This window comes from Papaver somniferum, chromosome 4 (genome assembly GCF_003573695.1).
Source record: "Papaver somniferum cultivar HN1 chromosome 4, ASM357369v1, whole genome shotgun sequence".
Classification (NCBI taxonomy): domain Eukaryota; kingdom Viridiplantae; phylum Streptophyta; class Magnoliopsida; order Ranunculales; family Papaveraceae; genus Papaver; species Papaver somniferum.
This window is the reverse complement of record NC_039361.1, coordinates 158,008,569-158,080,657: the sequence shown is the minus strand read 5'-3', so window position 1 is coordinate 158,080,657 and position 72,089 is coordinate 158,008,569. Positions and strand designations below refer to the sequence as shown.

Sequence of the window (72,089 nt, the reverse complement as noted above, 5' to 3'; positions counted from 1 at the left end):
TTTCATATAAATTTTGGTACCCTCATGAGCCATGTATATGCATTAGTGGATGTGAGACTATGGAAGATCCTGCAACCCCATACATGTGTCTCAAACAAAGCCACTATCCCTAGTTAGACGCTACGGAAAGCTAGCATTTTTCAAGAGAGAGCGAAAATTAAAGCAATAGTACTTTGATGGTGACTCATTATTAATAGGAACATCCCGAGTGTAAATCGATAGTGAATGTTCTTTTTTTCGAACGAACGTGTGAATTTTAGTAACAACAGGATTTATGATTCTAGTAACAACAGAGCAGTGGTCATCAAACACAATCCCTCCAGTTTTTCTCGACTCTTTCTTTATCACCTGTTTGATACATCCTCTCTAGACCATTAATTTATGTACATTTCTGCCGTTTATTTCTTGTATTACGTATTTATTTATTTTGATCGATTGAAGAGGAAAATTTTCGGAAAATGATACATAAAGGGTGCCTCAAAGAAAAACAGGACCGGTCCCGAAGAGGAAGCAGGGAAAGCTCCACTTCAGGGCAACAGGCTTAGAGGGGCAAGAATATAGGAATGCTTTGCAATATCTAACATGGAAATTATCAAAAGAATCGGGACGAATACGAAGATATGAGATAATGAAAAAGTAATTTTCCAACTGATTGGAAATTAACTTCAGTGGGTTGTTAAAATTTCCGAATGTTTTTTTCTTTTTCTTTTTTTTTTTTCTGAGAAAAATTGATCTCCGTACCTTTCACAGTAAGTTTTAGGGTTTAGAGTAATATCGATATAGATTCAGTTTCAATTCTATTTTTCAGGGATTTTGTTGATGCATGGAACTCCATTCTACTTTTCGGGAATTTTGGTTTGATTTAGTTGATTCAAAATCAATTTCTACTTAGCCTACTGTTGATGGTGGTTTTTAGCTTAAGGTTAAAATCGTAAAATCGTACAACTGACATGACGTCACTATGACCATTAGCACATTTATTAAATCGATCAGCATTCCTACGTAATAATTTCCAGGGTACCTTTTTTTTATGTGTCATGTTCCACGGCAGAACCCTTAACATTGACCGACATCATCTATGCCAAACCATAATTCTCATGCTATCGCGTCAAGGCATGCCAACCATGCCAGCCACATCTCCGCGCCAAGGCATGCCAACTATGCCAGCCGCACCACTGTGCCAATGGAAAACCATGCCAGCCACATCTCCGCGCCAAGGCTTGCCAACCATGCCAGCAACACCACTGTGCCAATGGCAAACCATGCCAGCTACATCTCCGTGCCAAGGCATGCCAACCATGCCAGCCGTACCACTGTGACAATGACAGACCATGCCAGCCACATCTCCACGCCAAGGCATGCCAGTCGCACCACTGTGCCAATGGAAAACCATGCCAGCCACATCTCCACGCCAAGGCATGCCAACCATGCCAGCCACACCACTATGCCAATGGCAAACCATGCCATCCACATCTCTGCGCCAAGGCATGCCAACCATGCTAGACACACCATGCGCCAATGGCATGCCAAACCCTTGGCCCCACCATGCCAAGCCAATCGCAACTTTCCTTGGCCCCAAACATGCTAGCCGCACCATGCGCCAATGGCATGCCAAACCCTTGGCCCCACAATGCCAAGCCAACCGCGCCGTGCCTTGGCCCCAACCATGCTAGCCAAACCCTTGGAACCGCCATGCCAAGCCAACCGCACCTTGCATTGGCCCTACCATGCCAAGCCGTCCATACCAAACCCTTGGCCCCACTATGCCAAGCCATCCGCGCCATTGGCCTTGGCCCCACCATGACGGCCTTCCCCATGTGGCTACCAAAACGAAGGCGTGCGACGATCAATGGCCACCCTTCCATCCTAGATGCAAATCCTAGCCGTCCAAGGTCGCCAAACAACGCATGGTAACCTTTGGCCCAAAACCCTAGTTTTGGCCACGCCAAACCGCGCCACGGCATGCCATGCCACATTGCCAATGGCATGCCAACCACCTTTACGCGCCACACACACGCTGACATTCCCTATGCGGCTACCAAAACGAAGGCGTGCGACGATCAGCGGCCACCCTTCCATCCTAGATGCAAATCCTAGCCGTCCAAGGTCGCCAAACAACGCATGGTAACCTTTGGCCCAAAACCCTAGTTTTGGCCACGCCAAACCGCGCCAAGGCATGCCATGCCACATGTGCCAATGGCATGCCAACCACCTTGCCGCGCCACACCAAGCAGGCCTTCCCTATGCGGCTACCAAAACGAAGGAGTGTGATGATCAACGGACACCCTTCCATCCTGGGTGTAAATCCTAGCCGTCCAAAGTCGCCAAACAACGCATGGTAACCTTTGGCCCAAAACCCTAGTTTTGGCCACACCAAACCGTGCCAAGGCATGCCATGCCACATGTGCCAATGGCATGCCAACCACCTTGTCGCGTCATACCATGCCGGCCTTCCCCATGAGGCTACTAAAACGAAGGCGTGCGACGATCAACGGACACCCTTCCATCCTAGATGCAAATCCTAGCCGTCCAAGGTCACCAAACAACGCATGGTAAGCTTTGGACCAAATCCCTAGTTTTGGCCACGCCAAACCGCGCCAAGGCATGCCATGCCACATGTGCCAATGGCATGCCAATCACCTTTCCGCGCCATACCATGCCGGCCTTCCCTATGAGGCTACCAAAACGAAGGCCTGCAACGATCAACAACCACTTTTTCATCTAAGATGCAGATCTTAGCCGTCCAAGGTTACCAGCTAACGCATGGAAACCTTTGGCCCTGGTTTGGTCGCGCATAAACAAAGCCAAAACCCTAACTTTTGGCCGCGCCTAAACTGGGCCACATTAAAGACATACTAATCATACTTTCATGCCACTGGCTACCAAACGAAAGGTTGCAGTAATAGACGGCTACCTTCCTCTTAAGATGCAAAATCTCGACCGTTGAAGGTCACCACCGAGCCGACAAGTCTTCCAAGATCAACTTGCCAGACAGAAACAACATGCTACATGTTTTTCACGAAAACACTCGAGACATCAACACATGTCACAGACTGGGGGATGCTCATTGGGTATTGGTTTGGCAGTTTACAGCGTGCGGCGTACACTACGCTCGTTATAAGAAAGTGTCATAAGGATGAGGCGGTTAGTAAATACAGGGAGTAATGGTGAAACGCTTTCTTTTATGGAATATCAATTCCAACCGTTATCGGTTACCACCTCGTCCCATTTACTAACCAGTTTTTCATTTCTTAATGAAACCAGAGTACGTTTCACTTCGACTTGTATAAATAGGCATTACCTATTTCCATCGAACAACAAGTTATGGTCATGAGTATACAACACTCAGAAAACGTTTGCTAGCTTTCCCATCTGTTAGCTTCCCACTTTCTGATACAAGTTACAAAACAACTACTCTTCTAGAATCAACTATTCTGGTCTCAACACTCTCTTCGCTTCCCCTCCCCCCAAAACCAACCCTTCTCCTCCTTTTGTGACCGAAGCAAGTCTGGAACGGACATTTCTTGGTTTAGGACGGATTTTTACAGATTGATCTCTCGAATCTAAAGTACTCCCTTGCAGTACATTGTTTATGGTTTAGACTCGTTTCTCACCCACACGCCCGAAATTACCGAAATCAGCAGAAACCGTTTTCACCCTCAAACACCTATATATTGACATATATCATCCTTTCTTGTGATGATAAGATATAACTATATATAGTTCAAAACTTATCTGGAATTTTTCTTTAGACACACACAACATGATACATGTACTCAAGATTACAAACTATTATCATGCGTTTTGGCCTTTGGCCTTCTTTCTTCACCTGCCCATGTGAATAAATACTTGGACATCATCCATGTGTTTTCTATTTTGATAATCTATAATCACTATATGTTGATTAGTATGTTGGATTTTCAGTATGGAAATGCAGCCAAACGGTTTACAAACAACCTTATGCAGCTATGTTGTTGTCTGTTGATCATATAGTTCTTTTAAGACAATAAGGCAACATACTTTGGGTATGCTTTGGGGAAAAAATATCTCAGGAACGTCCCTGAGAAAAGGAAATCGAAAATGGATTCGGCAACCCAATAAGTAAAGAGAAATCGTGCATTACATTTCTTAGAGACGGCCCTGACCAGTTGATATCAATAGGACATGCAATATTGGGTAAACCAGCGGCAACAAGCAATCAAATATTAAATCAATATTTGACTATCGTTCAATTTTTTTTTCTTGTTCTAATGTTCAGTTTTATTACTTTCTAAACAATTCAATAGTGATTACTTTTTTATTCTTTTTCTTGTTCAAATTTTCCTTTTGAAGTGTTTAAAAAATTCAATATATGGTTATTCAAACTGACTACACATCCAAACCTAAAATTTATCACTAGCATAACTAACAACTCCTAAGAAATTGTTCTGGTGTTTTATGGACAAGTGAGAGTCATTGTAAGCGCGGCTCAGAATGCTTGCAGCAGTGAAGAAACCATGAAATCGCCATTGAGTCCCGTTGCAGCAACATTATAAAGGAAATATTAGGCTAGGATTCTGTCCAGTCTTGGCAGGCAAAATGTTTATGGGAAGATCTCAAATTTTTTGTTGTTTTTTTTACTTACTGGAACTAACAACTGCAACCGAAACTCTACTCTGTTGATGGGAGAAAACGATTTGCTGGTTTTTAGGAAAGTGAAGAGACGACCGTGCGGGCGGGGCCTCCTCGGCCGAGCAAATTATTTGCTTAAACTTTTTCAAACAGATGCACTGCACGGGAGTGATTTGAGTTTGAGAGATCAATATGTAGGATTCTGACCTAAACCAAGACAATGGTCGTTCCAGAGTCAATTCGGTCACAAAGAGGGATGAGGGTTGATCTGTATGAGGGAAGCTGAGAAGTGTGTGAGATCAATGATGATCGAGGATTATGAATGTGTTGATGATTTCTACAAGTTGGTGAACTGTTGGTTTCAGATGAGATAAGATTTGATCGATTTAGTGATAATTTCTTGTGTGTCGAAATTGTTGTCCTTCAATCGTGGATTCATAAGATTATTTATATTGCAAGAATAGTAGACACATTGGTCCCAGTAAGTGTCACGGTTGCTGGAGTGAAAGAGTGGGAAAGTGGGAATCATTGTTAAACCAGTTCCATGTCGTGTAGAGACTTAGTTGATTGTCCATCCACTACTTTGATAACTCCCTCAACTACTTGCATAACTTACTCACATTTCTCGTCGTGGGTATATACACGTGACGTAGGCCGCCAGACCAAAACCCTAGTGAATATCCCCCACGTGACGTGATTGACATCTCATGAATGTGGAGTCTGCAAGGCAGATGTGTATTTAATTAGTCAGTTTTTGACTTGACTGGACGATGAGTCAGAGCCTTGAAGAGTCGAGCATAATGAGTGAATGTGGTATGTCTAAGACTCGTGGATTGAGCATAAGGTGTCTGTTGAGACAGAATAATGGAAAGACGTTGAGTCTTGATGAGTTGTGTTACATAATTTTACTAGTCGAGGTAATAATGATGTTTTGATAATTTGGATCAAGCGTCCGATGAGATTGCTCGATCAAGGGTTTATTTTGATTTGTCAGAGTATTCGACAAGGTATCAAAGATATTGCAGAATGCTCATTTCTGATATAATATATCATGAATGATCAAATGATAGGAATCAAAAATAATGGATGGTCATTCGAGCAAAAATGTTGGTAGCAGGACCAAACATTAAATTAGAATATTGATTGCTGGATCAATAGAATTCTCGAGTGTTGATAGTTGAATCAATATGAGGAATATTGCTTGGTCGAGGAATTGATAGTTGAATCAATGAGTTCTGAACCCAGTTGATCGTGTATTTTGCCAACTTAAGCAATTTAGTGTTGATAGATGAGAAAAATAAATATTGCAAGTTTAAGCAAATATTTCTCATTTGAGCGATATTGCTCGATTCATGAATTATTGGTAGCGGGACCAAATAAAATACTAATTGAAAATACTGGTTGCTGGACCAAATATTGATTGATTAATTAGGATGTTGATTGCTGGATCAACATTAATTTATTAGTGTTTGAACTTGCTCAGAATTACGATTTCAAGAGCATTTGGTTTGAAACCCTAATATTGATCGATTGCATGATCAACTGATGATTTACTGAAAAATCAACCAATGAGTGAGAGAAGGACCGGCTACATGGGATGATGGGCCGACCATGTAGCGCATCGGTGCTCGAATGAGTATGCACCAGAGTCCTTTGTAGACTAGTTGGTGAAAAGATGATTAAATGCTCGCTTAATCATTATTAAAATAGTGCTCGTCTGAGCATTAGGTGGCAAAACCTAATTATGAAGAGAGGACCGAACAAGGGGTATGAAACCGGCCCTTGGTGGTCGTGGGACTAGGTGATGGTCGATTTTTCAAATTCCAAGTTGTTTGGAAAGAGTTTGAACCCAATATGAATTATAGAAGATTAATTAGGTCAAAGTTATAAAATGGTGTGGGACCGGATTTTGCAAGCCAAAGGGCTCACCTTGGTCGGTCAAGGTAGCATGCCCGTGTCACCATGTTTTTCGTGACCCAGCTCTGAGAATTTTGATATTTTCTGGTGTGCGTTCCAGCAATATCTTGGATTTTCAGAAGAGTTCGATTTTGACTGAAACTCTCGATTTTGCTTGAATGAGCAAGTAGAACTTTACTCATGTGACCAATATTTTGAGAATATTAAAATAATAATATTTACCGTGAGAAGCCTGGATGGTCGTGTGACCATTTGAATTTTTGGCTTTTCGGTAGTTTGAGAAATATGGAAAAATTAGGATTTTGCTCAAACAAGCGTGGTTCATGAGATGAGATAAGAAATGTTAATAATAAAATAAGGATTTAGAGAGGTGTGGAACCGGCCATTGTGCCCGGTCCCACGCTCTTCCCTATTTTATATTATTATTTTTCATCATGTGAGGAAATATGGAGAAACTAAGAGTTTTGCTCAAACGAGGAAGTTTGCTCAAACAAAGGAGTTTTCATGAGACAAGGAAAATAATAAAATAAGTTAAAATAAAGGGAGAGGCAGGATAGGCCACGACGGCATGACCGGACGGCCGGTGGGCCCCATGTCATGCGCCTATTGTTTATTTTATTTTTTATTATTTTCTTTCCCTATTTAGCATAGATTTCCTCGTTCGTCCATATTTTTGAATGCACGTTTATGCATTTGGGTGCTCATTCGTGCAGTATTGTTAAGTACACTCGCACCATTTTCTCGGGGCTTACTCGATGCTGGCCTAAATTCCCGAAAAGTGAATATCTATTACTAATCCATGCGCTGAGAATAAGCCATGAAACGGAGTAATGAGATAAAATAGATTATTTTCTAGGAATTTAATTGATGAATGTTGCGCTAGAATTAATCCATGAATTGCTCTATACTAGCATGCAGTATATCTAGGAGCGTTTATTCGAGAATTGGGGTATGAGATGGTAGAGACAACATACTCATTCTGAATATTAATTCTGCATAGTCAGGGAACATTGAGACATCCTGAAGACGTTAGTGCTCTATACTAGCATGCAATATGTCTAGGATCCATCCAATCATTGAGATTATATACATGTGTATTCTATACAGTCAGGGAACATTGCGACATCCAGAAGACTTTAACGATTTATACTAGCATGCAATATTTCTAGGAGTCGTCCAATCATTTTCGATTCTATATAGAATTGTTGATGAAATATACGAAGTGTCGAAAGCTAAGTTGAGAGGGTTAACGAATCATATATTCATGTCTGCTCTGAGAGAATGTACGCTCAGTCATAGATTATGACATGTGATTTCACTTATGAATCCCAAGCCAGAAGGCTCCTAGGCTAAAGAGCAAAGGGAAAAAAAATTAACCTTATCTAGATGAACTCCCTTCATTAAGTCATAATTCTTACATCGAAAATAAACTTGAGAGTTGATTTGTTCTATAATGTAATCGAAGTCCAGCATCCCATCGTTAAATATTATATCATTCCTACAATTCCAAATTTCTCAACAAAGAACTAATGGTATAAGTTGACATATAGTTTATTAGAGAAGGAAACTTCTGTGTTCGGCACGAACCTTTGATAACTACGTCAATACGATCTGGCATAACCCAATTTTTATCATTATAAGATAAGAAATGATACCAAATACTCGTAGTAAATAGGTAGTGAAGCAAAAGATGTGTCGTAGATTCACCTTGTTGAAGACACAAACGACAACCGTTTACTAACAATTTTCCTTTCTTGTATAATATGTCTATTGTATGAAGTTTTTTGTGGAACACCTGCCAAATAAAAAAACCAATCTTGTATGTCCAAGCTCTGGACGAAACACTCAGATTTTTGGAAACAATGTTCCTTTTGCAGCCAAGAGTACGTTGATTTCACTGAGAAAATTCATTTTTTATCCACTGTCCAATAAACCGATTCTTGATCCTCACCAATTGAACATTGCTTGATCATAGCGAAAAGGGAAATGGCTTCTTCAACCTGTCTTTGATTGAGTCGTCTGTCCAAGCCACGGTTCCAAGAGCCATAGTTAGCGAGCGTTCCCACGCATTTACGGATCGTCCAATTTTCTCCAAGGAGATATATGATATATATTTGGATAAGCTATGTTGAGAGGATGCTTTCCACCCAACGATCTTCCCAAAATCTGATTGAATTCCCATCTCCTACTTTTATGATGGTACATTGTTTGAAAGATTTCAGCATAGATTCCTTTCCACACACCAGAGTTATTTCTCTGTTTTGGCTTTTTTGTCTTCCTTTGACCAATGCTTGGACACAATAAAAGTCCTCCATAAAGCCGTTTTTCATAATTAAACCTCCACCACCATTTTTATAGAAGAGCTTTATTCATACTCTTCACTAATTCGACGTCAAGACCACCTGCCTTAAGCGACGTACAAAATTTCTTCCAAGAAACATTGTTGTATCCTATATTTGTGTCCAATGAGTCTCACAAATTCCATAAAAATATTCTATGGTGTTAACAACTTTCGGGGTACTTGAGAGAACACTTCTAATTAGAGTTAACTTACCCGTTTTATCGAGGCATGATCGTTTCCAAGAGCATGACATGTTCTTGCACTCTCTAAAATGCTTTCCAACACTTTTGAGAGCCCAAGAAGGAATCCCCCAATGCCACACCAAGGTAATAAGAAGGAAGACTCTTTGATTTGCAACCTAACATCATCGCCAGTTGAGACAAGTAATTTGCACCTCTCACTCCAAAAATACTTCATTTCACGAAGTTTATATGCAGTCCGGAAATCAATTTAAAGGAAAGAGGATGATATCTAGGAACACCAACGTATCATCTGGGAATTGGAGATGGCTTATGTTAACTCCGTTTTGGCTCATCGAGAAACCTCCTAGATAGCCTTGTTTGTCACCTGTATGAAAAAAATATTCAAAGCTTCAGAGACTACAAAACAAAAATGGGGAGGGAGGATCACCTTTGGTTGGCCATTTCCCAGTGGTAAATTTAGCTATTTGATAATACTAGGTTCTTCTTCGGGAATACAAGAGACATAACTCGAACGGTACCAAAGAAAAATGTTCAAGGATCGATCAACAACCAAAGGTTGAATTTACCAATTGATTGATTCAGCACAAAACCTGTGATATTTCAATTATATAACAAAAATATAATGCGAAAAATAAATAACACAAACACCAGAATTTTGTAAACGAGGAAAACCGCAAATGCAGAAAAAACCCGGGACCTAGTCCAAATTTGAGCACCACACTGTATTAAGCCGCTACAGACACTAGCCTACTTCCAAGCTAACTTCGGTCTGGAATGTAGTTGAGCCCTAATCAATCTCACACTGATATGTGTACAGTCGCGTTTCTTACGTCTCTGATCCCATCAGGATACTACGCACTTGATTCCCTTAGCTGATCTCACTAACAACTAAGAGTTGCTACGACCCAAAGTCGAAGACTTGATAAACAAATATGTATCACACACAAAAGTCTATTGAATAGATATATCTGTCTCCCACAGATATACCTACGAGTTTTTGTTCCGTCTTTTGATAAATCAAGGTGAACATGAACCAATTGATAACCCGGACTTATATTCCCGAAGAACAACCTAGTATTATCAATCACCTCACAATAATCTTAATCGATTAACAACAAGATATTGTGGAATCACAAATGATGAGACGAAGGTGTTTGTGACTACTTTTCTATCTTGCCTATCGGAGATATAAATCTCAAGCGAATCTTACGATTGTACTCAATTACGATAGAAAAAAACAAGATCAGATCACGCAACTACAGAGAAAATAGTTGGTTCTGGCTTCACAATCCCAATGAAGTCTTTAAGTCGTTAACCTACAGGGTTTCGTGAAAAACCTAAGGTTAAAGGAGAATCGACTCTAGCTATGCAACTAGTATCACATAGGAGGTGTGGGGATTAGGTTTTCCAGTTGCTAAAGTACTCCTTTATATAGATTTAAAATCAGAGTTTGCAATCTAATTTACCTTGGTAACAAAACATTCAATATTCACCGTCAGATGAAAACCTGATTAAATTCAAGCTAATATCTTTCAACCGTTAGATCGAACTTACCTTGTTATACACAAATGAAATGTACCTTCATTTAGGTTTGAGTAAATGTACCTAAACGTGTACACTTAGTCGGGCCAACAATAGTTAACCAAATGGTTAGCCATATGAGCACTTTCATATCAACCTTATTCATCTTTACCATAACTAGTTCAAATGACTCAAATGAACTACTTTGAGAGTTGTTTAATTACTTAGATATTATAGAAGTATACAAGAAACAATCGAAGAAAAATCGATTTTGATTTACTCGAATCAATTCATGAACATTATAGCCACGGTTTGCAAAGATTACATTCCTTATTATATAAATGTTTTAGTTCATGAAAAAACCGACTTTAAAAAGTAACCTACTTAAGTGTGCAAACGGGTACGCATACCTAAGTAGAGCAACCGAGTTTGGTTACGCCAGTACGCGTACATGTACGCATACCAATTCACACTTCCAAACTCCATCCGAAATTCACGGACGTGAAACTTCCGCCTGTATGCGTATGGGTACGCATACTTGCCCGGATTTCCAACAACCGCCGGTACGCGTACGGGTAAGCATACTTTAGGTTCCCGGTTTTGGACTTTTACACAAATGTGAGAACACACTATGTTTATATCCAAATATGGTTACTTGTTCTAAACTCTCATTTCAATCATTGAAACTTTCTTAGAGGATGTTAAAATAGTTGTTATTCACAAACTATTAGCATCAAAGTGATTTTCAAGTTATTGAAATAATCAACATGACTTTCATCACGAGTAAAGATGAACTTGGCTAAAGCGAAAGCTTACCAACACATATTTCGAGAAATAGATAAGCGAGATAAACTCGACTCGAAATAGAAAATGTGTATAATTGAAGTCTATATAGCAATACGACTTTTTGTCTCAAATAGGAGATAGAGTAGATAGACTTTTGAGTGATATATAAGTTCAAGTCTCCACATACCTTTTGTTGATGAAGTTCCACAAGTTCCCTTGAGTAGCTCTTCGTCTTCATTTGATGAACATCATGGAGTCTAAAGCTCAAGTACACTTACTATCCTAATCCGAGACTTAGCTATAAGTAGACTAGAAATCAAGACTTATAATTTTGGAAAATAAACTTGACAAACAATCTTGAGATAGCAATGCTTGCAAGTTCGACCGAGCCATGCTCTAACACTGTCTAATGATTGAGACTTGAAATCCGTCTGGACCCAGAACCTTGTCATGTCTTAAACCTTTTAGAGTGTTAAGACATTCAAGTTAGGTGATTGGAATTTCCAATTGAGTGGCCATGTCTGCACTAATGCGCTAGAAATTGAAGGAACCCAGAAATGGTATGGGCTTGATTTTTCCGAAACAAATTAGAAAAAAAAATCTGATACAAATTTTTTTATAAGAATTTTTTATTCCATGAGTTGACCGTTATTTTGGAGAGAGGGAATATTAGTCCTGGAAAAAAAACCAAGGGATAGAGGTCTAAAATCATCTCATGAGCAGCGATCTCTTGAGTCTCTGTGGATACATCTAGACAAACTCATCTTTGAAGGCACTATCTTCGACGTGAATTTTTTTATCAAACATATATATATGCAAAAAAAGATTTATTGAAATGAATTTTCCTTTAGTCTTCACTTTTCAGCTCGACTGTCTTCTATTCTAGATATGTATTTAACCTGCTTACTAGTAGAACAATTGTTTGATTAATTTTGATAAGAATTTTACAGGAGCAACTGATCCAGTCAATTGTCTTTCTCAACACACAGCCATAGACAGTAAGTTTACAGACACATGTATTGGTTGTATATAAACCGACTGGACTGACCCAGACATCTCAGCACCAATCATTGCCAGCTATGATGGCCCAATAGCAAACCGACACATAATGACTGACAGTTAACAGTTAAGTGTAACTACATTGTCAACTTAAAACAATTCTACTGTTATTAGCCCTCCTCAAGATGAAAGTGCTTTGCAGAAAAAACTTTCAGCTTATAACAGAGAAAATGAAACCTAGGTCCTGCCAAACCTTCAGTGAAAATGTCAGCTACCTGATCCACTGTGGAAATGTACTGAACATCAAGAACTTTGGACTGCACCAGCTTTCTGATAAAATGTTTGTCCATTGCCAGATGCTTCATGCGGCTATGAAAGACAGGATTAGAAGAGAGAGATATAACACTGATATTATCACACTGTATAATAGGTTGTATAGGTAATAAGATATGAAGATCTTTCAGCAACTGACACAGCCAGATCACTTCAGCTGAAGTTTGAGCTAGACTTCTATACTCAGCCTCTGCGGAGCTTGTAGAGACAATAATTTGCTTTTTTCTGGTCCAGAAAATGGGATTGGAGCCCAAAAAAGATACAATTTCCCCCTGTACTTTTTCTGATGTCAAGATCTCTACCCCAATCTGCATCACTGAAGCCGTGAACTTCCATAAGGCCTTTGGTAAACAGAATCTCATGATCAATGGTTCCCTTAATGTATCCCAGAATTCTTTTTGTAGCTATTAAATGCACATCTGTAGGAGCTTGCATATGCTGACAAAATTGGTTGACAACATAGCTAATTTCTGGTCTTTTCCATGTCAAATATTGAAGAGAACCAACTAGTGACCTTTACTTAGTTGGATTAGTAAGAGGTTGACCATGAGTAGCACTTAACTTGTAGTTAACAACCACTGGAGAAGAACATGGTTTAGCGCCTGACATATCTGTTTTTTCTAATAAGTCAAGAGCATACTTAGTCCGAGATAAGACTTGAAGAATTCCTCTTAACTTCAAGACCTAAGAATAAATGTAAATCCCCTGAATCTTTCACTGGAAAGTATGCTTTTGATAACTTCATTACAATAAGCCTTGTCATTACCTATAATAAGAATGTCATCTACATAGACTAGAACCAGAGTAATTCTAGAACCATGTTTTGTACAAATAATGAAGTATCGTCTTTGGAAGACACAAATCCATAAGATATCATAATATCTTTAAACTTCTCATACCAGGCCCTTGGTGCCTGTTTTAAGCCATATATTGCTTTATGAAGCTTACAGACATGATGGGGCTTCTCAGGATCAACAAATCCAGGTGGTTGAACCATGTAAACCTCTTTATTAAGCTCTACATGCAGAAATGCATTGATAACATCAAGTTGAGAAATATCCCATCCATAATGAACAACCAAAAAAAGAATTACCCTTATTGTAGTAGGCTTAGCAATAGGACTGAATGTATCTGTATAATCTAGACCCTCCTTTTGATGAAATCCTTTGGCTACTAATCTAGATTAGAATCTTTCAATAATTCTGAAAAAAGGGGGGTCTAACAACCACACCCAATATTTCGTTTAGGCAATCTGTATGGACAAACTCCAATATAATTCCAAGAGAGTCAACTAGACAGTCAGACTCAATCAATGGAAATATATCCAAGAGTTGTATCTATGTTTCTCAATGTAATCAGCAAATCAAACAGATAGAATCCGTGAACCTGATTATTATGAGAAACAACTTGAACGGTACCAAATACCAATGTTCAAGTGTCAATCAATTTATATCAACAACCAAAAGTTGGATTATCTAATTGATTGAACTACACACAGCCTGTGATATTTTAAATATATAAACAAATATAATGCAGAAAAGAAATAACAAAGACACCAGAAATTTTTTTAATGAGGAAACCGCAAATGCAGAAAAACCCCGTGACCTAATCTAGATTTGAACAACACACTGTATTAAGCCGCTACAGAAACTAGCATACTGCAAGTTAACTTCGGACTGGAATGTAGTTGAGCCCTAACCAATCTCATACTGATCAAGGTACAGTCGCGTTCCTTATGCCTCTGAATCCCTGCAGGACTCTACGCATTGATTCCCTTAGCTGATTTCACCCACAACTAATAGTTTCTACGTCCCAAAGTCGAAGACTTGATAAAAAAAATTGTCTCACACGGAAAATTTTATTGAATAGATAAATCTGTCTCCCACAGAAATACCTATGAGTTTTGTTCGTATTTTGACAAATCAAAGTGAACAAGAACCAATTGATACACCAGACTTATATTCCCGAACAACAACATAGTAATATCAATCACCTCACAATAATCTTAATCGTATGGTAGTGAAACAAGATATTGTGGAATCACAAACGATGAGATGAAGATGTTTGTGACTACTTTTTATCTTGCCTATCGGAGATTAAATCTCGACCAAATCTTAGAGAAGATAATACTCAATACGTTAGAATAAATCAAGATTAGAACACACAACTACAGAGAAAATAGTTGGGTCTGACTTCACAATCCCAATGAAGTCTATAATTCGTTAACCTATAATGGTTTTAGGAAAAACCTAGGTTAAAGGAGAATCGACTCTAGTCAGAACCAGTATTACACAGGAGGTGTGGGGATTAGGTTTCCCAGTTGCTAGAGTTCTCCCTTATATAGTCTTCAAATCAAGGTTTGAAATCAATATTACCTTGGTAATAAAGCATTCAATATTCACCGTTAGATGAAAACCTGATTAGACTCAAGCTAATATCTTTCAACCGTTAGATCGAACTTAGCTTGTTATACACAAATAAAATGTGACTTCATTTAGATGTGGGTAACCGTACCTAAACGTGTACACCTTGTTGGCTCAACAATAGTTAACCGAAGTTATCCGTATGAACACTTTCATATCATCCTTATTCATCTTAACAAAACTAGTTCAAATGACTCAAATGAAACTAGTTATAGAGTTGTTCAATTGTTTATATTCTCATAGAAGTATACAAGACACAATCGAAGCAAAATCGATTTTGATTCACTCGAATCAATTCATGAACATTATAGCCACGGTTTGCAAAAGATTGCATTCCTTATTTTATAAATGTATTACTTCATGAACAAACCGATTTTAGAACATAACACACTCAAGTATGCAAACGGGTACGTATACTTAAGTAGCCGGATTTGGTATGAGATCGCCAGTATGCAAACGGGTACACAAACTGTCGTACACCACCAAACTCATTTGAATTCCAGTATTTGAACTTACGCCGGGACACATACAGGTATGCATACTAAGTTCCCAGACTTCAACTAACAAACCATTACACATATGGGTATGCATACTATGGTTCCCAGACTTGGAATAACTTGCAAAAGTTAGCATACAAGTACGCATACTGTGTTATATCCAATCATGGTTAATTTTTCTAAACTCCCATTTCAATCATTGAAATATTCTTAGAAGACGACAATAGTTGTCTCATACAAACTATTAGCTTCAAAGCAATTTTCAAGTGATCAATAGATCAACACGAAATAATCCGAGTCTACATCAAATGACTGTCTCACACAAATCATATAAGATGTTACCAGGCGATTTTCACATGATCATCTTTTGACTTTTGTCAAGAATATAAGATGAACTTGGTTAAAGCGAAAGCTTACCAACACATATTTCGAGAAATATGTAAGCGAGTTAAACTCAGCTCGAAATATCAAATGTGTATAATCGAAGTCTATATAGCTATACGACTTTTGTCTCAAATAGGAGATATAGTAGATAGATTTTTGAGTGATAGATGAGTTGAAGTGTCCACATACCTTTTGTTGATGAAGTTCCACAAGCTCCCATTAGTAGTTCTTAGTATTCAATCAATAAACGCCATGAATTCTAAAGCTCAACTACACATTTTATCCTAATATGAGACTTACCTATAAGTAGATTACAAATGAAGACTTATAGTTTTGACAACTAAACTTGAAAAACAAGCTTGAGATAGAAACGCTTGAGAGTTCGACCGAGCAGTGCTCTAACAAGTTCCATCAAGGTTATGTTAAATTATAAACACGCATTTACAACCTACCAAATTTTGGGAAGGATCTGGAGCTACTAAACTCCATGTGCCAGCATTTTTGCGAGTTGTGTGTTCATCTACCATAGATATTCTCCATTTAGGAATTTGATTATCCTGAATGAAGCTTGTTGGAGTGGTAGAAAGATCCTTAGCAATAAGATTGGTTGATAAACCATGCTTATTAGAATAAATATTTCTTTTAGATATGTTATTTTTACCTTTAGTAATCATATGACGATGATTGACAGTTGGAGTTGGCACATTCTGGGCAGAATGAGGAGCAGATGTAATAGGCTCTGTGGGTTGTTCAGTGTTGGGAGTTAGTGTTGAAACAGTGGAATCTGAAGAAGAAGAATGATATATAGGAGAAGCATTACTTACTGATGCAATGCTTGAACTGTGAGTAGAAGTTGTTTGATGAATTGAAGTACTCAAAGAAGGATTGTCAGTAGAAGTAGATACAAAGTTGGAGAATGCAACATCTTGGACTTCAAAGGAAATACTGACTGATGAAAGATAACATGTCTTGAGATGTAGACTCTGCCTGTAGTCGGATTAAGACATCTATACCCTTTGTGGAGAGTATTGTAACCAATAATGATGTATTGCTCACTTCTAGGTGCCAATTTGTTAGGTGCATAAGTCCTTAACCAAGGATAACATAAACAACCAAATTCCCTTAAGAAAGTATGGTCAGGTACCTGTTAAAATAACTTCTCAAATGGAGATTTAAAATCAATTGCTCTTGTTGGTAATCTGTTAAAGGTGTAGTTGGCTGTTTGAAAAGCTTCTACTCAGAAGGAATCTGCAAGTCCTGATTGAATAAGAAAGGTTCTACCAACATCTAACAAATGCCTTTTTTTGGACTCTGCTACACCATTTTTTTCAGGGTGATAGGGACAATAAATCTCATGAATAATACCACAAGTTGACAGAAAACCATCTAGTTCATTATTGAGAAATTCTCCATGCCATCAGTTCTTATAATAACAATTTGATATTGAAGTAAATTTACAATTTGAGCCTTAAACTTCAAGAATATTGTATCCTGTTTTAAAATCAGATTTCTCATCAATACTTTGAATATCCATCAACAATGTTTACATAATATCTAAAACCAGAATTAGAAGCAACAGGACTAGGATCCCATAGATCAAGATGAAGTAGCTCTAATGGTCTAGTTCTTACATGACTGGATAAGGTAAAAGGGAGTTTATGAATTCTCCCAAGTTTACATTCATTACAGAAAATAAGGTCTTGGATACAGAATGAAGATTTAGAGACTTTCAAACATGTTCAAAAGTATGAAATGATGGATCTCCAAGTCTAAGATGCCATATATCAGCTGATACTTGATTAACGGCTTGAAAGGCTTTATTTTAAGTAGTGGAAACATTTTTCTCCCAACATTTGCGCCTTAAAAAAGTTTCTCTCTCCTTGACTTTGGCCGGGCGATTTTAACCAAAAGTCGAGGGTTTAGGGTTTATTTTTTCGTCTTCAATTTGGTTTTTCTGGTAGTGATTCCTCTGTCATGGATGATGGAGGAGGGTCTGTGGTTTCAATAGGGAGTGTACCTCTACCTAATTCCTCCCTTCAGGTAGAGGGATCTGTTGTGGGAGGGGAAAATTCTAAGAATTCTCGTGTGTTCAAGTCGAATATTATTTGGTCGGAGTTTTTTGCTAGGAAGAAGGAATTGATTCCTGATTCTTCTTTGGATTTTGAAATTCCTGGAAAGGATGACGGTAAAATGGTTGCGGATGTTGTCTTCAATGATGTGGAAGAGGATCTAAATCATTTGATGGATTTGGTTATTGGTGCTCTTGTGGGACGTAAATTTCCTTGTATGCTTGTAAAGAATACTTTTCAAAGAGCTTGGAGAGTGAAAGGGGCTATGCGTATGACCATCCATGGTGAGTCTCTCTATGTTTTTGAATTTGATGATGAAGCAGATCGCTTAGCTGCTATTGAGTATGGACCTGTTTATATATGCCAACAATTGTTCTTCGTCCGGCCTTGGCACGCTTTGATTGAACAAGAAATTGCAGAGATGAAGTCTTTACCTACTTTTATTAATTTGAGAAAGATCCCATTGCATTTGGGATGCTAAGGTAATTTCAAAAATTGCTAGTGTTATTGGTAAACCGATTATGATGGATAAGTCCACAACTACCAGGCTAGAATGAGTTTTGCAAGGGTGCTAGTTGAAATTGCTGTGGATTGTGAGTATCCCTCTTCTGTTCCTGTTTATTGTAGAGGTGGAGTATCCATGGAAGCCACCCAAGTGTACTGAGTGTAATTCCTTTGGACATGTTGCTACTAAGTGCTTGGGCCAAACCAAAAATAGTCCATGTAGTAGTGGCAAAGAAGATTGTTGAGAAGAATAATTCACATACTTGGATTGTAAAAGGTTCTAAGAAGTCTACTTCAAAGTCTAATGTGGAAGTTACTGAGAATACTAGCTCCCCAATGGAGCAAGAGACTGTGGATGCTGGTGGTACCTCTCCAAGTGCTGATAAGGAAAATGTTTTCATGGACATTGTGGATTGCCCTAATGTTCCTGTTACCAATTAATTTAATATTATTCTGGAGGAAAATAACAGTTCTCAAGTTCTTAATGGAGTTCCATCTTCATCTAGTTTATGTCCTACGGGGTCTGAAATTAAGAAATCAAGGCCTGCTAAGAGGCCACTTCAACTTTTAAATGATGTTTAAAATAGGAGGATGAAATATTAGAGGTCTAAATGATCCTCTAAAACAGCAAGAAGTATGTAGGTTTATTAAAATTAATAAGTTATCCATGGTTGGTATTGTTAAGACACGTGTTCAACCTCAAAATAAGGACACTATTAGGAATTCTATTAATAGGAATTGGAGTTTTATAGATAATTATGCAAATAATAATTCAGGAAGAATTTGGATTTGAGGGAATCCTCTTGAATTAACTGTTTCAGTGTTGCATTCTGCTTCACATGCTATTTTTCTTGGTATTACTACTAGTAGGACCATAAATTTGCAGTTACTTTTGTTTATGGGGAGAATAACAGTACTAGTAGAGTGGCTTTGTGGAATGATTTGGTGGCTTTTTCTAATAGCTGTGATCTTCCTTGGTTGGTGTTAGGGGATTTTAATGAAATCTTGAATTTAAATGAAAGAATTTGTAGTTCCAATACTACTAGTTCCTCTATGAATGAGTTTATCAATTGTGTGAATGATTGTTTGTTATTTGATCTCCCTTTTAGTGGTGATTTCTTTACTTGGTCAAATAAACAAACTGGCGTGGGAAGAATCTTGTCTAAGATTGACAGAGCTATAGTTAATATTGAATGGGTTACTTATTTTAATACTTCCAAGGCTGAATTTCTTGCTCCTGGGATTTATGATCATTCACCTGTTATTGTTTCTGTGTATGAAGAAATGCAGCATGGTCCCCCTCCTTTTCGGTTTTTCAATTACTTAACTGAAGATCCATATTTTATGAGTATTGTTAGAGAGGTTTGGAGGGGAAAAGTTAAGGGCAATCCCATGTTTATTCTTGTCTCTAAACTCAAGAAGGTAAAGAAAAGATAAATTGATCTGCGAAAAGAAAAGTTTGCTAATATGTCTGAATCAATTATTGAAGATAAAATATCGATGGTCAATGCACAAGATGCAGTCCAACTTCATCCTTTATATCATCATGTTGTTGTTGTGGAGAAGAGAGTTGTTTATCATTATGCTAAAATGGTCAGACATGAAGAATCTATGCTTAGACAACAATCTAGAGTGCAATGGATGGAATTAGGTGATTCAAATAACAAATTTTTCCATAGTACTTTAAAAGAAAAGAGATGTAGGAATAACATTCTCACTCTAAAGAATGAGTTTGGTCATATTCTGGAAGATGATAAGGAGATTGCTTTGGAGTGCACAAATTTTTTCACTTCCTTATTTAAGGGTAATGGCCAAAGTGTTTCTGATTTAATGGATACTGATTTTTTGCAGTTTAATAATGTTATTGGTGCTGATGATAGAGATAGTCTTAGTGCTCCCATTTCCAGAGATGAGATTGTTTATTTTTTATCCTGTATTGGCTCTAATAAGGCCCCTGGACCAGACGGTTTCACCAGTCACTTTTTCAAATCTTGTTGGTCCATTATTAAAGGAGATTTTGTCATGGCTATCCAAATTTTTTTTTATCTCAGGAAAACTTCTAAGTGTGGTAAATATCACTTTTTTAACTTTGGTTCCTAAGGTTGATAACCCAAATACTATTGTTGATTTTAGACCCATTTCGTGTTGTACGGTTATTTATAAGTGCATAACAAAAATCCTAGCTATTAGAATGAAAAAAGTGTTGAAAGATCTTGTTAGCATGAACCAATCAGTTTTTATCTTTGGTAGGTCTATTCAAGATAACATTTTACTTTCCCATGAAATTATAAGGAATTATCATAGAAGTAATGGTGCTCCTAGATATTCTCTTAAGATTGACATTCGGAAAGTGTATGATACTGTTAGCTGGGAAGCCATTGTTATGTGCCTAAAAAGAATGGGTTTTCCTAATCAGTTTATTTCTTGGGTGTTTACTTGTATTTCCACTGCGAAGTTCTCTATCCTTGTGAATGGTTCTCCATATGGTTATTTCTCTTTCAGTAGGGGTCTGCGGCAGGGTTGTCTTATCTCCCCTTATTTATTTGTTATTGTCATGGAGATTCCCAGCCTTTCTTTTTGTCATCAAGTTACAAAGGGTAATTTCGAATTCCATCCAAGATGTAAACTGACACAACTTACTCATTTATGCTTCGCTGATGACGTGTTGGTTTTTTTCAAAGGTTCTCAAAAAGATGTTCTTTCTCTTAAATCTGCTTTGGAGGATTTTAGTAAGTTTACTGGGCTAGAATTAAATATCAATAAGACTTCTCCTTTTTCTTCTTCTGTGGAAACTAATGTTTTGGATCAGATTCTACAGTGTCTGGGTTGTAGTAAAGGGGAGTTACCGGTAAGGTATTTGGGTGTCCCCCTTCTCTCTTCTATATTGTCTTACCAAGATTGTCTGCCACTGATTTATAAGGTCACCAAAAGAGTAAAATCTTGGAAATCCAAGCATCTGTCTTATGCAGGGAGACTTTTGTTGATCAAGATTGTGTTAGCTGGTATGATATTCTTTTGGTTATCTTGTTTTATATTACCTAAAAGAGCTATAAATGAGCTGAAATCTATATGCAGGAAATTTCTTTGGGCTGGTGCAGAAATGGGAAGGAAATATCATCCAATTAAATGGGATGTTGTTTGTAGTCCTTATAATGAAGGGGGTCTAGGAGTTAGAGATGTTGAAATAACTAATGTTGCAGCTAACTTAAGACATATGTGGGACTTGGTTAGTGGCAAGGAAACTATCTGGACAGAATGGATTAATCTAAATATCATCAAAAATAGAGATTTCTGGACTCTTAATATTCCCCATGATGCTTCTTGGTACTGGAGGAGGATTCTAGATCAGAGAGCTATAGCTAAGAATTTTTTCATGCATATTATTGGCAATGGAGAAGGCACTAAATTTTTATCTTATCTGTGGCATCCCAATGGGATTTTAGTTGATTGGGTTAGTAAGGATGCAATTGATGAACTCTGTTATAACTCTGATTGTAGTGTGGATGATTTCCTAGATGGTGAAGGGTGGTATTTTTCTGAGGCTATGGAGGAACATCTGCAACAAACTGTCTCTCAGCTCAAGGAAGTAGAGTTTGATTTGTCTGAGAATGATATGGTTGTGTGGAAGCCTAGCAACTCATGGGATTTTACAATTAAAGATACTTATAAAGCTTTGGCAGGTACTAAGGATGATGTTCCATGGAAGAGCCTTGTCTGGTTTAAAAATCATGTTCCAAGACACTCCTTCATTACTTGGCTATGCTTACATGGTAGAATTAAAACTAGGGATAAAATGATGAGATGGGGATTAATGTCATTTGTTACTTGTGTTTTGTGTGATGAAAGCCCTGAAACTGAAGACAACCTATTTCACTCTTGCGCTTTCTCTGCTGGAATTTTGTTGGGTTTATTGATTAAGTTGGGAATTTTTAGAACCATGTGTGGAAGATGGAATGAGAAAGTTGAATGGTGTGTTCAAGCTTTTGGTGGTCAGACTCTAATTGATAGGGTGAAGAAGCTGGTTTTCAACAGCTTTATTTATCACTTGTGGAGAGAAAGGAATAGCAGAATTTTTACTGGGAAATTTTCTTTTGCTGACCAAGTGGGTTTCTTGATTCTAGAGGATGTTAAAGTTAGAGTTAGTTCCATAAATTTCAAGGCTGATGATAACTCTCAGTCTAGAAGTTTTATGAACAAACTCAACATCAGCTGTCAGTTTTTTCCTCCTTCTATTATTAGTTACTGCACTTGGCTCTTTCCAGTCCCAGACTTAACTATGGTGAATCTTGATAGGTCTAGAAACGATAATTCAGGTGGATGGGGAGCCAATTTAAGAAACTGCTCTGGTACTATCATAGCTGCTGCAAAAGGTGGTGTTCCTCCTATGTCTATAAATGCTCATGAATTGCAGGGGGTGGACTTAGGTCTCAATCTTTCCAAGGTAAGAGTTCTCAAGAGAATTCATCTGGCTATGGATTCAATGTATTTCTATAATCTGATGGTACAGAAGAACTGTAAACCTCCTTGGAGTTTAATTCAGATCTGGCGTAGGGTAGAAAAGTTGAGAGCCTTTTTTGAAGTTTTAAAGATTTCGCATATTTATCGAGAAGCTAATAGAGCGGCTGAATCTTTATCTAGCTCTCACCCCCTGCTAAATGGATTGATATAAGTAAGTTCTCCCCCGAACTCTGTGATATTATTAGGGAAGATAGGGAGGGGAAATTATACCCTCATAGATAGTTTGTTTTTGTTTTACTTTTTGTTTGTTTTCTGTTTTTTGTTTTCTTGTTCCTGGAGGGGTCCCTTTAACCCCAGCTGATTGATCAAAAAAAAAACATTTTTTCCCTTGAAGTTGTTGATTGAAGAAAATGCAATGGATATAGTCTATTAGACTATTGGCCTTGTAAAATTATTTTCCCATATGAGAGATCCTTTACAGCAAAACCACATTCATCAAAAGTAATAGAGCAATTGTTATCTTTTGTAAATCTTTGAACAGATAACAGGTTAGCTGAGATTTTTGGAACTAGAAGGACATTATTCAATGAAAAAGAAATATTTGAAGATTTCTTAATAGAACTACCAGTATGTGTGATTATCATACCTTCTCCATTAGTAGCATGAATTTCCTCGGAGCCATCATAAGAAGAATTAAACTGGAGCTCAGACTCATCAGCGGTTGTTGGAAACAGTGTCAGCATACCAAGGATTTTCACACCAAATATTGGCAGTTGCAAGCATTACACTCAAGTTATGAGGAATATCAGTATTTGGATATGAAATATTGAGTCTATGCCTACAAGACAAAGTTTGATGTCCAGTTTTGTTACAAGTCTGACATGATTCTTCACTAGTAGTTGAAATAGAAGCAATACTAGAAACATGTGGAGGAATTGATAAAGATCTATAGAAAGTATTTTGTGTTGATGCTCTAGGAGGTAAATGAAAATTACTTCTATAATAAAGAGAATTACCTCTATACTAAGGATTGAAATAATAAAAACCTCTAGGTCTTGGCCTGTAAGATAAAGAAGGAAATAAGTAACCTCCTAATGGTGAAGATGGTCTTTGAGCAGCAAGATATGCTTGTTGAGCTTAAAATGCAGCAAAAGCTTTGTTGTTGGCTTCAGACAAGAGAGACTTTGATCTTTCAGAAACAATTCATCAAAAGAAACAGGTGGATTTATGATTCGCATAGAATTGCTGAAAGAATTATAGTCTTGACCAATTCTATTGAGAACTAAAACCACAAGTTCTTGATTAAATATTTCATACACAGAAGCTGACAATTGATTTGTTAATTTCTTGACCTCACCCAAATAGTTAGCAATAGAACAAGATCCTGGTTTGAGTGTTTGTAGCTTTGTTCGAAGTTGTATAGCATGTGTTGTTGATGTTCTTACAAATCTTGATTCAATATCAGACCATAACTCTCTAGCAGAATCAGCACCAGCAACATAATAAATAACTGCATTTGAGACTGGATATTGCAACCACAGGATAAACATATTATTATCATCACACTAATTGTTATAGAAAGGATTAACAATATCATTATCCAAATCATCTTGAGTAAGGAATTTTGGAGGACAAGGAATAGATCCATCCAAGAATTTAGACACTTTGTATCGCTTCAATAATGGAAAAATCAAGCTTTTCCTGGTGATGAAATTGTCATTTTTGAGTTTGTATTGGATGATAGTAGAGATCTGATTCAATGGAATAATAGAAATTCTTGAATCGTACTGTAAATTAACCATTTAAGAAGATGAGAAATGAAAGAATAATGAAGAAAATTGAAGAAACAAAGATTTTGATTGAAGAAAAAACCTAAAGATTCAGTAGTAATGATGATGAACAACGGAAGAAAATGATCGAAAACTTTAAAATTGATACCATAATAGAACATTTGTTTGATTAATTTTGATAAGAATTTTACAGGAGCAATTGATCCAGCCAATTTTCTTTCTCAACACACAGACACTGACAGTAAGTTTACAGACATGGGTATTGGTTGTACATAAACCGACAAGACTGACTCAGACATCTCAGCACCAATTAGTCACTTCCATCTATGATGGACCAATAGCAAACTGACACGTAATGACTGATAGTTAACACGTAACGACAATATTCATTAATTCAGTTGATTATTCTCTCTCACTTTCTCACTTTGTCACTCTACCACCAGCCCTGTTTTAATATTTAAGGGTCTTGTTAACCTATATAGCCGTATACATGTTAGCAGAAGTATTTGAGGCATTTATTTTGCATTAAAGTTACAAATTCTTACAAATACCATAATCAAGGAACGCTGTATTTAATCAAGAATATAAAGCAGAGTTTGGTTAACTTTGCCCATGTAAGTGGCGGTTCAGATTTGTCCTCACAAGAGATAAATCTAGGGATGTAATTTTTTTCATAAGTGATGGTTGTGATTTGGATTAGAAATGCATCTAACAGACCAAATTTATCATGTCATTAAGTTTCCTTAATTCTTCGTAATAAATACTCTATTAATTTTTCATGATTTATGTTATTAAATATCAAATTAAAAATGATAATATATAAATTATTCTTCTAATCATGATAATAAATATTTTTATTATCTAATACTTAGGATTAGTTTGGTATTGCTGCGAGCTTTACAAAAGTGCTTTTCCAATCTACGTTACTGTGCCGAGCTATGTTAAAAAAGAAAAAAAAAATTGAGTGGTTGCAAATTATAAAATAACGCTAAAATTATTTTAAAAAGTTATCAAATTGTGTCTGGAAAATATGAGGTTCAGCTAAAGCTAGTGAGAAAATGACAAAAAAAATCTCTAATAATTGTTTATCTATTTTATTTTATTGTGCTTAAAATAAGTAAAATTTTCTGCTATTAGAGTACATATATGTAAGATTAAATTTACTAATTAGTATTATTACTAAAATGTACTACCTCCGTTTTTGGAAAAGTGTTACTTTCACTTTTTCATTTTAGCCTAAAAATAGGCCAAATTTAAAAAGTGAAAGTAACACTTTTCCAGAAACGGAGGGAATATTATTTTTCTTAACCACTCTTGGAAAATCAATAATTCCTTAATATTGATTGTTGATAAATTAAAGTATATTTCAGTGATACGGTATAACATAAAATGTAGTTTGTAAATAAAAAATAATTATCTTTAAAGAATAAAATATAGAGGAGAGATCCCCTTACACTTTTATTATCACACTATCTCACACGTTGGTCGTCATTTTTGTGAATTAAAACTAAACCGTAACGGATCTGAAGCTAATATTTTGAAGATATGTTCCCCTCGAGTTCTACAAAAAATGAGCGTATTCCGAGACGTATAACATCATCATCTACTACTTTGAAGATGAGTCGTTGAAATCTGCGGATTTCTGGCCGTCGAAATTAAGACCGGTAGATTGTGAGGTTTTATATTTCGGAATGTACTCATTTTTGGTAGGCATGTATAACTCGGTAATAGGAATATATCCTCAAAATATTATCTTCAAATCCGTTACGATTTGGTTTTTATTCACAAAAATGACCCCCAACGTGTGAGATAGTGTGATAATAAAAGTGTGAAGGGATCATTCCTCTAAAATATATGAATAGAAATCTGTGATATACAGATTCAAGGATAATTTTTGTCATTTATAAAAAAGATTGGATAGAATTCGAAAATAAAAAATATGAGATTAGGGTGAACTATAGCATTTGCTTTTGAAGCTTTCCTTCTCCCCCACTTTTAAAATTGATAGATTATGGAAGTGTTTGCATAAAACTCACTTTATGACATCTTTACCAAATACTTGGATGAAAAAATAATGCTATGAATATGTTTTCAAAGTACTTTTTCTTGAAAAAAAAGTAGCACCAACCTTAGTTAGATTGGCTAACAATTATGTAAGCGGCCCATAGTGACGGTGGAAAATATTGGTGCCCAGTGAATAATTTCGCATCGTCTCACGTATTTCTTGATAAATGGTTTAACGTTATTTTTATTCAATGATAATGGATAACAGAGTTTGTTGTTAGTTTAGAGTGTTGTTATCAGGTTAAGTAATTAACGATTTGACTTACTAACTAATCATGATTTTATTATTTTTATGCAATGAATAACCTCACATTTGGAAGTTTAAGGTCGTAAAATGTAATGGCCTGAACCTTTACCAATAATGTCCTCACTTAACCACTGTAGTCATCTGATAGTATGGGGTTTTGAATACCGCCGTGGTCATCCAGCAGCAGCTTCGCAGGAGGTCACCCATCTCAGGATTACTCAATACCTAGCATGCTTAACTATAGAGATTTTTTGCAAACTATAAAGCCAATTATGCTGAAAATGTCTCGGTGTTAGGAAAGGACAAGCCATTACCTATATTTCATTTGACGAATCCTACCTGCCGAGTCGGGGTACTCTGGCATTTTTTCTCACTCATGAGACCTTTTCCCGACACAATCCATCAAGCATACTCTTTCACCCGCGATAAGTAACCCGTGGTCGACTCTAATACCATTTTAAAGGAATTGATCCTCCGCCAATATTTTCCCCGCTTATATAATCACTGCGGTAATCCGACAATGTGGGATTTTCAACTGACACTGATACGGTCATGAATCAACAGTTTTCTGGGAGGTATCCCATCCCTAGATTACTCTCGCCCGAGAACGCATAAATACAGTGCTTTTTACCAACTATGGATCCAACTACGTTGAAAAGGCCACAATGTTACGAAAGGACAATCCATTACCTATATTACATTCGGTGAACTCTTCCTACCGAATTAAATTACATACATAATATATATGGTTTTAGTAAAGGAGGTAACTTTACTGGATTGACCTTAATTTTTCATTATTATCGTTAAAATAACTATGTAATCAAAATAACAGATGAACCAATTAAATTATGAACTCTTCCTACCTTGAGTTTTACTCTTTTTAGACTATTCTTAAAGGGGAAAAGGATACAAAGATCCAAATACAGATAATATCTACACAAATATTCTTGGGACGAATGAGTTCAGGTGTTGCAATTTTTTTACAACTTACATAGTTTAATATTTTGGTTCTGCTCGGTTGTTGGAGTATGTGGCGTGATAAACCACATATGCATAGATAGGGATAGTCTATAGTTAAGCTTATCAATCAGTTTAATAAGATTAACTATAAAGAGGAATACATGTGGAACTTAATAAGCTTGGGCATCTCCATACATAGCACCGAGGCCTTTTAGTTAAAACCCCCACCTTTTATCCCATGGTGGTCAAGTGGAGTTCGAGATTATATGGTCGGGCCCTGAGTAGTGTCGGATGGTCCGTGAAAATCCTAAAAATCGGTATCAGAGCCCAATGGTTGGTGATGTTGTTCGAACGTAAAAGTGGTTTTGTATGTCACCCGGTTTAGGGAGCAAGCGGAGTCAGACTCAAGATGGAGCAGGCAAGGCCCAAATTTGAACTGGCGCTCAAGGTGGAGTTAGTGTCTCACCCATTAACTCAGGTGGAGCAAGGTTCCATATCGGCAAGACAATGCTCAAGGTGGAACTAGCGCTCAAGGTGGAGTGTCTCACACATTAACTCTCAGGTGGTGCAGGGTTCTAGGTGGGCAAGTAAATGGTCAAGGAGGAGTTAGTGCTTTCCTTCTCATTAACTCAACTGGAGTAGGATTCCAAGGCGCATGTAACATTAATCATGATTGATGAGTAGCATATAAAGATAGTAATCATATGGTGGAGTCTTATTAGAAAGGTGAAGTGGTTTAATCTCGCCAAAGTGGAGATTGTTAGAGTATGTGGCGCGATAAACCACATATGTATAGTTAGGGATAGTCTAACATGGAAGAAAGAGGAGTACATGTGGAGCTTAATAAGCTTGGGCATATCCTTACGTAGCACCGATGCGCTTTAGATTAAAACCACACACCTCTTATCCCAAGGTGGTCAAGTAGGGACAATATTTGTGCTATGTAGTTGGGCCAATAGTAGGTTCCTATGGTCCATGAAGATCATAACATCGTTCATTGAAATAAAGAAGATGCAGATATGTAATACCATTTCAAAGGATCGATAGAATATCTTTGTAAACTAAAAAACATATCAAATAATGTTTTTTTAGGAAAAATACGTAAATATTAATTCTTATATAATTTCATGTCTGGCTTGAGACATCGTTCACTGAAATAAGGAAGACACAAAAAGGATACCATTTCAAATGATCGATAAGATATCTTTGAAAACTAAAAAACATATCAAATAATGTTTTTTGGGGGACAAAATATATAAAAATTAATTCCGATATAATTTCATGGTTGGGTTGAGAAATCGTTCACTGAAATAAGGAAGACGCAGAAAGGTAATACCATTTCAAAGAATCAATAAAATATATTTGTAAACTAAAAAACATATCAAATAATGCTTTTATTTGGGGTGGGGGGTGTGGGGGGGAGTACAAAATATGTATACATTAATACCAATATAATTTCATGGATGACTTGAGGATACTTGAGAAAGGAGAGGCATAGCATGGGAGAATGTCAAGGCGAAAAATGGTAGAAAGGATTTGTGGAGTGAAGAATAAAAATATCTATCGGGTTTTTCTTTACTTTTGTAATGATAAGAAGGATAAACTTTATATTAATGAATATTATAAAAAAATATCTCATATATTAGGAAAATGCATAGAAGGATTTACTGTTTAGTCCATAAAACCCGACCCAGGTTACTGGCTAGTCCAGCGCCAAAAAAATTTACTCCCTAGTCCAAAAAAGTTTTGAAAAGAGTAAAATTACTCTACTAACCCTAGTATATAACGTTACGTATAATAATACATATGTTACTGCATATTACATATGTAATATACTAGTTACTGCTAGTATACTAGTATATACTAGTAGTAACTAGTATATACTACATACTACATACTAGTAGTAACTAGTATACTAGTATATACTAGTAGTAACTAGTATACTAGTAGTAATTAGTAGTAACTAATATGTAGTAATAACATTATGTAGTATGTAATATACTAGTAGTAACTAGTATGTAGTAATAACATATGTAGTATGTAGTATACTAGTAGTAATATGTTATGTATTGATACTACATATTGACATATTGATATGTAGTATGTTATATATTGATACTACATATTGATATGTAATATGTTATGTATTGATATGTAGTATGTTTGATATATAGTATGTTATATATTGATACTACATATGTTATGTATTGATACTACATATCAAAAAAAAATTGTTATGATTGATACTACATATTTTACTCTAGTACTAGTTACTACTAGTTTACTAGTTTACAGTATACTATACTATAGTAGTAGACTAGTATACTAGTTTAGTATAGTAAAGTAGTATAATTTACTAGTAACAATAAGTATTTTAGGATGTTTTATGTAGTATGTTATATTGATACTACATATTGATATGTAGTATGTATGTATGATACTACATATCAAAAAAAATTGTTTATGTATTGATACTACATATTTTACTACTATACTAGTACTACTAGTTTACTAGTTACTATACTATAGTAGTATACTAGTTAGATAGTAAAGTAGTAATAATATAGTAACAATAAGATATTTTTGTTATACTAGTACAATACATATTAATATGCAGTATCATCGTATTGATACTATTAGTATGTAGTAACATACTACTAGTAACATTTACATGTGTTGATACTAATTAGACCTGAAAGGGTGTTTTAGGAATTTATAAAATACACTTTATAGTCTCCACGAAGTTTTTGAACTAGAGAGTAAATCTTTTCCACGGGTGGACTAGCCATTAACTGGGTCTGCTAGAACTGGACTAGCCAGTAATTCCTACAAATGCATAACTAAAAAAATTTATGCCCGTGTCGTTACGGGTTAATCCCTAGTGTTAATATAAATTAAAGTTATGTTTCCTAAATTACCCTTTCAATATCAAATTGTTTGGTGGGGTCGTTTTTGTTCCCATGTCTGCTACATCTCTGTCGATAATATATCTATCCACCGCTCGATTTGCCTTTTTGCTACATCTCATGATCCGCGGACACTTGCTACATCTCTGGCGATAATATATCACTTGACTGGTTAAGGTATAGTGGTCTTCATCTTTACTGTTTGGTTTGGTAATTGGTACCAAATATTTCTTCACAAAATTGATTAAAAAGACCAAAATCAATAATTCATGGGTGAAAAAGACATCTAGATTTTGATACCGTTTAAATGGATAAAAATGTAAAAATAATCAGGATGTAAACAGTTTCATCCTACCCATTTTTAAATACTTTTTCTTATTTTTAATTTACATCAGGATGCATCCATTTTCATCCTCGCTATTTCTTAAGTTTAAGCCAGGATGAATTCAGTTTCATCCTTGCTATTTTCTTGGTGTCAATTTCACCCATACTAATTTTACTCGTCCATTAGAACCATGTTTTAAAAATATTTGGACAAATGACCCATTTTCCGATATTTGTTCACCATTTTTAAAACTTAACGATGACAATTCATTGTATAAGTGTTATGATTTTTCAGTAAACACCCCAACCCAATTCTTCGATGCACTTGAAGATTCAAAAATCATCTCGATCAAACCCAACGAAAACAGATCGGACAAATCAATGAACACCTATGTCTATTAGGAGATTTGACGGTAAATGTTTCATCTAAATCAACAATTCTTCTTTTACCTTGATTTCATCGTTTTTTTCCTTTTCAATGTCGTTCATCAATACTGAATTAGTATTTTTTTTCATGTATTACTGAAGATGATTTTATTTTTGTAAAGTTGTAACACACATCCTATTATTCTCTGCATATGGAAGAAGGAAGAGACAAGATAGGATGATGAAGAGATGAATAGATTAAAACGTGATTTTTATTTTATTATGAGGAAACACCTTCTCCATTAATGCAATTAATTTTGTAACGATTATTACGATGCATAAATCCCAAAAACTTAGATAAAAGTGGATCATTAAATGCCTCATATCCTGTATACGGATATACATGTTAACAGGATACCACAAAATTTATTCTTACAATTTTTTTCTACGCATTTTGGTCCTTTTAACTTTTAAGAAGTCCGTTAAAGATGAATGAGACTGTAAATGCACACCAAGGATTGGGAATTTAAGATAGGTTTCGCATAGGTGTACTCGTATTTGACTATTTTTTTGTTTATTTGGTTGTCAATTGGCACATAAAATGAGGGCTCAAACATGTTTGCTTAAATTTTATGCCCTTTGTAAATCCATTGTTTTTTTTATTTATTTTTATCATCTGACACAGTGATTCTGATCCAGATCATCAAATCCGGCCTACATGTTTATTCCTCCAGAAAACATAATTAACATTAAAAATATTCGGAGTATGGAGTCGCGGCGAGGTAAAATTTTGTTTGGAAGCACCCTTGTATTCTAGTGTTAGTCCTGGTCAGTTAAAAGAGTGGCAGATTTGAAATCTTCCCCTAAAGATTTTGGTTGCCAAGACAGGCCTGCCTAATTTTTCCTTTATAATGTTGCTGGAACGGGAATCATTGGTGATTGCATAGTTTCTTGGTAGCATTCTGACCCCCTCTGAGTGCTGACCATGACTCTCACTTCCCTGCAAACACCAGAACAATTTGGTAGGAGTTGTTAGTTAGCTAGATTAGTGATAAATCTTGGATTTGGATGTGTTATCAGTTTTCAATAACCATATATTGAATTGTTTAAACACTTCAAAAGAGAATTTGAACAAGAAAAAAATAAATAAAGAATTAATCAGTTTTCAATAACCACATATTGAATTGTTTAACACTTAAAAAGAGAAATTGAACAAGAAAAAAAAATTGATCAGTTTTGACTCTTTAGAGTATCTCTTGAATTGTTTAGACACTATTTAAAAAGAGAATGTGAACAAGAAAATAAATAAATATTGAACAAGTCAAACATTGGTAGTCAAAAGGAAAACCCTAAACCAGTTTCAATTGGGGTTGCCATGAATTTGAATTCTGAAGCTGCAACAGCTGCCGGGGTTTTTCATGGGGTTTCTTCTGAAAACCATAGGGGTAACAAATGGAGATCATTTTTCTTGAAAGACAAGGGTTACAATGAGGATTATTCAAAATTTCCGATCCTCAAGCCCCAGACAACCAATGGTAAAACTTTTTTTATCTCCTCTGCAGATATTGAAGATGAACTTAAGGTGTGCAAAAATTTTCTTGTTGGGTGTTTTGTTGGTCGTAGATTAGATTTCATTGTAGTTAAAAAAGCAATAGAGAAGGCATTGAATCTTAAAGGGAATTTTCATATGACTCTACATGAAGAATCGGTGTTTATTTTTGAGTTTGATTTGGAGGAAGATAGGACTTCTGCCATGGAATTGGGTTATCTATTTGTGTCAAGTAAATTATTTTTAATTCGTCCATGGCAACTCTTTATTGAACAAGATATTCAAGAAATGAAAATAATACCAATTTGGTTGAAGATGAGGAACATTCCAATTCATTTATGGAATGCTAAGGGAATTAGTATGATTACTAGTCTTGTGGAACTCCCTTGCTTACTGATAAACATACTCTAGCTAGAACAAGAATGAGCTATGCTAGGGTATGTGTGGAAATTGAAGCAAATAGTGATCTTGCGGACTCCATTCCAATCTCCTTTGAAGGTAAAGAGTTTAATGTCTTAGTAGATTATCCTTGGAAGCCTACAAGATGCCTATCTTGCTCTTCTTTTGGGCATTCAGGTGCTAAATGTAACAGGGGCTCTGCAAACAAGGTTCTTAAGAAAGTATGGATCCCTACAGTGGATAATGGTGATAAGGAAGATTTTGGGAAGATGGTATGGACTCAAGGGATGGACGCGGAAGGTGATATTGTGAATGAGTGTAAGGAAACAAGTGAAAAGGAGGAAACATAATCGGCTAGTGTAGAGTGTGTGTATGATAAATGAAGCTCTAAGATGGCTAAATACATTGAGGTTACTAGTGCTCCTGTTCAGAATTTGAAGGAAAAAAAAAGAGATCTAGGAAAAACCAAGAAACTCTTTCAGTTGAGGAGATTCAAGAAGGTATTAAGATGGATTTAAATCCTCAACCGGTTATGGAAGGGATAAGCTCATCATCTTCTGATCCGTCTGTTCCCCCTGGCTTTGAAAACCACAATAAATTTCATGCTTTCTAAGAAGAAGAGGAGGCAACCTCTCAATTAGGTTTGGAAGATACAGAAATAAGCATATCAAAGTCGACTCTGTCCGAACCAATTCTATTAAAAAGCAAGAAAGTTGAGTCAAACGCAAAAGTGACAGGTATGTTTCCATCTGGGACTTTAAGTACAAAAAAGAAAAATTCCCAAAAACCTAAAGCTCCTAAAAAGATATCGACAACTAAACTTGTGGAATTTGGTTCTCAATGGGGTTTAGACTTTCCCCCTGTGGAGGTACATCGTCAAGACATGTTTAACAATCTAGCGAATAATCGTGATTATTTAACCATAGGGGAGGTTGACGAGTCTTCTACTTGATATTGGGTGATGTTTTTGTTTTTCTTCGCAAGTTGCTTTTAAATTTCAGGCACATCAATGTGACGGCCGGAATTTTTTCTCTTTCAGTAGGCCGTGGAGTTCGGTCAACCGGCAAGTTCCAAATCCTCCGACAAGTTCGCTTACCACCCCAAATGGAAGCTCGGAGGATTTGGAACTTTTCGGTTGACCGAACTCCACGGCCGACTGGAAGCGAAAAATTTTCCGGGCCGTCACAGTCAAGGTGGGTTTTCATCGGCTAATCTTCCTTGTGTACTTAGAATTTGTGCTATTTGTTTTCCTTTGGGGTTTGTACTCAACTTTATTTGTATCCGCTTGAACACGGCTTGTGTGCACCTTAATCCATTCTATTTGATCGATAAAAAAAAAGTATTGGATTGCTTGCTGCCACTAGTTTACCTAATGTTGCATGTCCTATTGGTATCAACTAATCAGGGCCGTCTCTATGAAACGTAATGCACGAGATCAACCGGCAGAATTGTACACCGATTAATTTTGTCTATGTTATTCTGGGAAAAGGCTAACTTCCCCTCAAGGCTGTAATATATAGCCTAGGTCTAGCTTGTATCTTTGCTGTATGTGACTGCTGGATCTTTCATGGTCTCAAATCTACGGGTTAAACTATTCAATAAGTATATAGTTGGATTTGATTCACGAAGGGGGATTCCCTCACATTTCTATATTCACACTATCTCATACTTTAGACACTATTTTTCGTACAAATATATGCTTGTAATGTGTGAATATGCTTTTCACCCAGAAAATATGTATCTGCAAGTATTCTTTTGATATAACGAAGATGAACCCATTTTATTTTATTTATTTTTCATGAACCATGAGAAAGATTCATTGATAAAAAGATGGGTACAAGGAGTGAAACATCAGGGAATATGGAATGTCATCACTTGAATGAGCCAGTGTTACAAAATTACAAACAAGATCCAAGGAGATTTAAAGTAAAAGTCTCTCCATTTCACCACAACTTTGGTTGCAAGAAATGTCCTATTTCCTGCCCTTGTGACCTTGTCCATGTTTAAATGATTTTCTAGAAATTTGAAGGAAAAAAATATTTAAAAAAGAAACATATACATATACATATATATATATATATATATATATTCAAGAAATTTTAATAGATGGCGTTTGCACACTATTCAATCGACATGATATCATGACTCATGAGAATCCCATCTCATGGACTGAGTTTAGTTTTGACTTGGACAATCGTCAAATATTTAAAAAGTCATAGCTTTTGGAAATCGTCAAATACTTCTCAAAATTGTTTTCACAAATCTATCTTCCTTTTAATAACCACTCAAAAATACCTCGTATATATGTCTTCTTTTATAGAAGACATAAATTGATAGATTTGTAATTAAAAAAGGCTCTCTCCTATCCAGAAGTAAAATTGATAGATTTGTAGTTACGGCGGATTTGGATAATCATTTTCCAGGCATAAATGTGAAAGCTTTAGGTAGGCCTTCTTCTGACCATAAATCTAATTCTACTGTCTTATGACTTGGATTATTGGGGAGCTCCTCCTTGGAGATGTGAAAGTATGTGGTTGTTAGAACCAGGTTTCATTGAACTTCTCGAACAGTGGTGGAACTCTTTGGATAATATTTATATTGCATCTTCGGGTTATGAATTAGCAAAGAAATTACAAGCTCTTAAAGGTAAGATAAGAGACTTGAATAGAAATGTTATTGGAAAGATTAATCATAAGTGTGAGCAGAATTATCTCCTTATTCAGTGGTTGGATCAGAAAATAGATGAAGATGATATTTCTGAAAATGATGTAATTACTCATGATAACCTCATGCTTGAAAGTGAGAATCTAGATGATATGAAAGAACAATTTTGGAGGGACAAATCTAGAATTCAGTGGAATGAGGAGGGTGATAGAAAAACAAATTATTATCATAGAATAGCGAAGGTAAGAATAAGAAGAAACACTTTTAGTTCCCTTAGAATAGATTCTGTAGTGGTTGAAGATAAAGTTCAAATTAAGAACAATATTCTAGATCACTTCAGCTCAAGATTCAAACTGTCGGATACTTCTAATGTTTTTGTGGGAGATATGAACTTCAAAACTGATAGACACATTTTTGTGTCTAATTTGTCTCGATTTTATAATTGATAGTGCTCATTTTTGTACTTATTACGGTGTTTTATGTGTGTGTAGGTATTTTTGGCCAATAAACATTTATGGAAAAATAGGCTCGAAAAGTTGTGCGGGGCACCCCCGGAGGAAATTTGCTATTCAGACTCTCACCATGGATAAGGGGCAACCTAATTACTAATGGGAATCCCTGCAGGGCATCTACTATTCGCACCCCCACTCTGGATAGGGGGAGACCACTTTCTTCTCAAAATTCAAAAGAAAAATTTGCGGGAAAAAAAACAGTTTGCATACCAGAGTTAGGGTTGGATTTCTAGGCTGTTTTAGGGAGATTCAATCGCGGGAATTTGTTGGGCTGGACGTGATTTAGCATAACAGGCTTGGTATGAGTGCTGGAATGGATTGAATTGGGCTAGAACTCGAGTTGGAGCAAAACAGAGGTGAAGTTACACATGGGTCTCTGTTGGCCTGATTTTTGAAGTTTCAGGGAGATTAAATCAGAGATAATCTTTCCGGAGATAGATACTTACCTAATAGAGAGTTTGGGATGATTTGGAAAGCTCAGAAACGCGTAAACAAGTCGGCAGATAAGATTATTTCCGTGACTTGCACGAAAAGAAAGAGAGAATTTTTATCAGAATTTTTAGGTTTCTGAGCAGTATAAAAGGAGTTCGGATAGGTAATAGAAGGGTGACGCACACTTTGGGGAAGTTTAGAAACAGAACAGAGCTAAGAAAAATTCACAGAGAAGAATAGCCGAGTTGCAGTCGAGAGGAAGAAGAAGAACAGAGAACCGTCACCTTTTCTTTCAAACTGTAACAATTTGCCAACAACTATTACTGTTAGTATTTCTTTGTAACACTGCTTACTGTAACAGTGTGTTTTGTAACAATTAAATCTGTTACAAACACGCTGCTTCATACCTTCTTCTCTATTCAATCAACTTTTGAGCAACAAACATGTATTTTGAGCTAGTGATTAATATGAGGAGCTAAACCCCATTGCTGAGGCGATAGAGGAAGCTATTTTTCCAACAAGAAGTGGTATATTCTATTTCATCTATTTATTGCAATTATGATTATGATTATTTGCCTTGAGCTATAATTGAATATGATTTTTACTTGAGTGATTGTGATCTATTTTGATGAAGTATGCTTAGTTTATAGACTTTTGATGCTTCATACTTGATATTTACAATTATTGCTTTTGAAAATCTATTTGTTGCAATGTTTTAGAATCAAATTGAATGAGAAAATTGCATAAATATAAAGATTGGATTAAATCACTTTGAACTTGAAAAAATAGTGGAATCTTAGCCTCAGTTGTCTTTTAATATTGATATCAACTTTCTCAGTGTTTGCTATAATTATTAGTGAGTTTTCTATTTTAGTTTTAGAATTTAAGTCTATATTTTATCCTTCGCAAGTCTGAGAATCGAACCGCTTTTACCACTATCTACTAATCACATCAATTTTTGGCGCCGCCGACGCGGATTTGCTTTTAGGGTTTTAGACTTATTTTTCTTTTAGTTTTTAGGTTTTTATTATTTTTTTTCTTTTTTACGTTTTTGGGTATTTATCTTTTGTCTACAGGTTTTGGATCATGAAGAGAATTGAGCCAAGGAGTTTGGTGATTTCGTAAAGATTGGATCTTAAAGCATAAAGTCTTGGAGCGAAAGATTAAAGCGAAAAGAACGGAAAAGAAGAAAATTTATTTTTAGTTATTTTTCTTTATTATTAAAAAAAAAGAAAAAAAGAGAGAACTGTATTAGGGTTTGTTATTTTTGTAATTTTTTCTTTTCTTTTTGGACACTTGGAAATTAAACTTTTGACATTATTATTTTTAAACCCTAAGGAAGGGTTAGTTTAAATACAAACTGTGTGCAGGGAAGGACGGTGATTACGATATCACCTCGGCCCCTCGGGTTCGTACATGACATAGGAGTCGTGGCCCGAGTCGACTTCAGCGGTTCTTCGCCCGCCTGGTAGGGGAGGTAAGTTTTTCGAAACCCCTGCGAATCCCCTGTCAGCGGGTTTACTGTATTCCTTCATTTGCATATATGCTGAGGACTTGAAAACGGCTGCTTTAATTTCCTAGTAAAGGGAAAGAACTGGCCATACAAGATAAGGGTTCGGATTTCATCACCGTTCTTTTGTTGCTAGCCTTAGGAAAACGAAACCAAACGCAAACCTAAGCCTAAAATTTTGACTAGAACGAGACCTATAGGGTAACGAGCTTAAAAGGAAAGTCGTTCGAAAAATATTGGTTACTCTTTTGAGCATACTTCGAAGTTCTTGAAGGTTTCTGTGAGTTGAATGCGTGACTGCACCGCCTTGTAACCGGTGAGGCCTTGGGTATCAAAGCTCCGCTGAGCTTCCCTCGCCTCGATTCAACCTACTTTGACTCGGATTGATTCCAGAGGGGTTTGCTCAGATTGTAACGAGTTCCTTTTCGAAAGAATAAAAGCTGGTCTAGAAACAATCTAAGTGGAGCCATCATGCTTTTTGTTTGCTAGAAATCAATAGGTTTGATTTGGTTGAGTCAGCCTTGTTTTGTAATTGCATAGAATTACCCACCTTATTCTTTTGCATGCCTGAACATAAAAGATACGCCCTAGGTAGATTTGTTAAAGAGAAACTTAATAGTTCTAAGCGTCTCGATTACCTCAATTTAGAAATCCCGATTCTTGAAGATTTAGTTTTTGAACGTCCGTTTGAGGAGAAAATCCCTGATATTCCAAAAGTGCCAGAAATGGCAACTTTGAAAGCTTTGTTGAACCCTACTAGGACTACTCGTCCCTCGTGTATCAGGTTATCTGAAACTGAAGCGAATTATGAACTTAAGCCTGGAACCTTACAGTTGCTCCCAATATTTTTAGGGAAAGAAAATGAAAACCCCTATTTCCATGTTAGGGACTTTGAGGAAATTTGTAGTACCCTAAAAATTAGAAACCTTGATGATGATGCTTTGAAACTCAGGTTATTCCCCTTTTCCTTGAAAGATAAAGCCAAATCGTGGCTATATAGTTTGGCTTCCGGATCAATTGAAACGTATGAACAACTTACATCTGCCTTTTTGAACAAGTTTTTCCCTAGGCACAAAACATCGTCTATTAGGACGCAAATCTGCACATTTTCTCAACAGAAGGGAGAATCCTTGTATAGGTATTTGGAAAGGTTCAATGATCTATTAGCCCAATGTCCTCATCATGGTTTAGAAAAGGTTAGGTTAGTTCAGATCCTTTATGAGAGTTTAGATTATCCCACTACAACCACAGTAGAATATATGTGTGCAGGTGGGTTTGAAAACCAAACAGTTGATGATGCAATGACATATTTGCATGAAATCGCCGAAAGACCCAAAAATGGGAAAGTAATAGGGGACCCCAGAAAACAATTCTTCTAGGCAGAGGAAAATTTAATAGAGTAGAAGGAAACTTTGAATCAGATGACAAAATTGCTGCTATAGCGAAAAGGTTAGAAGCTTTAGAAGTGGGTCACACTAGTGGTAGATTATAGCCTTTTCGGGAAGGCTAGAATAATGAAGAGCAAGCCAATGCTCTCTATAATAACACTAGATTCGATAACCGTCATAAGTTTGACCCATATTCAGAAACCTATAATCCTGGTTGGAGAAACCATCCGAACCTTTCATGGTCTAAAGGCCAGAGTCAAGGTCAGTTTTGTAATTCTAATGCTCCCCCAGGTTTTAGTTCAGATAAGAACTCTTCAGGTCAGTTTCAGAACTCTTCAGAGAATAGAATAACGAGCTTAGAGGAATCTCTTAGTATATTAAGAAAGAGCCAGGATATGTTAGCACAGAGCCAGCACATGTTATTAAAGAGCCAAGTTAGTTTTCAACAGGAAACCAAGCAGAACTTTCAAACTAATGCTCAGACTCTTGCTAAGTTAGAGCTTCAAGTCGGCCAAATAGCTAAGACCTTAAGTGAGAGAGATAACGGAAGGTTCCCTAGTCAGACTAATCCCAATCCTAGAGGAGTTCATGAAGTATGTGCAAAACCATCGAATCAATTGAATGCTGTTAGAACCCTTATGAGTGGTAGAGTAGTAGACAATCAGGTACCATGCCCGATAGTGAGCATACTGTAGTTCACCCCTCAGGACCAACCATAGCTGAGGAGACTGATAAAGTTTCTGATGATGTCAATTCGGTTCCTGAGAGGCCCTATTTTATGCCTAGAGCTCCATTTCCACAGCTATTATTACCAACAAAGAGTGAATCCAACTTTAATGACATAATGGAGGGTTTTAGGAAAGTTACCATAAACCTTCCGTTACTAGAAGCAATTAGGCAACTTCCAGCTTATGCCAAGTTTCTTAAGGATATGTGTACGCGAAAGCAAAAGCTTAGTGTCCCTAAAAAAGCCTTTTTAGCTAGTCATGTAAGTTCGATCATTCATAACCCCACAACTCCTAAATATAAAGACCCAGGTGCGCCTACCATTGCTTGTACGATAGGAAAACACATGGTACACAAATATTTACTTGACTTAGGAGCCAGTGTGAACTTACTCCCATACCATGTGTACTTAAAGCTAGGGCTCGGTGAATTCAAACCTACCAAGATAACATTGCAGTTAGCTAATAGGTCTGTCAAGATTCCTCGTGGTATGATAAAAGATGTTCTTATTGAGGTCGACAAGTTTATTTATCCCGTGGATTTCGTGGTCTTAGATACCCAACCTGTCCCTGACCCAGAGAACCAGATACCTGTGATTTTAGGTCGCCCATTTTTAGCTACGTCTAATGCGATCATAAACTGTCGAAATGGTATTATGAATCTATCTTTTGGTAATATGACTATTGAGTTAAATATTTTTAATGTCAATGAGCTACATTTTGAGCTAGATGACACGTGCATTGAAGAGGTGAACATGATAGGAACCTTAGTTCAGGAGTCATTACCAAATATCGCATCAGAAGATCCATTAGAGAGTTGTCTAGCCAACTTTAGCATGGATTTCGACGAAGATAGTAACATTGAACAAGTGAATGCTATGTTGGATTCTATTCCTATGTTAGATTCTGATAAATGGAAATCTAGGTTCGAACCATTAGCTTTTGAGTCTACCTTAATCCCTTGTTTAGAAGAGCCTCCTAAGTTGGACCCTAAATCTGCATTCTTAGGGCCATCTAAGACTTTGCCTGTGATTATACCATCCGATCAGGACAGCAGGCCAGAAATCGTGCTTCAAGACAATAAAGAAACTCTAGGGTTGACCATACAGGATATGAAACATATAAGTCCTACAACTAGTATACCTCAAAAGAATTTAGAGGATGAACCACCCCATTATAATTCAGAGAAAGCAATTGACCTTTTTCAGGAACCTGATGGTCTAGAAGTTAGGAATATTGTGACTAGTCTATTTAGAGACATCCAAAATTTTAAGTTTGGGGATAGTGATCGTCAATTATCCCCAGTAGAAGTCCCTAACTTGGTACTCGATCCTACTGCATATGAGGTATCACTTGAGTCTATTCAGACTCCTCAACCCGATCCTCCTGATACTGTCCAGGAGGAAATCCAGTTATTAAAGTCCCGTTGTTCGGATGAATCTGTTTTTCAAGACACTCATATGAAGCCCAAATGTGCGCCCAAAATAAATCCAGTTGTCTTGCAAGAAACTTTCAATGAGGTATTGCTCCTTATGTTATTTTTTCTGATCCTGTGCAGTTGTTTCATATTAGTGGCAGTTTTATTTGGTTTTGATGACCCAAAGTTATTTCGACTACTGATATATGATTTGAAACGTAACTAGCCATTCTATGAAACTTGATGTCTGGATGAAGACTTTAAACTTAGCACTTCTTGTGAGGTAACCCAATCTCATGCAACACGGTAATATCTTTCCTTATCTCTTTTGCTTTAAATGGTAACAGTTTCTCCTTGTTCATGCTTTTAATTTTATCTTTAGAACATTGAGAACAATGTTACATTTAAGTTTGGGGGTATGGGATAAACTTTTTAGTTGCAATAAATAAACTCCAGAGCCTATAAATTTATGCTTATTAAGGATTGCACTAACCAATCTAAGTGGATGGAAGAATTTTGGTTGTAGGAGTTGAGGAACCAATCTGATTAGATGGAAACATCTAAAGAATCTATTCATAAAAGCACAGAGCTCAGTTGTTAGGAATAACATGATAGTTTCACCATATCTCGTTGAGTCTTTTTCACTTCTTTTTGATGTTGTTTTGTTTTTAAACTATCTTTCTCTAAGTGATTAGGTGGGGCTCACGATTCAAGTTGTTACCAATGCTAGGGTGAATTAGAGTGATTGAGATACCATGAAAAAAAAGGGGAAGAAATTGAGACCAGACCATTTGACCAAAAGGAATAAATTCAATAAAGTCGACCACTGGTACCCTTGTATATGCCAGTTGTGTTGACCTAGAGTTAGGTTATCGACCACTGGTTCCCTAGTATATGCCAGTGTGTTGATATTAGTCAGACTAGTACCTCAATCCATTAGGATAGATCCATTTTGGCGGAGGCCTTCAGACAGATATGGGAAACTCCGTTCACTTAGTAAACATCAAAACCATCTACGTTTTTCTATATCCATCTCTTAATCTATCCATGTGATTGGTTTGACTCCGAATATTGATGTCCATAGTGCAACTATCTGAGTAGAGATCTATCACTTTATATGAATTTTAGTATGCTTGAGTGCAAACTCGTATACATCAAATGGAATTTCGCATCAGGGTATTTCTTCCTGTAGTCAATAAGTACGCCAACCAAGGAGATTCTTTAGTGCTTTCCAAGGTTCTGCGTAGATAGCTAGGGTCTGGAGTATAAAGGTTTTGTGGGTATACCTCTAGTAAGCCCTCCCGAGACTATAACTCGGCCACTAGGGCCACCTAGGGGTTTAAAGACTTATTGCATACGCTAAATGCAATCGACGATGCTTGCGTCAGTGAGTTAGGATTTTATCTTTGCTCGAGGACTAGCAAATAATAAGTTTGGGGGTATTTGATAGACACATTTTTGTGTCTAATTTGTCTCGATTCTATAATTGATAGTGCTCATTTTTGTACTTATTACGATGTTTTATGTGTGTGTAGTTATTTTTAGCCAATAAATTTTTTTGGAAAAATCGGCTCGAAAAGTTGTGTGGGGCACCCCCGGAGGACATTTGCTATTCGGACTCTCACCGTGGATAAGGGGCAACCTAATTACTAAGGGGCATCCATGCAGGGCATCTACTATTCTCACCCCCACTCTGGATAGGGGGAGACCACTTTCTTCTCAAAATTCAAAAGAAAAAATTGGCGGGAAAAAAACCAGTTTGCATACCAGAGTTAGGGTTGGATTTCTAGGCTGTTTTAAGGAGATTCAATCGCGGGAATTTGTTGGGTTGGACGTGATTTAGCATAACAGACTTGGTATGAGAGTTGGAATGGATTGAATTGGGCTAGAACTCGAGTTGGAGCAAAACAGAGGTGAAGTTACACACGGGTCTCTGTTGGCCTGATTTTTGAAGTTTCAGGGAGATTAAACCGGAGATAATCTTTGCGGAGATAGATACTTACCTAATAGAAAGTTTGGGATGATTTGGAAAGCTCAGAAACGCGTAAACAAGTCGGCAAAGAAGATTATTTCCGTGACTTGCACGAAAAGAAAGAGAGAATTTTTATCGAAATTTTTAGGTTTCTGAGCAGTATAAAAGGAGTTCGGATAGGTCATAGAAGGGTGACATACACTTTGGGGAAGTTTAGAAACAAAACAGAGTTAAGAAAAATTCACAGAGAAGAATAGCCGAGTTGCAGTCGAGAGGAAGAAGAAGAACAGAGAACCGTCACCTTTTCTTTCAAACTGTAACAATTTGCCAACAACTATTACTGTTAGTGTTTCTTTGTAACACTGCTTACTGTAACAGTGCATTTTGTAACAATTAAATCTGTTACAAACACGCTGCTTCATACCTTCTTCTCTATTCAATCAACTTTTGAGCAACAAACATGTATTTTGAGCAAGTGATTAATATGAGGAGCTAAACCCCATTGTTGAGGCGATAGAGAAAGCTATTTTTCCAACAAGAAGTGGTATATTCTATTTCATCTATTTATTGCAATTATGATTATGATTATTTGCCTTGAGATATAATTGAATATGATTTTTACTTGAGTGATTGTGATATATTTTGATGAAGTATGCTTAGTTTATAGACTTTTGATGCTTCATACTTGATATTTACAATTATTGCTTTTGAAAATCTATTTGTTGCAATGTTTTAGAATCAAATTGAATGAGAAAATTTCATAAATATAAAGATTGGATTAAATCACTTTGAACTTGAAACAATAGTGGAATCTTAGCCTCAGTTGTCTTTTAATATTGATATCAACTTTATCAGTGTTTGCTATAATTATTAGTGAGTTTTCTATTTTAGTTTTAGAATTTAAGTATATATTTTATCCTTCGCAAGTCTGAGAATCGAACCACTTTTACCACTATCTACAAATCACATCAAAAACTCTTACTGCCGATGAAGTTGCCTCGCTGAAAAGACATATTCTTGAAGATGAAGTTTTATCGGCTCTCAAGCTTCTAGGGCAGAATTGGGCCCCTGGTCCTGATGGCTTTCAAGTCGGGATAATAGTGAAATGTTGGTTTTTTTTGAAGACTGATATTATGAAAGTAGTGAAAGACTTTGAAAATTCAGGGAAAACTGATTGGCGCTTAAAATCAACCTTCTTAGCTCTTATTCTGAAGAAGCAAGTGGTTGAAGAGATCAAGGATTTGAGACCCATCAGCTTGACCAGTACCATTTATAAAGCCATTTCAAAGATTTTAGTTGAAAGACTCAAGGTAATGCTTCCTAAACTTGTCTCTAGTCAACAGTCTGCTTATGTTAAGGGTAGAAAATTTTTGGACAATATTTTAGTTGCTAATGAATGTTTAGAATCTAGATTAAAACTTGGTACCCCTGGGTCGGTGTGTAAAATCGATCTCGAAAAGGCCTTTGACAATGATAAATGGTCATTCCTTATGGAAGTCCTACAAAAAATGGGTTTTGGTAGTACTTGCCGTAAGTGGATCTATGGATGTATTGCTAGAGCTCCCTTTTCGTTCTTGTTAATGGTTCTGCGTATGGAAAGTTTACTTTGGAAAAAGGCCTTCTCCAAGGTGACCCATTGTATCCGTTTATTTTTCTCTTTGTTTCTGAAGTGCTCACAATGATGTTTTTTAAAGCCGAAACGGATAGTTTGCTAGGGGGTTTCTTATCTTCTTCGTATACTAATGCTGTCAAAGTCAGCCATCTTCAATTCGCTGATGATACGTTGGTTTTTTTAGATGATAATGTTGATCAAGTCAGAAATCTGAAGTACATCTTGCTGTGGTATCAATGCATTTCAGGGCTCAAGACAAATTTCTCTAAATGCAATTTGTTTGGTGTTGGCAATGTTCAGGATATTGAAGGGATGGCAGAAATTATGGGATGTTCTTGTGATTGTTTCCCGACTCAATACCTCGGCATGCCTTTGGGAGACAAATCAAATACTGCGTCCAAATGGGATAGGATTGTGGAAATCTGCAAGGCAAGATTGGCTTCATGGAAGCGTAAAACTCTCTCTCGTGCTGGTAAGCTAACTCTAATTAAAAGTGTTCTTCAAAGTATCCCCATTTACTACCTATCTCTTTTCATGGCACCTTCGAAAGTGATAAAATCTATTGAAAAAGTTATTAGAGATTTTTTATGGGATAAATCTACTACTTTTAAGAAGCATCACTGGGTAGGTTGGAGAAATGTTTGTAAGTCTTTAAAGGTGGGAGGTTTGGACATTAGAAGCTTAAAAAACTTGAATAAATCTCTTCTTCATAAGTGGTGGTGGAGACCTGGCAATGAACCAGAAGCTCTATGGTCTCGGGTTGTTAAAGACAAACATGATATTGCTGATCTTGGATGGAGAACAAAACAACCTAAGGAGAAGCATGGTGTAAGTCTTTGGAGGAACATTTTTTCAACTGCAGAAGATTTTTTTAAGCACTGTCAATTCAAGATAGGTAAAGGCTATAGAGTTAGACTTTGGGAAGATAAGTGGTGTTTACAGGGACCTCTTTCTGCTCTTTGTCCGATTCTTTATAACTTATCTATCTCCAAAAATATATCCATTATGGATGCTTTCTTAATTGAAGTCGATGGTTTTAGATGGAATTTGGGTCTTAACCACAGAAGACGTTTGTGTGATACAGAAATAACGGAACTTTATGTTGCAATTCTGTTGGTGGAGTCCATTGTGCTCGTCCCTGACACGGAGGATCAACTGATTTGGCTTGGTGATAAGAAGGGTGTCTTTTCAGTTAAAACGGCGTATAAAAACTACTCTCAATGTACTTTTCCTATCATTCGCTTTCCAAGTTCAAAGGTGTGGTCTAGAGCTTGGCCACATCGGGTTGGGTTCTTTCTCTGGCAAGTCTGTCTAAATAGGCTTCCAACTTTGAGTAACTTGCACCATAGAAATAGTACACTAGACTCATCAAATTTATGTTATCTTTGTGGTCTGGTTGAAGAAAATGAAGACCATCTCCTTCTACAATGTACTGCAGATATTAGTGTATGGAATTACTTAATTACTAATTTTGTTGGTGATCCATGCATCACACTATCAAGGAGGCTATAGTTGGTTGGAAACATTCTCCTTTATCCGCTCAAGGGAAACAACTATGGAAAAGACTGCCGGCGGCAATCCCATGGGGCCTGTGGAAAGCTCGTAACGCTATTTCCTTTAATGGAAAAAAATTCAAGCTACATGAGGTTATTAGAGATATAAAAATAGACGCCTTCAACTGGTCTAAAGGTATGGACTGTTTTAAGGGTATCAATACAACAAATGTAATTGTGGGATGCTCGAATTTTTTTTATAAATCCTCACTAATGTAGGATGTCTGGATGGTTTTACTTTTGAGTTTTTTTTTGTTCTTTATTTTTTTTGTTTGGGGTTTCAGTTTGTCTTCCTAGCCTTTTTGGCTAGTGGGTTTTGTATTATTTCATTCTTTTAATTTATTCCTTCTTTGCCGAGCAAAAAATAAAAATCTTCTTTTGTTTCATGGGTCCTTTCGAACCCCTAAAGCCCTAACATGTAGTTTCGTCTGCGATGGGGGGGCGTATTAATACTACAAGCTTCCCCTAATAGTTTGCTGGTTTTATCATCATGTGAAAGCTAATGGCTAGGCGTAGCCTGTTTTGTGTCCCAGAAATTAATAGAAATAATGGTCTAAAAAGGGAATTTAGATGCCAGAGAACAAATGAACACCTTGGAACATTCATGCCCAGACACATTCCATCTGCACCGGCCTTTTCAATGAGAAGTACCTCAAACATGAACCGATATTCCAAGGTGAGTTCACAATTCCTTCTAATGCCAGCCCGCAATGGAAACAAATGGCGTCACTCGTACCGTCCATAAAACAACATCTATTTCACCAAATAGGAAATAGTTTAGATACCCCTGTACAAGCTACCACATTTTCAAAACCTAGATCCCACCCAATTCTCCTCAATACATTATGTACCTGAGTTAATTGACCCCTTTTTCCATAACTAGAGCCATAATCAGCTAAACAACCTCCCACCTAATGCCATCAAACATATTATAAACATCCACCTTCCTAATGTCAACACCCCCGATAAAATAATCTGGCCCCACACTAAATCAGGAAAATACACCACTGCATCCGGGTATAGATGTCTAAGCCAACAAGAGAACCTCTTACACCCAAACCTCCTCCCAACTACCAAATTTTTATGGACCTTACCATGTCCACCAAAAATTCATCTTTTCTTGTGGAAAGCTATAAATAAAGGTTTAACAACCGTATCTAAACTACATCACATCAACCTTTCCAATACCAACCTATGCCCCCGATGCAACTCCGCACCAGAAACATATGAACACATGCTTATTCACTGCCCAATAGCGATATCCACTTGGACCAGCCTTTCAAACCGCATATCAGCAAACCTACGCCGAGGTAACAACCAATCAATTACCATAACCCTCCAAACAACAATATCACAAATACTCGAAACTCGAGGAAATACATCTTCTACCACAGCATGTTGTTTTCTATTCTGGTCACTTTGGACGACAAGAAATGAACTCGTTTTCAATCAAGCACCATCCACGATCGCAGACATTTTGGAAAGATCCTTGGCACAACAATAGGAATTTGAATGTGCGCTAGCAATATCCCCTCCTGTTCTCCCGGGAGAACCGCCGTTTCGATCTGATACAAACATAACCAGGACAACCATAACAATTCAAGTAGGGTGGTGCCACCCAGCGCCAGATTGGATCAAAATCAACACTGATGGAGCAGTTAGAGGTCACCGGGGTATGGCGGGAGCAGGTTTCATCTGCAGGGACTCGAATGCACAAACGATAATGGTTCTTGCTCAACCTTTAGGATCCACCTCAGCACTCACAACAGAAACATGGGCAACTGTATTAGAAACCAGAACTGCCACAGAAATAGGATGGTCAAAAGTGTTATTTGAGGCAGATTCGGAAAGTCTCACCCACTTCATTAAAACTACAATAGAAGCCCCTTGGTATATATTCTATTAAATACCGGATGCGCCAAATTCCTTGTTGTGCAATTCAACACAATTACCGAGAAGGAAACCAAACAACAGATGGTCTAGCGAACTATGCTGTGGACGGTAGCCAAGCGGGAGATTACTCAACATCAATATGGGACCGGGCGAACCCGGGTTTTCTTAACCATATTTTATTAAGCGATTCTAGGAGAATCATATACCCTCGTGTAATAACAGTTTAATTGGTTTTATAATATATGCATGCTTCAAAAAAAACACGAGTCTTGTGTACCGTTTTCCAGGATCGGCTTAGACAGACTCGTCATTAAATTTTTAAATTTTCGGAGTATTTTTTTTCCTTAATTTTCTTTTAACGTTTGATTAGATGTTTAAAGCTGGATGTGTGATCAGTTTTGAGTAGTTGTTGAGTTGTTTAAGATGCTTAAAAAGAGTATGAGAATTTGACTAAGTTAAAAAATTTGGTTAAATAAATTGTTGGCATGTGTCAATTGGCAGGTGCTCTGGATATAACGATGCTTTGGCATGCGTAAAAATTGATTTGAATTGTTGGCGCATCTAAGGGTGCACACGAACCGAGACGAGTTCCTGGACCGGCTCGAAACCGGTGGAACCGTACCTGTTTGTGTACCGAACCGAGGAAGGAGTACAGGTACCGGTCCAAAAAATAGGAACCGAAGTTGAGGAGGTACATGTACAGGTACAGGTCCTGTACAAGTCCCGTACCGTCCCGGACCGAATGTACCGAATAAAACTACCATTTATTCATCTTTCAAATAGATTATAAAAATAAACCAAAACATGAGGCTAAGCTATAGTCATTTAATCAGTGGGACTATGTAATACGTATATATCCTTAAGGCAATTGTAGTGTGTGAGCTTAAACAAAGCTAACTTGTACGCTTACTGAACGAGGTAACTTACAATAGTTTACTGAGTTCGTTTTCTAGTCTAGAGTATTTGCATCGTGGCAAGTAAGTTCATGGCAAGGTAGTTAGAGAAGGTCTAGAGTTGAACAAATATTTGGTGGCTACTATGTTGACCATGTACTCAGAATGTGAAAGCTCAGAGGACTTCTATAAGCCCCAACAATTTTGATTGATGATCAAATCAGTTGGAATTCAGTCATTGCTGGATTTTCTCGTCTAGGGAATGGTAATGAAGTTCTCCACTGGTTCATTAGAATGAGGCAAGCATGTATACGTATTGACTTCTTTGCATTAGCAAATGTTCCCAGAGCAACTGATATTCTTTCTCCTTTAAGTGAAGGTAAGCAAATCCATGCTTTGATTTACAAAAGTTCCGATGTTTACGTCCAGAATGCTCAGATTTCAATGTATTCCAGATGTGGTGCAATCATTGATTCCAAACATGTATTTTCCTCAATCAAAAAACCCGATGTGGTTTCGTGGAATTCTCTGATATCAGGATATTCTCAGAATGGTTGTGGTGAGGAGGCTGTTGAGCTGTTTGAAAAAAATGAGAGGAACAAGTACTGTGGGTGGAACAAGTACCGATTGATACCAGAACCGTACCTGGTACCGTACGTGTACCGAATGGTATCGAAATCGAGATACAAGGTATAGATACCGGTCCAAAATTTTGGAACCGAGGCTAGGGAGGTACTGGTACTCGATCTCGATAATAATCGAGCCGAGCCGTACCGTGTGCACCCTTAGTCACACCTGTTGCGACTGTTTTTTACCTCCTTTTTTTAACCTTGTGTTGAAACTGGGTGGTGCTGGTTAGTTGGGTAAATCACAGGGTATAGAAGTCATTTGGAGGATCCAGAATTTGGAATAACCAGTGGACCCGCCATAACTCAGACAAAAAGCCGGCAAAGTAGAGGCAAAATAGTCAAAGGGTGGAGTCCGGTGGACAGAACTCAAAGGGTCTTCCAAATAAAAATTTACCTGGCGGAGACTCCGTTCCAAGAACAGAATTTGGAATAGCCACTGCTAAAAAAAATAATTTTTTTCTATGAATTTACAAAGAGCTTAATTAAATAAAACATGTTGGGTTTATCATTGCTGGTATTGATTTTGTTAATGATCTTTTCGAAATGAGCCGATCAACAACCGGTAACAACATCCACTTTACGGTTAAAATTGTGAAATGACTAGATGAATGCAGGAAAGTCATTTGTTGGCCAAGAATGGTTGAACGTAGACGAAAACATAAACTATTTGAAGGACCTTGAATTTTACAATTTTAATTATAAAATGAATGGTCAACACGGTCAAACAAAATCAATCGGTTGACTGGGAACCAAACTCAAAATTGGACAAAGTTAAGCACCAAATACAAAGGCATATTATTGCATGGACACCAAAGTCAAAATATCCCAAGATATAACTATATAAGAATGTTTCATGTGCTGCCTGGACATTACGGTGGCCCTACTTGACGTGATTGGACGGCAGTACCACCACGATACACTTTTACGGCTGAGGTTCAGTCAAATGATACCAAGATGACGATGCCCTCATTTTACGATTCCGGCGATGTCGGTCATGTAATTCTGGCAGCTATTTTGATCTTTCGCGGAATTTTGTTCCGGCATCTATTTTCCTGGGTATTCAATGAAGCCCAACATAATATTTTCGTTGTTTTCAGAAAAGAGATACAATATACTCCCTCCGTTCCACTTTAGATGAGTGTTTAGGGTTATTTTTTTGTTTCACATTACTTGATAATTTTCATGTTTTTCTCACAAAAATACCAACAATACCCTCACAATTTGTCTTGGAATTATAAGTTTATTTTTAAATACACTAATAGTAATTAATGTTTGAAGACTTTTCTCAAGGGTATAGATAAAAAAATTTGTATCTCTTTCCATTTTTTAATCTGCATGAGAACTTTTAAAACATCATCTAAATTGGAACGGAGGTAATATCTATTTGTATAGAAAAGTAAAAACATAATATGATTTTTGTTAGGAATAATCTATGATAGGTGGCTGATCCACCAGCCTCCACATCTCATGCGGGACCCACACAAAGTCACCATGTTAAGACACGTACAAGTTGATGTGTCACTTATATAGGATGATTATCCCTTAACTAATACCTATCTCTGTCTAGTACTGTAACTATATATATGTACCCACATGAACATTTCAAGTAAGAAAAATGAAAAAGGGAACTCAGTCCTGTCTTTTCTCCCATCTTTCTTTCTTCTTCTTAATTTATGTATATACACTAACAACTATTATGGTTGGTGTGAGACAGTGTTATTACTAACCGTAAATATTGGTGTGAGCCGATATAGATTAATGAATATATCGGTACATCAACTTACGTATTGATGTTGACAACTAATTTACAACACGAATTTGCTCTGCGGTAATGGACGTGGAGCTGACGTTGCGGAAAAGGATAATTCTTTTTAACCTTTGCATATTTAATTTGACAATTTCTAAATAGTTCTATGTATATAATTTTCATTATGTCTAACTTTGTTTTCTATTTCGATTAGGATTTCTTAAAGAGAAAGTTAGACATCTTATGATGTTTTGTATGTGCTATTTGGAGCACAGGAAATTGTATGGTATATGAAGATATATCCAAAATAGGTACGTATTAGCAATGACTCATATTTATGATGTTATTCGATTACCGAATTTAACCAAATATTTGAGTTCTGTGACTATTGCTATTTTCCTCTTTAGCCGACCAACAGAAGGTTTTCCCGCGTCCTTTTTGGATAGCGTAGAGAGTAAAATTACCTTTGTTGGTACACCAATGATTTTGTGGTGTTAACGGTTTAATATCGGCAGAGCGAGGAATTGTTGCATCCTGCGGGATAGCAAAATTTTAATATTCCTTTGCTATAATAATCTCTGGAACTCAAAGTCGTTCACCAAAGGTCGGAATGCGATGAAAAATGGACACCGGCTTTACACGGTTAGCCAGTCTCTATCTATGGTCTGTGAAATGACCACAATTGATATTGAGACAATTTCTTTTAATGAAAAGAATGTGTTCATATTTCAAATTTGATAAATTAATATTTCGTCGACTCTAATAGACGAAGCTGGAGATTTGTCGGTATTATGTCAGAACCGTATATATATTACATTTTGAATGTTTTCTTCCTTGTTTCACCATTGATTTTTGTGGTAAATAGTTCGGCTTAATTTTCAGGAGAAGATATATGCACCGTATACAATATTGCGGAGCAATAAGGAGAGTCGCATATTTTGCGCCCTTTATTATTTCCTGCTAGCTTTACGGCGTGCATTATATGCGCCATTAAATGCATCGACGAGCTTTAAAGAGCTAGTGCTTAATTTGCACTTTGTATATGTTGTTACAACAACAACGAGATGCGTATTTTAATTGCGTCTCGTAGATATAAAAAAGTCGAGCGATAATAAATGTCGCATTTCTTTAAATGATATTTAGATTTATCATGTCTTCTCGTCGCCTGAGCTATTACCTAAATCACGAATTTGGTAAATGAAATTTACAGTAGTGCCTATGCAAATAAGCCTATATTTGGCAAACAAGGAAAATACAATTGTGGTGGGCATATTTAGATATGGGAACCACAATAGTTATCAGGTTTGAGAATCTGGTAAACCCCGTACCACCAGAAGTGGAAAAATACGGGACGGTAGCATAATGAATGGTTTGAATAAGCCGTTCTCGAGCCTAGTAAAGATCTGCTATCATTGTGACAGACACGTTACATGTATCTGAAATGTTGTTCATTGTTGTTGATCTCTATCGGTCGTCTTGGAAGGACTGGTACTGATATTGAGATAGTGTCCGTGGTCACAAAATTCGTTTACAGTTTACTGTTAATTTTACATGACAATTTAAATTCTTTAAAACTATTCCAGCTGGACAATAAACAAGAGGGAAACTTGATCGATTATCTCTCTTGGGATGCAAATTATTTTCTGCACCCAGTTGCTCCCTTGATAGGTAGAGTAATGCAGAACTGAAGGTTCTGTTGATAAGGCATTCCCTCCTAAGGATTAGGGGGAGAATCATCGACGATATTGGTTAACTCCAATTGTGTCTCATATAAATTCTCACACCGAAAAATGCCTGAGGTGTTGGATATTACTCTATTGCTAGATTTAGCAAGAGTATGTTTTCTTGATTCGGCATATGTTAAAGTCCTTGCAAGGCTTGCCATGTAATCGCAGCGATTGTTTCGTCTGGAAGCTTAGAAGCATAGACGAAAACCTCTTGTATGAGGTATGCCAATCTAATCGGATGACGTCCATATTCTCTTTGAGTTATGAGTTGATAACTCCTGACGAGGAGCATACCCATAAAAGTTGCGTTGATATCTCATTAAGAAGAATATCCGCATACTGAAATCTGGTACCAATGGATTAAAATATCCTCATGCTCTTGAGAATGATGTAAGATCGTTAACTAGTTGATTATGAACTGGTTGCCAAAAATGTTCAAAGTAGCTACTAAAATCGTTGTGGATAGATATCCCCCTTTGCAAAGGAATTATTGACAAAGTTTATATGATTGGAAAGTATGGACTTCAGTCCATATTAAATATGTTTTCTCTCTTTGTGTACGCTTTTGGGACCTTAGTCTTAGCATCAGTCACAAATTTGATGTTTATATGAAAGCGTAGTAAGAGAACTATTTTAGGTCGCTTGTTGTATAGCGCCAACCCTTGACAGGGAGTTTCCTCAGACACTAACCGGGTTGATGGAAGTATGGTCTGGTAGTCATACGTGACTCGACATATCACCTGAGTAGTATAGTGTATCTTAAATGAAACTCTTGATTGTCACTCATTGATGTTGTATTATTTTAGTGATGTTCTGGGCATTGATGGTAAGTATTATATTGTTCTTGTGCATTCGCTGAATGATTTTATTTATTCATTCATAGGCATTTTGAACTTATTACTCATGAAACCATTGTCATGTTTTCTGTTTGAGACGTGCTATATTCCGTTGTTATTACTGCTACACTACAAAATTTGCAAATCTGATGAGAAAGTCTTCCCACCGTTTGGGGGAGAATAGTCTATCGCCTGAAAAACGACGTGAAGTATCCTGGTTTTCTCAAGATATATCTCATCTTGATGTCTTCATTAGTGAAAGACATGCAGAAGATTTGGTATCTTCAGAACTTGCAAATCAATTTGCTTCATTGAGAAGCTGTGAGTGTTGTAGCAAGTGTGTCACATAAACACACCTTCAGCGTGGATGAATAGTTGATTTCAAATATTCTGCACCTCCTAAAAAGGAAAAAACAGTCACAATCATTTAAAGATAGTGCTCTCAAGGAGACTGTCAAAGGAAGATCTGATTTCTCTGAGCATAGTTCTCATTATATGAGAAAATCTTTGCTACGACTACGGAACCTCAAAATGAGAGGATCCCCATAAGGCATGTGTGCAATAGGGAAATTTGTGATCGTAATACAATGATTGTTAGTGACATACTCGAAGTATGAAATAATACTTTTGTAAATGATGCTGGTGTTAAACCACTCTCTATGAGAATGTCATCAAAGGTATGATTGGTTAAACCAGGAGTGGTCAAAGAAGAATAACAGTTTCTCGCAAAAATGCATAAATTTGGTATTGCAGCCCGAACACTCGATAATGTGAGCTACTCTTGGCCACAAACGGGTATTTACAATTCCGACATCCGATAATGTAACCCCTAGTGGCTACAGGTGGGTGTATGTGCATAGTGGGAAAAGTAAAGTCAACTAATGGCACAAAGTCTTTTACAGGAAACTGAGATGGATTTATTTGTAACATATTCCATATTATGGATGCAACTACCTTTATGGTATTTTTCTGGCAGTCTTTAAGGACTCGATGCACATCTAGTTGATGTGGTTACTGCGGATATGTATGAAAGACTAGATACAGAAAACTGCATGTAAATTCCTGAAGTTTTTTTCCCAGTAGAATTACCATGTCATAGCATTTACTCAATAAGGAAGAAAGTGATCAACCGTCTAAGTGAATGCTTATATTACCCAGGGATATGTGAACCATTTTATATGCTCATAAACTGTGCATTTACTAGATTTGAAATATACAACATCTATTTGATTGGAACTCCTGAAGAATTCTCCAAAGCACAAAAATGCTTAAAGCAGAAGTTCGAGATGGAAAATCTCGGTAAAACAAGGGCTCAATTTGATTGAGCATTGTAGCTAGAAGTCCTTTAATTTCGTCAACCATAAAGGTTTAGACATGTTTAAATGGATAAGCTAATCATTCGATCTCTTATTTTTAAGATTGATCGGCTTACATCTCAATCAAGGAGATGTATCACTCTGTGGTTTGTATTACACAAAAGATGTGTTAACTAATGGTGCATTAACTGAGATATGTTATAGGTACCTGATACTGGGTCTGTAGTACACATGTAAGTCTGGTTCTATCCAGCACAAATATCGAGACATTGGTCCGAAGAAAACCCATTCATCTTCGTGGTACCATTAAGCTTGATCTTTCGCATAAAAGATCGCTAGATGTCTCCCACATAGAAAAGCTAATCAGGATGTTTAATTTTTGATTTTTGGCAGGTTTGATAAAGCAGCTAAATATTTTCCTAGCTAATAGTCTGGTAGTAGAGGATACTTGTTCATCCTCCGATCGATTATGATTGTTCAGACAAACCTAGTGGAGAATAAAAGGCTGATACAACCAGATGATCATTAAGAAATTGCACGGAGTAAAATCAGACCAAGTTTCTCAAGCAAAGGAATCCACTGAAGACAATAAAGGATGGTTCCTGATCTCTATGCAGTATTATCAGACACATTGATCAACCAGGTAGGCTATTCATCAGGGGGAGTAAAGCCATGGAAGATTATGGATATGGGCACAATGGACATTACGTCGTGTACTCTTTTTCCTTAGTCAAAGTTTTGTCCCACTGGGTTTTCCTTGTCAAGGTTTTAACGAGGCATGCGAGTCCAACGATATCCGCAGTTCGACATGTTGTACTCTTTTTCCTTCGTCTTGGTTTTTGTCCCTCTGGTTTTTTCCAGACAAGGTTTTAGCGAGGCAACTTCTGCGGGTACAACACTGTTCTGAGGACTCATGTTTTCCTACGTTCAGGTTTTTGTCCCTTGGGATTTTCCTTTTAATGAGATAAAAAGCATAGAACGTCATCATCTAAAGAGATGAATGTCCATAGAACTTTTGGCGGAATCAGTAATCGGATTATCACACTTTACTCTTGAGTCAGGTTTTTACCGCACACGGTTTTGTCCTAAATGGTTTTCCCGAAGCATCTTTGACAACGGGAAAAAATTCATGACGACAATTGTACTCATTTTCCTTCGACCAGTTTTTATCCCGTCGGATTTTGCTGACAAGATTTTAACGTGGCAATATCTTAAACGGTGAATCATCCAAGAGGGAGTGTTAGGAATAATCTATAGTGGGTGGCTGATCCACTGGCCTCCACATCTCCTGTGGGACCCACACAAAGTCACCATGTTAAGACACGTACAAGTTGATGTGTCACTTATATAGAATGATTATCCCTTAACTAATACCTATCTCTGTCTAGTACTGTAACTATATATGTACCCACGTGAACAATTCAAGTAAGAAAAATGAAAAAGGGAACTCAGTCCCGTCTTTTCTCCCATCTTTCTTTCCTCTTCTTAATTTATGTATATACACTAATAACTATTATGGTTGGTGTGAGACAGTGTTACTACTAACGGTAGATATTGGTGTGAGCCGATAGAGACTAATGAATATATCGGTACATCAACTTATGTATTGATGTTGACAACTAATTTACAACAATTTTCTTAATTCGACCTATTTTTAAACTAAAATGGAAAATTGATGGCATCTTTTATAGAAAAACGGGAATAATATAGTTCTAATGGAAAATTGGCTCACATTAATGAATATCATCAATGATTCATTCTCTAATATTCTCTCCGCCTATATGTGCAAATTGTATGGTTAGTTGTATGGTTAGTTGTAATCCGATTGGATCTCTTGAGGAACAGAGTAATGGTCTTGAATAACATTCCCATTAAATACCAACATACAAACGTCAATATCAAAAGTTAGTTGGACTTATGATTTATGTTTCCCATACAAAGCCTGATATTGTCTATGTTGTTAGCTTTTTGAGCAGATTTATGCATAATCCGAGTCCATAACATTTGGACACAGTCACAAAAGTATTGAGAAATTTGAAGTCCGCACCAGGTAAAAGGTTGATGTTCTCAAAACATGGACATCTTGATATTTCAGGTTATACTGACTCGTATTGAGGAGGTATAGGTGGCAGGATAAGATCGATATCAGGGTATTTTACCTTAGTTGGAGGTAGTTTAGTGATTTCGAAATATAAGAAATAAAAGGTTGCTTCTTTGTCTAGTGCTGAAACAGAATACAGGGAAATGGTGAAAGACATCTGTGAATTTTTATGGTTGAAAAAAATTATGGTGGAGTTCGGTTTTCTCATGAAGAACCCAAGAAGTTGTTTTGTGATAACCAGTCAGCATTTAATATTGCAGAAAATCCGATACAACATGATTGAACTAAGTATATGGAGATTGATTGGAATTTTATCTATAAGAAATTTAAAGAAAACATAATTGAAGTACGTTATGTCCGTATATTACATAACAATTAGCCGATATTTTAACAATTGTCATATAAAATAAGTACTATAGTTAATGAATCTCTTATCAAGTTGGGCATACGTGAAATGTGTTAGAGCATTGCTCGGTCAAACTTACAAGTGTTGCTATCTCAACCTTGTTGTCAAATTTAGTTTTCAAAACTATATCTTGATTTTTAATCTGTATTTAGTCAGTCGCGGATTAGGATAGAAGTGTGTAGTTGAGAATCAGATATCACTGCGTTCTACCGTCTGAAGGCGAATATCAACAGGAGTTCTGGAGAACTTCTTAAACAAAGGTAAATGAAGACTGAACCACCTATTTCTCAAGTTTTCACCTTTATTTCTATGAGCCATTATCGCATGACTAAATTAGACATACATGCATAATAGAAATTTCGAGTCAAGTTTATCTTGAATATCATTCCGACATATGCTAAGCTTAAGAACATTTGTTCATACTTGATGAATTTAGCGGAAATTTTTTTTTATTGCTTATGACTCAAGATTTTATCATTTGAAAATAGTCTGGAACAGTGATGTGTCATTGATGTTATTCGAGAATGTTTTGAATTGATTATTAGAGAGATATAAAACTACTATAAATCTGGATACAGGACAGTATGCATACTAGTTCACATACTGGGAGAACTGTTATAGGTATAGAGCCGCAGTACATGTACCCATTACACATACCGGTGTAGCTATAGTTCGGCAGCTACTTTTTGGTACGGATACCTGGTATCCATATCATAAAAAGTGTGTGAACTCGTGAACCAGGAAAGGTACGCATACATAGTATGTAAACCAGAAAAAATCTGTTGGTTTCAAAACTAAATAAGGTACGCATACCATAAAATATTTGTGAGTTCTTGAACTCGTTTTTGTCTCAAGGGTACACATACCCGGTATACATACTATAATAAGAATATTCACGAACGTGTATAATACACGTACTTACCCTGTCGAGTATTTTAAGATGCCTCTAATTATACTATCTAGACATGATTGATCACATTTGTGACTCAAGAATAAAGTCTTAAAGTGTTATATGAAAATGGTTAAGCTTATTTTTCAATTTGCTAGTTTCAGCTAACCATTTATGAACCAAGCATTATACAATGTTCGGTTTATCCTAACCAAAGTGTATATTGTGTTATGTTAATCTCAACTCAAAATTTTCATCTTACTGTGGTTGTTGATTGCTTGATTCCAAAGCTACCTTAGCTTAAATATAAAGAAACCTTGATCTTGAAAGTCTATAAAAGGAGAACCTCAAACAACTTGGATCTTTGAATCCCTGACACTATTCTTTTGTGTTCTAGTTGTAAACTAGAGTCTCCCTCTACTTCAAACCTTTATAGGGTTTAGCAACTAAAAAGACTTCACCTAGGGATTCATGAAGTCAGGTCCAACTATTTTTATCTTGATAGTTCGTGTATCCTGATCTTGTATTGATTGTCGAGCTTGCTCCAACAAACAAGATAGATAGAAATCACAAAGTTTCTTTATCTTAGACTTTGTGATTCCACAAGTTTATACATGAATAATAATCTAGGCTACTCTTTGGGAGTCATAAGACCATATTTCCTACCTCACCTTGATCTTTGATCATAATGGAAATCACATATAGGCTTATATGTGGGAGGAAGATTGGTTTAAAGTATTCAATTAAGTTGAAGAAACTCTTAGGCTGTAAAGGACGTCAGCTAAGGGAATCAATTGTGCGTAGTCCTTCTAGGATTCAAGAGGCGTAAGGAGCACGAATGTAACTGAATTGTTGTGACGGTTTAGTTTGGTCTCAACTACATTCCAGTTCGAAGTTCTGATAATAGGATAGTGTCTTTAGCAGCTTAATACAGTTTGGTGTTCAAGTTTGGACTAGGTACCGGGGTTTTTCTACATTTACGGTTTCCTCGTTAACAAGATTTCTGGTGTCTATGTTATTTATTTTTTCGCATTATATTGTTTATCTTTATAATTGAAATTTCACAGGTTGTACGTAAATCATTCAAATTAGATATACCCATCCTTGTATGTAGGCCTGTCAATGGAAGAATATCCGTCGGATATTTAGAAATCCGATATCCGACATGTTAAGCACTACCGGATATTCGATATCCGATAATATCCTATAGGATATTAAAATCAGATATCGATTCCGATAGGCTAAGCTGTCGGATATCCGATAAATATCCGATAGTATCCGGTTATAATGAAAAAGCTTTAAAACCCTTGTAAAACATTTTCATAATTGACACTTATAGGATATTTATCCGACAATATCCGATACTACACTCGAAATTAGGATAAATTACAAATAAGTTCCTATACTATCGGATATCAGATATTAACATTTCGGATGGGGTCTAATCCGTTTCCGATATCTTAAGGAAGAAATATCCGATATCCGATAAAACGGATAAAATCTTATAGGATCTCGAATACTCGGAAACGGATACCGGATATCAGACAAATATTGACAGGCCTACTTGTATGTTGGATACAACTTGATTGATTCTTGGATATTGATCTTTGGAATCGTCCAAATACTCTTACCGTATAATCAGGTTCACGGACTAGTTTTTGTAACATTCTGATTGTCAGAGAAAGAGATATACACTCTTCATATCTTTCTTGTTTGAGATTCATTAAGTTGAACTCTTGGAATGATAATCGATTTTAGTCATACAAGTTTCCTAAGAAAAAGTTGGTGGTGTATTTTGGTACCCCCCACGTTTTCAATTGGTACCAGAGCAGGCAAACACGTTTAAGACCTAATAAGTATGTGTTTGAAACACTCTAGGAATATGTATTCACGTACTAACATGTAGCCTAATGATTTTGATTAATCCAAGTGTTTGGGACTCTCCTCAAAGGTTAACCCCCTGAATGATTTTTTCGGATCTGGAGGAGATAAGCTTATGTTTTCAAACTCTGATGATACATCTCTCAAGCACATCAATGGTTCCATGTTAGAATATGAATTGGATCTCATCATAAGTTTAAAAAAGGCTTCTGAGATTATTGGTTTTCAAGCTTCTAAAATATGAAAACTTAAAAAGGAAAAAGCTCAGTATACTAATGAACTTAAACAGTCCCTGGATAGAGAGCGTGACAATTTTGACCTATTCAATTCTCTCAGTGACGATATAAAAGACTCATTCAAGAAACTAACATGTACCGAGAAAAGGTGAGGATACTTTCAGGGAAGATGTGATACGAGAGAAACATCTAACTAAGACTCACGCATCAGAAATGAATGAACTTCGTGTTGAAAAAGAAAATGTCAAATATGATGTCATCTTGGCTCAAGAACAGTTTAAATTCCTTGGAAAGAATAATATTGCTCTTATAAGTGAAAAATTCTCAAAACCTGGTGTTGTCTTTGAATCTTCAAATGTATTTCCTAATATTGAGAATTCGATCTTAGAAAAGGAAACTGGTAAGAAACTACTGTATAAAAAACCAGTAAAAAAGAGTACTTCAGGTAGAGATCATAAACCAATAAAGTTTTTTGATAATCCATGTGTTTGTTCACACTGCGGTAAAAGAGGTCATATTGCATTTAAGTGCTTTAGTAGGAAGAAACAGATAACAAAACTTACAAAATTGCTTACCTTTGGAATTGAAGAAGTGAAAAATCTTTCAGCAACTTCAGTAGACCTTAATTCCGGAGATAAACTGAAGACTTATGAAAATAAATCCTCTCGGAATTAACATAAGTCCAAATACCCTCAATTTTTAGTGTCTAATGACACTCCTAGTATTAGACTTCATACTGATAAAGAGGGTATGTACGAAAATTCCACCTATAAGAGTTCAGTTCCAAGTAACTCCCAATTCTTGAAACGGAATTCAAGAGGTCCCAAACTTTCTTTCTTAATAAACTCTTCATGTGAGGAGCGGTCAAGTGTCATTGATCAGTTCAGGAAACATGAGAGCTCATCAAACTTCCTTCTAACAAAGCAAATAAGATCAGAATCTTCAACGAGGAAACAAACTATAAGAAAGGAGAGAAAAAAAAATATCACATGAAAAACCTCAATGCACCATCCTATGATACATCTTATGAGATTGTGTCTCATTTTGTTACCTAACGATGTATAATTATTCCTTGAAACTAACTTGAGAGTTGCAAGGAACGCACTCATATAAATATATATTGGTATGAATATTGAGGTTTCTCAAGTCTTGAGTAGTTATTTTTATATATCTCTTTATACAAAATCAACATATAATTTCGTAGTTGAGTCTTGATTCTTGATGTTTTTTTGATCTTTAGTCATAACCCTCTAAGAAATTAAGTGTTATTGGTCCATGCTTTCTAAAGATGTATCTCTCTAGAAATCATTTTTACTGATCTAAGAATTCATTATTGGCACTTAAATAGATCGAATGCTATTTAAGTAAAAATCATATATTGAAAACTATTTATTCCTTAGTACTGAACTCGGCTCATGCACTCTAGTTTGCGTACAAGTTCACGTACCTATCTAGGGCTAAAAGAGGAAGCTTATTCATTCGGAAAACCCTAGTGTTGACGAACTAATAGTTGAGTCCTATTTTATTCTTCTTAAAAGATGGAAAGCTCAAAAAGACCTCATGAAACTATTGATCATCTGAAGATCTCCCTAGTGTGAATTGCTATTTCACCTATGATCATCAAGATGTTGAGCATGAAGAGATGATCTCTGCTAATGTTGTTTATGATTTTCTTAAACAATTTGAGAAAGCAAATCTAGAACTTGTTGAAACACTAAAAGGTCTAGACATGTTATGAAATGAGTTGAAAAAGGTTTCTGCTGACCTCTCATGAAATCACATGTTCGTGATTTTCTCAATGAGGATATTTTCTCTGAAGAGCTCGTGGATACAATTGATAACAAAATCAAAGTTATCAATACCAATGAAGAATCTGGAAAAATCTAGCTTATTTTATTTCTGTTTTTGTACTAGGAAACTTCTTGTGAGAATTTATTCTTGCATTCAAGAAGGATAACTAGGGTTTGTATAGCAAATATTATGATTACACAAGCTATTTCCAACGATTTTCATCTTGCATGTTTTTATGTTTATTTATTTAAATTCTAGAGTTTTTGGAAGATGAACTTGCAGTATGTAATCATTATAGGTTTAATATATTGCAAAGTCTTATGGGATATATGTGTCATTTACTTCTTGTAAATTGAACTGCTATCTCATATATGCTCAAAAGTTAAATATGTTAATTTCTATAAATTGAAAATAAAACAATCTTTGTGAGAATTTTTCGTAGTATTGAACCACTCATGCCCACACATTTGTGTAATTACTGCACTATCAACTCCATAAGATTTTCTTATGTTGAGTCATACCGATGAAAGTTATCTCTTTGTTCGTAACTTGTGTTGAGATTAATTTATGTCGACGTTTAGGATATAAATCCAAGTGATTTGTTAATGTCCGACAAAATCCTTCTATTTCATTAAAGTAAGGTCGTCACTCATGTTGTTCTCTTGGGAATGACATCAAATGGAGGAGAATTCTTAAATGAACTTGTTCTTATTGCTATATATTTGCGGGGTGTGTGGATGTGGAATTTACAGATGAGGCTTGTATTTTAAATATCCTAGATGAGGCAGTAAGTATTTTATACTTTGTGATATTGTCTAAATTTAAGTTTATATATGTTTCCCTTAAGTATTGAAATATCTTTTATTTGAATTCATTATGATCCCATAGTTTTTGTACCTTTTCCAATTTTTATTGACAAAAATGGGGAGAATCAATTAGTAGTTATGTACTAATACATATGGTGTATGGATCATTATGTAAGGGGGAGAGAATCAACATCTATAGGTTTCACCTATTATGCAAAAGATGTAAACATTGATTAAGGGGGATAAACATATCAACGTAGTATTACTTACAAGTTGTCATACAATTGAACTTTGGAAAGATAATAATATTATGTTTTTGTACCACAAGGATTGAAAATCTATTTTAAAAAGTTGTTATTGTTACGAATCTTCAGCAACAACGATGCTGAGTTGAACACGTCCAGAATCATTGCAACTTGAAGTAATAAAGAATTCAAGGGGTTGAAGAACCAAGGAAATCAATCATGGTGGATTATGGAGATTTGAAGCTTTATTTTTTAATTTGTATGTATTGATAGATTTTTCACGAAAGTTGACAAAGGGAGAGATTGTTAGAGCATTGCTCGGTCAAACTCACAAGTGTTGCTATCTCAACCTTATTGTCAAATTTAGTTGTCAAAACTATATCTTTATTTATAGTTTACATTTAGTTAGTCTCGGATTAGGATAGAAAGTGTGCAGTTGAGAATCGGATATCACTGCGTTCGACCGTTTGAAGGCGGAGATCAACCGAAGATCTGGAGAACTTATTTAACAAAGGAAAGTGAATACCGAGCCACCTATTTCTCAAGTTTTCACCTTTCTATCTATGAGACCTTGTAGCATGACTAAATTAGACATACATGAATAACAGAAATTTCAATTCAAGTTTATCTTGAATATCTTTTTCGAAATAGGCTAAGCTTAAGAACAGTTGTTCATACTGGATGAATTTGGTGAAAAGAAATTTATTGCTTATGACCTGATTATGACTCAAGATTTAATCATTTAAAATAGCCTGGAACAGTGATATTTGTCATTGATGTTATTCGGGAATGTTTCGTATCGATTATTAGAGAGATATTTAGAACTACTGTAAATCTGGATACAAGATAGTATGCATCACATTCTGGGAGAACTGTTATAGGTCTGAAGCCGCAGCGACTTTTTGGTACGCATACCCGGTATCCATATCATAAAAATTATGTGAACTCCTGAACCAAGAAAGGTACACATACCTAGTTAGCAAACCGGAAAAGATCCATTGGTTTCAAAACTAAATAAGGTACCATACCATAAAAGGCTTGTGAGTTTATTAACTCATTATTGTCAGAATGGTACACATACCCGGTGTACATACTATAACAAGAATATTCACGAACATGTATAATACCCGTACCCGGTACACGTACTTACCTTGCCAAATATTTTCAGATGCATCAGAATTTTTTCTGTGAGATAATCGGCATTTGAATAACTCTGAAAAACGTTATCTGAAAAAGCCGGAGTATAACAACCACACCCAATAATTCGTTCGGCAATCTGTATGGACTAAACTCGAATATGATTCTGAGAGCACCAACTTAAAAAAGATATCAATCAAGAAAGATATCAAAGAGATTTATCTCTATTTCTCAATATAATCAGAAAATCAAACAGATAGAAATTTATGAGCCTGATTGATATAAGAAATAACTTGTACGGTGCCAAAGACCAATGCCCAAGTGTCAATCAATTTATATCCCACAAATAAGGTCGTATTTATCAATCGATTGAACAATGCACAACCTGTGATATTTCAATTATATAAACAAATATAATACGGAAAATAAATAACACAGCCACCAGAAATTTTGTTAACGAGGAAATGCAGAAAAACCCCGGGACCTAGTCTAGATTGAACATCGCACTGTATTAAGCCGCTACAGACACTAGCCTACTACAAGTTAGCTTCGGAATGGAATGAAGTTGAGCCCTAACCAAGTCTCACACCGATTAAGGTACAGTCATGTTCCTTACTCCTGTAGAAACACGCTGTATTCTGCGCACTTGATTCCCTTAGATGATCTCACCCACAACTAAGAGTTGCTACGACCCAAAGTCGAATACTTATAAATAAATCTGTCCCGTACAAAAATGTCAATCCTTTATTTTATTTTATTTTTGTTTTTTGATAAATCAAGGTGAATAGGAACCAATTGATTATCTGGTCTTATATATACTCCAGAAGAGTATCCTAGAAATATCAATTACTTCACAATTACCCAACTGATTAACAGAAAGAATCACAAAATTCTGAGATGAAGAACTTATGTGATTACTTTTTCTATCTTACCCATCAGAGATAAATCTAGAGTAAATCTTAGAGAAGATAAAACCCAATACGATATAACAAGTAAGATCAGAATACACAACTACATAAAAAATAGTTGGATCTGGATTCACGAATCCCAAATGAAGTCTTCAAGTCGTTAACCTAGTAGAGGTTTAGGAGAACCCCAGGTTAAAGGAGAATTGGCTCTAGTTTGCAACTAGGACATATGAAAGTTTCGAGATTAGGTTTTACAGTTGCTAGAGTTCTCCCTTATATAGTCTTCCAAATAAAGATTGCTTACGATCAAAGATAGGTTCATCTTAGTAACAAAGCAACTGATATCCACCGTTAGATGAACTCCTAATTTTAGATTCAAGCTAAGTTTGCTTAAAACCAAAGCAATATCTCTCCACCGTTAGATGGTCTTAGCTTATTACATACAAATGAAATATATTTATATTTAGATATGGGTAAATGTAGCTAAACGAGTATATTGAGTTGGCTCAATAATAGTTAACCGAAGTTAGCCATATGAAAACTTTTGTCTTAGCCTTATTCATCCAACACTTCTAGATCAAATATGAAGATAAATATAAGCAAATGAATCTAATTGTGTTTCAAATAGAGTTGTTCAATTTTTCATCATTGAATAGAAATGTATATGAACCAATTGAAATAAAATCGTTTTGATTTGTAATTGTACAAAGTACTTATACAGGAATCAATTCATGAACATTAAGCCATGGTTTGCAAAGATTGATTTCCTTAATTCATAAATGTTTTAGTTCATGAGTATAAGAATCACACATGATCCGTTTTAGAACATAACCATTGTGTTCACAAACCGGGTACGCGAACAACATCTCCTGACCTGGCCTTAATAAGCCGTTCGCATACCAGGTACGCAAACAACTGTTCCGAGTACTCAGGTAAATCCTTTCGCACACCAGGTATGCAAACAGAAGTTTCGCACCTTCTCAGGTAAATTTTATTCGCATACCAGGTACGCAAACAGGAGTTCCGAACCTGAGTCATAACAATACAGTTCGCATACTAGGTATGCATACCGTGTTGTTTCCAGACAAATATAATTGTTTTAAACTCTCATTTCAATCATTGAAACATCCTTGGAAGATGGCAATAGTAATGTCACACATACTGTTAGCTTCAAGTAATTTTCAATTGATCGAATGATCAATACGAAACTTCCCAAGCTAACATCAAATGACTGTCTCACACAAATCATATAAGATGTTCAAGGTAATTCTCACATGATCATCTTTTGACTTAAAATTTTGTTTTCAACTAAACTCGTCAAGAAAATGATGAATATAGCTAAAGCAAAAAGCTTCTGACACATATTTCGAGAAATAGAGAAGTGGGATAAAATCATCTCGAAATATCAAATGTGTATAATGTAAAAGTCTATATAGCTATACGACTTAGTCTCATTAGAATACAAAATAGAATAGACTTCTGAGTGATTGGTAAGTTTTAGTCTCCACATTCCTTTTGTTGATGAAGTTCTTCCAATCTCTTCAGTAGATCTTCGTTTTAAATTGGTGAACGCCGTAAAGTCTAAAGCTCAACTACACTTTCTATCCTAATCCGAGACATAACTATAAGTAGACTAGAAATCATTGATATAATTTTGATCAACTAAACTTGAAAAACAAGTTTAAATAGCAAAACTTGAGAGTTCGACCGAATAGTGCTCTAGCACTATATAAACATGATTGATCACATTTGCGACTCAAGACTAAAGTCTTAAAGTGTTATATAAAACTGGTTACGTTTATTGTTCAATTGGCTAGTTTCGGCTAACCATTTATGAACCAAGCATTATACAAGGTTCGGTTAAGGTTCATCCTAACCAGAGTGTATATTGTGTTATGTTAATATCAAGTAAAGTTTTTCATCTAACGGTGATTATTAATTGCTTAATTCACATTATATTAAATCTAAAGCAACCTTTATTTTGAAAGTATATAAAAGGAGAACCTCAAACAACAGGGATATTTGAATCCATGACAATATTCTTGTGTGTCATACTTGTAAACTAGAGTCGTCCTCTCTTTCAAACCCTTATAGGGTTTAGAGACTAAAAGAATTCACTTAGGGATTCGCGAAGCTAGGTACAACTATCTTTATCTTGATAGTTCATGCATCCTGATCTTTTTTTGATTGTCGAGGTTTCTCCAACAAACAAGATAGATAGAAATCACAAAGTTTTTTTTGTCTCAGAGTTTGTGATTCCACAAGTGTATACATGTGAGGTGAATAACAATCTAGGCTGCTTTTCGGGAGTCATAACACCGGATTTTGAGGTTAGCTAGAATTTGTATATTGCTATCGATTTCCTACCTCACCTTTATTTTTGATCAGAATGGAAATCATATATATTGGCTTATCTGTGGGAGTAAGATTGGTTTAGAGTCTTGAATTAAGTTAAAGAAACTCTTAGGCTGTAAAGGTGGTCAGCTAAGGAAATCAATTGCGTGTATTCCTGCTAGGATTCAAGAGGCATAAGGAGCGCGATTGTAACTAAATTGTTGTGAAGGGATTAATATGGTCTCAACTACCTTTTAGTATGAAGTTCTAATAGTAGCGTCTTTATACAGTTTGGTATTCAAATCTGGACTAGGTCCCGGGGGTTTTCTCCATTTGCAGTTTCTTCATTAACAGAATTTCTGGTGTCTGTTTTGTTTCTGTTTCTGCATTATGTTGTTTATCTTTATAATTGAAATATCACAGGTTGTACGTAAATCAATCAAAATAGATATATCTATCCTTGTTTATTGGATACGACTTCTTGGATATTGATCTTTGGAATCGTCCAAGTACTCTCATGGTATAATCAGGTTCACTGACTAGTTTAAGTAACATTCTGATTGTGAGAGAAAGAGATACAAACTCTTCATACCTTTCCTGATTGAGATTTATTAAGTTGAACTCTCAGAATTATGTTTGAGTTTAGTTCATACAGATTGCCTAAGAAAAAGTTGGTGGTGTATTTTGGTACCCCCCACGTTTTCAGTTGATATCAGAGCATACAAATACGTTTAAGATCTAATAAGTTTGTATTTGAAACACTGTAGGAATCTGTTTTTACGTACTAACATGTCTCCTAATGATTTTGATTACGCCAAGTGTTTGAGGCTCTCCTAAGAAATTAACCCCCTGAATGATTTTTCTGAATCTGGAGGAGATAAGCTTATGTTGTCAGACTATGATGATACATCTTTGTTGATGGTGGTTTTTAGCTTAAGGTTAAAATCGTAAAACCTTGCATCTGACATCACTCTGCAAGGAAACGGTTCCGTGAGTGCTAACCTCTCCACCAGTATATTTATTGAGCCATTCAATATATTTACATGAAATTTATCCAGACTGGCGAATGTAGCAATCATCCTAAACACTCTGTAAATTTCGGCACCTCGCTAATACAAGACTCACTGAGTACTTTCATGTGCTATGTTCCCCGGAAGAACCCTTAATATCGGTATGGCATGACCGATTTTTATTCATTCGCAGCGCAGTAGCATGAACCTCCAAATACCAAAGTTAAGGCCATCGCACGAAATGCTCAGACGAAAAGCACACTGCATTCTGTAGATAAGGATTTTTGTGGCAGCATACAAAATCCAGCCAATTATTGTGATAACTCATAAAATATTCATAAACCCGACTAATTTGCAAAATTAGGGTTTCACGCCCCGCACAGTACACTAGACCCCGTTGGTCGAAAAACTATGCTTAGCCAAACTAGGCGATTAAATCCGCCACAACACACTGGAAGTGTGGCCACGCCCTAGCTTGCAGGCCCCACTTCCCATCGACCAATCAGGCCGCTTTAAATCCGCCAGACTCACACAAAAGTGTAGCCACGCCCATGCCTGGCCGTCCCTCTTACATTAACCAATCATGTTACTTTAAACTCGCCACAGTGTTGAAAAGAAGGAAATCGCGCCAGATGGCCGCAAATCCATTTGGCTTCCCAAAAAAGCACCAGCATGCCAGATGCACATACCAGGCACACATGCCAGATGCACATGCCAAACGCGCCAAACATGGACACTCACCCCATGCGACGTGCCATATAGGCTAATTAGGGTTTCGACAAACCAAACCCTAATTTAGGAAAGACTTCCACACCAACGTGCCAAAATTTCAGTGGCTATGGATACACGCGCAACAGTGTTAAAGGCATGCACGAGCCATGCCGCAATAACCCTAGCACAAGTTAAAGGCGCCACTACCAATCAAAGGTAGCCATGATCGATGGCTACCTTTCCTCCTGAGATGCAATCTCAGCCATCCAAGTTCGCCACCAAACTAACAAGCTTGTGGAAAGTTTTGAGAGACCATGCCGCCAAACCCTTTGGCCACGGCGCCAAGCCCTAACCTTGGTCATGCCTCCAAGCCTTAACTTTAGTCACAGGTCCAAATCTTAACCTTGGCCATGCTACAACACTACAGACGTGGCAATTCCACTGACATGCTGCTATGCCACAGCCACTGGCATGCCACCATGCCACAGCTACTGGCATGTCGCTATGCCACGTCCACTGGCACGCCACCATGCTACATCTACTAGCATGCCGCCATGCCACTACTACTAGCATGTCGTTATGCCACGTCTACTAGCATGCCACCATGCCACAACTACTAGCATGCCGCCATGCCACGGCCACTGGCATGCCACCATGCCACGGCTACTAGCATGTCGCTATGCCACAGCTACTAGCATGTCGCTATGCCACGACCACTATCCTGTCGCTATGCCACGGACACTGGCATGCCACCATGCCACGACTACTAGCATGTCGCTATGACACGGCCACTGGCATGCAACCATGCCACAACTACTAGCATTCCGTTATGCCATGGCTCCACCAGGCGCTACTATGCCAATGGCGCCAGTTCGTTATACAATAATATGCGGCCATAATCAATATCCACTCTTCCTCATGAGATGTAATCTCAGCCATCAAAATTCGCCACCGATCCGTTCATCTCGTGGAAAGTTTTAGGAGACTAGCCAAAACGATCCTAGCATCACGTATGCTATTTACCTACGGAATGCCTCTCATTTTTAACTTGCCACACGTAGCAAAGTGCTACATGTTTTCCACAAAAACACTCGAGACATCAAAACATGTCACAAACTGGGGGATACTCATTAGGGTATTGGTCTAGCGGTTTACAG

General features: G+C 36.6%; 1 protein-coding gene and 1 pseudogene across 1 annotated transcript; one reads left to right on the top strand and one right to left on the bottom strand.

Annotated features, from left to right (window-relative positions):
• The first annotated feature begins 34,043 nt into the window (after positions 1-34,043).
• On the top strand, positions 34,044-47,395 carry LOC113273346. The gene is made up of 4 exons (XM_026523081.1): positions 34,044-34,151; positions 36,222-36,557; positions 45,396-45,707; positions 45,830-47,395. The coding sequence occupies exons 1-4, from the start codon at positions 34,044-34,046 to the stop codon at positions 47,393-47,395; spliced, it is 2,322 nt and encodes a 773-aa protein (XP_026378866.1).
• LOC113276819 lies at positions 39,859-39,958 on the bottom strand (annotated as a pseudogene).
• Positions 47,396-72,089: the final 24,694 nt, after the last annotated feature.

Coding starts and splice junctions, on each gene's coding strand:
- LOC113273346 (XM_026523081.1), top strand. CDS start 34,044: ATGGCTAAATACATTGAGGTTACTAGTGCTCCTGTTCAGAATTTGAAG. Junction 34,152..36,221: donor AGTTGAGGAGATTCAAGAAG/GTATTAAGATGG, acceptor CTTCTCGAACAG/TGGTGGAACTCTTTGGATAA. Junction 45,708..45,829: donor AACTTGGTACCCCTGGGTCG/GTGTGTAAAATC, acceptor ATGTATTGCTAG/AGCTCCCTTTTCGTTCTTGT.